The sequence below is a fragment of the Canis lupus genome, chromosome 18, assembly GCF_011100685.1.
Source record: "Canis lupus familiaris isolate Mischka breed German Shepherd chromosome 18, alternate assembly UU_Cfam_GSD_1.0, whole genome shotgun sequence".
NCBI classification, from domain to species: Eukaryota; Metazoa; Chordata; class Mammalia; order Carnivora; family Canidae; genus Canis; species Canis lupus.
The window spans coordinates 46,431,194-46,492,141 of record NC_049239.1 but is presented as its reverse complement, the minus strand read 5'-3'; the positions used below and the strand labels follow the sequence as shown (position 1 = coordinate 46,492,141).

General features: G+C 58.6%; 3 protein-coding genes and 2 long non-coding RNA genes across 5 annotated transcripts; 3 read left to right on the top strand and 2 right to left on the bottom strand.

The window, feature by feature from the left end:
- Positions 1-1,166: 1,166 nt before the first annotated feature.
- LOC106559977 (translation initiation factor IF-2-like) lies at positions 1,167-17,759 on the bottom strand. The gene is made up of 4 exons (XM_038564488.1): positions 17,741-17,759; positions 17,104-17,709; positions 6,843-7,039; positions 1,167-3,014 (listed from the first exon to the last, which is right to left on the bottom strand). The coding sequence occupies exons 1-4, from the start codon at positions 17,757-17,759 to the stop codon at positions 2,856-2,858; spliced, it is 981 nt and encodes a 326-aa protein (XP_038420416.1). The 3' UTR covers positions 1,167-2,855.
- On the top strand, positions 11,268-14,661 carry LOC119864244. Its single transcript, XR_005373523.1, has 2 exons — positions 11,268-13,460; positions 14,035-14,661. It is a non-coding gene; the product is annotated as an uncharacterized LOC119864244 (long non-coding RNA).
- Positions 17,747-26,782, top strand: CTSD (cathepsin D). The gene is given in 10 exon segments (NM_001025621.1): positions 17,747-17,883; positions 19,822-19,981; positions 21,884-22,007; positions 22,419-22,521; positions 22,523-22,538; positions 23,725-23,951; positions 25,452-25,574; positions 25,973-26,117; positions 26,203-26,301; positions 26,393-26,782. Coding segments are annotated over 10 exon segments (1,233 nt in total). The 5' UTR covers positions 17,747-17,815; the 3' UTR covers positions 26,561-26,782.
- Positions 26,783-28,692: 1,910 nt separating this feature from the next.
- IFITM10 (interferon induced transmembrane protein 10) lies at positions 28,693-38,557 on the top strand. The gene is made up of 3 exons (XM_038563559.1): positions 28,693-29,178; positions 31,857-32,309; positions 37,909-38,557. The coding sequence occupies exons 1-3, from the start codon at positions 29,161-29,163 to the stop codon at positions 38,056-38,058; spliced, it is 621 nt and encodes a 206-aa protein (XP_038419487.1). The 5' UTR covers positions 28,693-29,160; the 3' UTR covers positions 38,059-38,557.
- A 13,960-nt stretch (positions 38,558-52,517) lies between these two features.
- On the bottom strand, positions 52,518-55,455 carry LOC111090979. The gene is made up of 3 exons (XR_005373522.1): positions 53,952-55,455; positions 53,702-53,868; positions 52,518-52,999 (listed from the first exon to the last, which is right to left on the bottom strand). It is a non-coding gene; the product is annotated as an uncharacterized LOC111090979 (long non-coding RNA).
- Between the last annotated feature and the right edge of the window lie 5,493 nt (positions 55,456-60,948).

Below are 60,948 nucleotides of genomic sequence, written 5' to 3'. Positions count from 1 at the left end.
CTTTCTCTGTGTCTCTCATGAATAAATAACTAAAATCTTTTAAAAAATTCATTGGCTTTAACATGGATGGACCTAGAAGGTATAGTCCTGAGTGGAATAAGTCAGAAAAGGGGAAATGCCATATGATTTGACTCATATGTAGAATCTAAGAAACAAAACAAATGAGCAAAGAGGCAAGAGATAGGGGAGGGGATGAGGGACAGGGAACAGAAGAGGTGGGGGATGGAGGAGGGAATGAGGGATGGGGAGAGGGAGACGGGGGCGGGGGACGGGACTGGAATGAGGTATGCACTCATCGTGACAAGCACTGAGGAGTGATGCATGAAATCGGTGATTCACTATATTGTGCACCTGAGACTAATAAGCACTGTATGTTAACTATACTGGAATTTTTTAAAAATGAATTAATTTTCAAAAAATTCATTAGTTTTGGCTTAAGTCATATGAGAAAAGATGAGAGTTCCCCCAACTCAATGACCTCAGCCTCCCCTTGAAGAAATCAGAGAAAAAGAAAAATGAAGAAAGGAAGCAACCAATGTGAAAGCAGAAGTCTACGAAACAGGAAACAGAAAATCAGTGAAGCCAAAGCTGTTCTTTTTAGAAGATTAAACAATTTAATCAAACTCATCAGATTGATCCAAAAACAGTGGGAGCAGACAAGACCGTCAGCACCTGGAGAGACACCTTGGCCGGCAGCACAGATGCAGCTAAAAAACACAGAGTAAGGAGAGAGGAGGATGACTGCCTTCCAGCCGTTCCACCTTGGGCAGAGATGAGCAGACCCGCAGTCGGCCCGAGCAGGTGCACAAGCCCGCTCACCTCCAACCGACCTGAGAAATTGAAATCGTAGTTTAAAGCCTTGTGTCGAAGGACGTTCCAGCAACAGACATCTTTGTGGAGGATTGTACTGAACATTTAAGACAAAGTAACATGCATCCCACAGAAACTATTCCAGGAATTTGAAGAGAAGAAAGCTCTGATCCCATCGCCAGGCACAGATGGGCATTATAAGAAAAGAAACGACAGGCCACCAATGGAAATGCACAAATCCTTTTTTTTTTTTAAGAATTTATTTATTCACGAAAGACACACAGAAAGAGGCAGAGCCATAGGCAGAGGGAGAAGCAGGCTCCTCGCAGGAACCCCGATGTGAGACTGATCCTAGGACCCCTGGATCATGACCTGAGCCAAAGGCAGACGCTCCACCATTGAGCCACCCAGGCGTCCCTGAAATGCACAAATTCTTTTTTTTTTTTTTTTGAAATGCACAAATTCTTAACAAACGTTTAGGCAATCAAATCCCAAAATACATAAAACGGGTTATGTGACCAAGTGGGGCTTATGCCAGGCTGTCTTAACATTTGAAAATGAAGGAATTTAGTTCATCATATTAACAAACAGACTAAAAGATGAAAAAGCATATGATCATCTTCAAAAGTGCAGGAAAAGCATTTTGCGAAGCCTGCCCTCCATTCCTGATACAGGTTACCAGAAGACAGGGGCTAAAAGGGGAAGTCCCACCGCCTGATGACAGCATGCATGAAAAACCCAACAGATGACCCTGTGCTGAGTGTGGCAGGACGGAGCGCTCTCTCCAGCGGCCAGGAGACAGGGCGGGTGCCAGCTCTCACCCCTGCCGTCCCACGAGGTCCTCGAGGCTTCCTGGTGTAACCAGGGAAAGGAAGACAGGGCATCCGGGGCAGAGAAGAAAGAAATCGTGTCCTCCTTATCTGAGGAACACATGATCATCTGTGTAGAGACCCTACAAAATGTGTGAGTCACTGGAACCCACCGGTGAGTTCAGTGGGGTTGTAGGTTAGATGGTCAGCACACAAACCTCAGCCGTATTTCTCATACTAGAAATGAACATTTTGAAACCGAGGTTCTCAGATGCCTTTTACAAAAGAATAGGAAGTAGAAAACATTTGTAGGTAAGTTTGACAGAAGTCTGGGACTTGTACTCTGAAAACCGTAAAAGACTATAAGAATGGAGAAGCCCTACCAAACGGGCACAAACAGAGTCCAGGGACAGAAAGGCGCCCCTGGGACCGAGGTGCCAGCTCCTCCCAAACTGAGGTAGAGTTAACACAATCTGAATCAAAACCCCAGCAGAATTTGGGGGGTTTTGTAGAAGGTAACAAGCTGATTCCAGACTTTATATAAAAACGCAAGGATGTAAGGTAGCTAAAATCACTCTGAAGAAGGACACTGGGGACTCAGTGATCTGACTTGGAGCCTTGTAAAAGGCCAGCCCGCGGGGTTCCGGGCAGCATCAGAACTGGACCCACACACGTGAGTCGACTGGTGTTCCTCCAAGTTGCCAAAGCAAACCCCTGGAGAAGGGATCACTTTTTAAACAGAAGGTGTTAGGGGTGCTTGGGTGGCTCGGTGGTTGAGTATCTGCCTTCAGCTCAGGATGTGACTCCGGGGTCCTGGGATCGAGTCCCATTTTGTTTTTTTTGTTTTTTTGTTTTGTTTTGTTTTGTTTTGTTTTTGAAAGCAGATTTGTAAGTGGCCAATGAGCAGCAGAAAAGATGCTGAAATTCACACATCGTTTGGGAAACGCAAAAGAAATCCACAGGCCACGGAACTCCTGTTAGAGCCACTGACTTTGAAACCAGGGCCCCCGCAGGTGCTGGGGTGGGGGTGCGTGGAGCAGCGGAGTACCCCACACACCCCGGTGTGAGTCCAGAGCAGGGCCAGCACTTTGCAGACACCAAGTGGATGTCTTTAAAAATTCCCCACCTCTCCCACACGACCCAGGGGTCCCCGATGTCCGACAGGACAGTCAAAAGCGTGCACCCCCCACCAAGCCTGGCATGTGGCAGGTCATGGTACATGCGTGTTCTGGGATGTTACCCGTCAGTTAAAAGTACTGTGCCAGTGATAGTGGTGGGAGTATCAGCGCCCCAAAGACGTGCATGCCCGAACCCCGGGAATTGCGTCCAGTTTCTCCTACCCGGCAAAGAGGAAGCAAGGTTGCAGATGGAATGACGGTCGCTGGGCAGCTGACCCTGAAACAGGGAGATTACCCCGGATTATCTGGGTGAGCGCCGTAATCACAGGGTGCTTAGGCGGGAGGGATGCCACGGGACCACTGGCCGCCGTTGCTGGCTCCAAGGATGGAAGTGGGCCACGTGCCAAGGAATGTGGGGCCTCAAGTGGCCAGAAGGGACCAGGGGCCAGGGTGTCTTTGGAACCTCCTAGGGGAGCAGGACCCAGTGACACCCGGATTTTGGCCCCTGTGAGACCCAGTCAGGTTTCTGACCCCCAGGTTTGTGAGTAATATGTTGTTCTGAGGCCCTGAGTGTGAGCTCATGTGTCACGGCGGCAATAGTAAGCTGACAGCGATAAGGTCAGGGATATGGACACATCACAGTCGTCATTCTAGGTGCAAGAAGCCTGACAGCAAAGATGGGCTAGTGCTGTCTGATGACACCCACACCAGCCAGGAAGCACCAGACGGTGGGGGAGGGAGGAGGCCAGAGGGAGAGGGTTGATGCGCGGCTCACTGGGGACCAGTGGGGGCCTCAGGGTGCTCACCTCCACCCACCCCGGCCCTGGAGGTGCATCCCTGGGCGCAGCTATGGGTCAACTAACTTGATGAGTGATTAGACTGACTTTAAAGAAGAGGATTACATTCAGGTCAAAGGGGCGTCAAATGCAGTGGTGCAAGAGGTGCAGGTGCCACAAGCCTGGTGTTGGGTGGTTCAAAGGAAATGCGCTGTCGATCTGGGCTGGCCCCCCCATGTCAGGGGCTGGGGGGCTTCTCTGCATAGGGGGGCAGTACCTCAGGACAGGAGATGGCCCCGGGTGGGCGTCCCTCAGGGAAAGGCTGCAGGTGAGGCAGTGGCCAGGCTCAGCAGGGGTGAAGTGCACAGGGGGCAGGGCCCTGGGGGGAGCCACATAGATCTGGGTCCTGCTTCCAGGGGCACCAGGGACCATGGTGAGACCAGAAGCACCGGCCCCAGGAGTGTCGGGGGCTGGGGAGAAACACCCTGCGACGGGCACTGCCTGGAGGGGAGACCGCTCTGTGTGCCCCCTTGGTGGTCGTGGGGCTCAGGCTCAGCAGCCAGGCCCCCAGGCAGCCCTCCTGATTCTGGTATCAGATGGTGGCCATGCCTCGGTCTCCCCACTGTGAAGCGAGCCTCTCACCAAGGAGGGGGGTGCGGAAGCGGTGCTCCGCTCTGGTGAACTCAATATGTGTGCAAAGTGGTCTCCCCGGCAAGTCGGGGACCAGCCTGCGAGAGGGACAAGGAGCCTGACCCCCTTCCCCAGCTGGCCTGGGGACAAGCAGACTTTCACTGTGAAAACGGCGGGGAGGAGCAGGGCCAGGCAGTCGGGACTGTGGGTCACCTCCACAAGGACCATGGCCAACGTCCAGGCTCAAAACAATGCCTGCCACCACCTCACAGTCAGAGCAGGGAGTCCAACGTGGGTGTCACTGGGCTAAAATTGGGGCAGCCCCCCTGGAGGCTCTGGAGCAGGACTGGGGCAGGCCTTGGGCAGCTTCTGGAGGCACTGCCCTGGTGGCATGTGGCCCGTCCCCGACACGGGCAGCAGCCAACTGTCCTCCGACCCTCCCTCTCTCTGGCCCTCCTGCCTCCCTCTCATCAGGACCCTCTGATCATGGTTAGGGGACCCCCCAAACCACCCAGGATGATCCCCTGGCTCATGGTCCCTCACTCAAGTACAGCCGCTAAGTCCTTCCGTCCTATGGAGCCATGTCCTCACGGTTCTGGGGATTAGGGTGTTATGCTAGTCAGGGTTCTCCTATCAGCTGTCTGCCTGTCATTCTGTCTACCTACCATCTGATGAGGAATCGGGTCCCAGGATTATGGAGGCTGGTGCATGCCAAGAGCTCCTGTGGGCAAGCGAGTTCTAGTCCAAAGGTGGGAGGAGTTCCCTCTTCCCCAGGGGAGGCTCAGTCTTTTGCTCTATTCGGACCTTCAACTGAACAGGCCAGGCCCACCCACCCTGTGGGAAACCATGGGCATCACTCGGTCCACCAATTCACGTGTCAAAATCTCATCCAGAAACACCTACATAGACACACCCAGAATCGTGTTTGACCAAATGTCTGGGGTCCCCGTGGCCCAGGCCAGTTGACACATAAAATTGACCCTTACAGACATGGGTATCTCTTGGGGCAGGGGGGAGGTGCACTATTCATCCCAGCACAAGGACAGAGGGACTGGGCGTCAGGAAGGGACAGAGCAGGGCAAGTGGACTGGGGGTCAGGGATAGGGTGAAGCAGTGCTCTTGCTCTGTTCCCCATGGGGCCTGGACCACACTGGCTGCCGGGTAGGTCCTGAGACCTTCCATGGTGTAGGGGGGTGGGGAGGAGGAGGGAGGTCAGAGGTCCCAGCAGGTGGGGGACAGGCAGCAGTGGTCTGCACGGGGAGGGGGGGAGCCTGCAGCGAGGCCCATGGGCTGTGGTCACTTGGAGGGGCTTTCAGGAGCCTCCGTGCAGCAGAAAGGCACAGGCCCGTGGGCAGGGGGCCGGCGTGGCCCAGAGAGGGGCTGCCTCCCCAGGTGGTGCTACAGGGTGAGCATCGGACAGGGCAGGTGGAGCCCAGGGCTGGGGGGAAGACCAGCTCCCCCACTGCACCCCCACCCCCACCCCAGAGAGCAGACGCTGCCCCGCCCGGGAAGGAAGGAAGTTGCTGGCTGAGCCTGCTGACCACGGGAAGGCCTCTCATCACATGCTCCGAGGTCAGCAGGGCCCAGTGGGGCCTTTCCAGCTGCCCCGTGCCAGGCGCCCCAGGACCCCGCAGCCATCGCGGTGACCTGTCTCCTTCTGACTCTGTCTTCCCTTGCTGGGCTCTCCCTGGGGACCCTCCTCCCTGTGTCACCACTACATCCCTGCAGGCTGGTCCTTCCAGAGACGAGCCATTGCCCCCACCCCACCTCCAACTCAGGGTCAGAGGCCTCTGGCCCCCTTCCTGTTGGCTCACCCCCACCTCCTCTGCTCACTTTGGGGCCTTCACACTTGCTGTCCTGTCCCTTGGCTTGGACGCTTGTCCCTAGTGGTCAGGAGGCTCACTTTCTCCCTGGGCCATCACCCTAACCTCCCACCTAAGCTGTGATAGGCCCCCGGCCAGAGCCCTGTGCCCCTCCCTCGATTGTTCCTACACCTGCTGCCCCTCCTGACTTTGTACATCCATCACTCATGCCCACGGCCCCACACCCCCAGGCCATTGACTCCTGGAGGGCAGGGCTTGGGTTAGGCCCCCTCATCGCACACCCCCAGCACCCACATGGTTCCACACAGGTACCTCCCTGGTGGGGCTGCTCCATCCCTGGGCCCCCCTGCAGACACTGTGAAACTCCTGAGGGGAGACCCCACACACAAGCCAGCCTACATAGAGAAGAAGGAGCAGGTACTCCCCAGGGATCCCCCAGAGGCCTCTGCCCAGGGCCTGGGCCTCACCCTGCCCTCCTTTGAGAGCTCTGAGTAGGGACACTGTCCTCGAGGCTCAGATCAGTGAGTGGAGGGCTGAGGCCAAGGGAGGGTCAGCACCCCCACAGGCGTTGCCTATAAACAGACTCAGCCCCTTACTTCAGCACTTGAGGCTTCTCACCACACCCCTTGACCTTCCTGTCTTGCCTCCAAATCTGCAGCCCCCCACCATCCATGCCAAGCCAGGAGGGGCTGCACAGAAGTCACCTGCCCCCTCACTGGGGCCCCACCCAGGTACCCTTCCTCCGGGGTCTCCACTCACCAGCCAAACCCCTTCCACCCTCAGCTGCCCTTCACAACCTCCCTGGCCTCAAGCAGGGTCCCCACACTTCTCCCATGCTCCGTGGCTCCTCCCTTCAGCCGGTGGCCAGACACGCACCTGGGGAGCAGGGGTGCAAGAGTATGTGGCTCCGGGGAGCAGCATGTAGGCTGGTCTGTGCAGGGGGCCGTCAAGGTCCTTCCCTGTCTTGGGGTCGGTCCTGGGGGGTCCCACGGTTGTCCCTGTGCTTAAGGGGCAGCTGTGGCTCCCGGCAGGACATGCTTCCACGGGGGTCTTTGCCTGAGTTAGGAGGTGAGCTGGAAAGAGGAGCATCATCGGTTAGAAAATACAGAGAGAGGTCAGAAGGAGGTGGTCCCCGTCCTCGTTCAGTCGGAGGGGGTGGGCTGTGCCTGGAGCACCGGGCACTGTGCCCCATCCCTACAGGGTACGTCTGTCATGATCCCGTGTTATGGACAGGAGGCCAAGGCCCATCCTCCCTGTCCCTTCGTTCGTGGACTGTCTGAGCCAGCGGCGCCGGAACGTGGCCCCCAGCACCCCGGCTGGGGGTTTACGGAGGAAGAATCAGGGCATTGTTCACAGGACACAGGGGCCACCTGCCCCCGCCCACTCTCCCTGCCCTCTGAGTCACTGCTCCAAAGAGAGGGGGCGTTGCAACCCCAGACCCGTTTGTCTGGCTGCCTGGGAGGGGCTGGGCGCCGCAGGGAAGCTGGCATCCCCCGGAGCAGGCAGGTATTGACCGCCAGCCACCGGCCCGGCCCTGGGAACAAGCCCAGCGGCCCTTCTGGCCGTGGGCAGAGGGTGGAGGGCTGCAGGGCTGATAACGTCTGTTCCGGGCAGGCCGAGGCAGAGCAGGTTTTCCCAGCAGCGGAGGTAAGCTGGGACCTGGCCCCCACCCACCTGCGCACCCACCACTGCCAGGCTGTCCCCTGTGGCACCCCCTGGCCCGATGCTCTGCTGCAAGGACATCTCTGGGTGAACTGAGGCAAGATGGCCTGGCCCCCTTTCCAGGGGAAAAGCCAGGGCCCCCAAGAACAGCTGGCCCAGAGTGACCTCTTCCCAAGAGAGAAGCGAGCTGCGGCCAGCTGCCTGGAACATAGTCACTGGTCACATCTGGGGTGGAGCTGGATGCGGATGTTGGGGCCGTGCCCTCCACAGCATCAGCCTCCAGCTGCCGAGACACAAGTCACACCTTTGTTCCGTGGGACACTCAGAGGCCAAGAGTACTTAGGGGAAGCCACAGGCATTGCCCAGCTCTTCCTGACACTCACAAAGCTGCCACCGACAAACAAGCAACCCGTCCAACCCAGCCCAGTAGACTTGGGGCAGACAGTACATCCGTCATGCCCATCCCAGCTCAACCAGCCTGCTCATGCCACACAACCCAGAACCCCGGCCCCAACTCATCCTGCCCAGGCCCCATGGCTCGATCCCACCCACCCAACCCAGGCCCGAGGCTCCATCCCATCCTGCCCAGGCTCCATGTCTCCATCTCACCCAGCCTGGCCCCCGTCGCCATACCCCATCCCTCCCAGGCCTCATGGTCCCATCCCACCCACCCACCCAGCACCCATGTCTCTATCTCACCCAGCCTGGCACCCATGACCCCATCCCACTCACCTAGCCTGGCCCCCATGGCCATATCCCATCCAGCCCAGGCCCCATGGCTCCATCCCACTCATCCATCCTGTCCCCATCCCACCCACCCAGCCTGGCCCCATGCTCCACCAACCCCACTCAGCCCCCATGGCCCACCTTCTCACAGCCCGGCTCCGTCTCCCCACATCCAGCCACCCCACCTGTCCCATCTCTAGCCCCTCAGCTCAGCCTTCCTCAGGGCATGCTTCCCCTTGCCCCGGGCTCCAACATGGCCACTCAGAGGCACCGGGCTCCAGGGTTCAGGCCTCTGCCCCTCCTCTTACCTGGTCCTTGGCCCTAGCTTTCATACATGTGCCCCTGCCCCCGCTCCCCCGTCCCCCGTCAGCCTACTCCCACGACCATCCCTCCCCAGCCTTGCCCTGACCTTGCCCCTTGTGCCGAAGGACCTCAGGGACGCCTCTACCTGCAGGTCCACCCCGCCAGCAGCATTCACTCTCTGGGCCCCAAATAGAGCGACTTCTTGCTGTGATGTTCCCCATATTGACAAGTGACAACGTGGGGGGTGACAGGACCTCGCAGGGCAAAGGGGCATCCTGGGTTACCTGAGGGGGCCTCGTCCTTACTGGGTGGGGGGATGGGCAGGAGAGTGAGGGCAGAGGGAACAGGCTGGGCTGCGGGCTGTGAGGGCGGAGGAAGAGGCCAAGCCAAGGACTGTGGGTGCCTCCTGGGGACCCTGAGACAGGAACCGGCCCTGCGACACTCCTGCTGGCCCCCAGAGCTGGAAGGGTACACTCGGCCACCTAATTAGTACTCGCTACAGCAGCCACAGGCCACCAACAGGCAGCTCTGTTTCTCCAGTGACTCATGTCACAGCCAAGCTGACATCCTTATTTTCAGGAGAAGCAGATGAGGAAACAACGAACGCCACCCTCATCCTCTTCCTCACCTTCTGCATCCACCCTCCTAGTGTCTGACAGAGGATCCCTGACCCTGGGCCTGGCCAGGCCTGTCTCCCAGTGCCCCTCCCCCTAGAGAGCCCCCCAGCCACTGTCACAGTGCAGGCTGCCCAGGTCCCTCCTTCCCCAACACCCACTGCTCTAACCAGACCCTTGCCCAGAGCCTGCCCAAACCTGCCATCACCTCCACCCCTGCAAGGGGAGGGGGCCTCCTCCCTGCACACCCAGCCCGGTTACCATCATCAGCCTGGCTCACAACCTACCTCAGGTGCACCCTCCCCAAGAAGGCTTGCCTGAACCCAGTTCTCCAGGAGACAAAACCAAGAGAGTGTGGACACACACAGATTTCATTCAAGGAACTGGCTCTCCGTCATGGGGGCCTGCAGGCTGGAGACCAGGGAAGAGCCCCATATTGCTGCTGCAGACAGAAGGCCACCCGTAGGCAGAATGCTGGCCTTCTGGGGGGGCCTTACCCTGTGCATTGAGGGCCTTCAACTGATTGGGTGTGGCCCACCCACATGACATAGGGTGATCTAGTTTCCCAAGTCTCTGATTGGAAATGTGACTCTTCTCCAAAAAATGCCTTCGTGGAAACACATAGGATAATGCGGACTGAGGTGACACCAAGTTACCCCTCACACCATCCCGCCTAAAGCAGGCCTTCCCGGTCTCCTCCTCTGCCAACAGAGGCTCTCCAGGCTGCACTGACCGGCAAGCCCCGTGCAGGACAGAGGACACAGCAGCCCCTGGACGAGCTCTGTGCAGCTCCACCATACTGAACCCCAAACCCACATCCTCACTTGAAAGACTCAGACGGCCCACACCCAGGTCACCACCACAGCCCACCTGTGTCCCTGCGCCCCAGCACCCACCCCCACCCCAGGCCACAAGGCCCGTCCGGGAGCTGGGGTCCCACAGATGGAGTTCAACACATGCAACATCCCATCCTTCCGTGGGGTACCCGGCTTCTCCCCCCCGGAGAATCAGGGCCAGGGCAGCTCTGCCCTCCCGGGACCTGGCCAGAGCACATGGCTGCGTGCACACTGCCCTGTCATCCGCCTGATCCCACCTCACATGTGCTTCCCGCCTCCCCGAGCCACAGGGGCTTCTCTCCGTACCTGGGGCTTGCTGGGCTCAGTTTCATCTTAGGGTCGTGCACCTGCTGTTGTGTTCCCCAGCCCCCAGCCCACCTTTGTTCTGGGGCTGGCCCCTGCTCATCACCCAGCAATTGTCCTAAAGACAACCCCGCCTCACTCTAGAATGGTGGCCCCAGCTGTCACTTGGCCTGTGCCACAGCTTATAACTAGGCCATTTATTGCTGAAGGACTTGGTTCGGGTCTAGTTGCCCCAAGAAGGCAGGTCCACGTCTGTCTTGTTCACTCCCAGTGTGTAGCACAGTGGCTGGCACCCTCCAGGACAGTGGGTTTTGATAGGATAAAGAGCTTGCACCCATTCCAGGCTCAGGGACACTGCAAGCTCTGCATTGGGGCTGCTGAGGGAGGGCCTAGACCCGGGGGCTCCTGGGGGCCCCTAAGGGTCCCACGTGGCTGCCAGCCCCTCAGCCATCTCCCTGGGGCAGCCGTGATAGAGAAAGGCCAGACTCAGGGCTCAACTCTTGGAGCTGGAATGTATAGCCCAGAGGGCCTGTGAGCCACTGGGACCTAACTGTGCCCAGGCACCCCTCCTCCTTCCACCTGTGCCCAGGTACCCCCCTTCCACCTGTACCTGGGCATCCCTACCCACCCTCCTTCCACCTGTGCCAGGGCATCCCCACCCACCCTTCTTCCACCTGTACCTGGGCATCCCTACCCACCCTCCTTCCACCTGTGCCAGGGCATCCCCACCCACCCTTCTTCCACCTGCACCTGGGCATCCCTACCCACCCTCCTTCCACCTGTACCTGGGCATCCCCACCCCCACTCCTTCCACCTGTACCTGGACATCCCCACCCCCACTCCTTCTACCTGTGCCTGGGCACCCTTCCCCTGCCCTAACTGTGCCAGCCACTCCCACCCTCCCCCACCAGCTGTCCAAGGTCAGCTGACAAGAAGTTAATTCCCTCACAAGGCCTCTTGTGCAGCCCTAGCAGAACTAATAGCCTGGGCCTGTGGCTGGGGCCCCAGGGCACTGCACCCTCACCTTCCTTCTAAGGGCCGGAGTGGCCGGCTCTGAGGGCTGAGTGTGGGGTGACTCAGGCCCAGGAGGAGGGTGGGTCAGGACAGTGGGGGTAGGCATGACTCAGCATCTCAGCTGCTCTCTTGCAGCCTCGTGGGAGGACCTGGTGAGAAACCACTTCCTGCCTCATCTTCTCCCTGGGGTTCTGCCCTTTGGCACATCCCCCTCAGCTCTGGGGCTGTGCTCAGGGCCTGCAGACCCCCCTTCTCCCTCTGGGGTACCCAGGAAGCCACAGGTGCAGAGCGCCAGTGAGGAATGACAGGCACTTTGCAGCCTGCTTTGCACTGGGGGCTGTGAGGGTCTCGGAGACTCCCGGGGACACCCAGGCCTGGGGCAGGGGGCCAGGGCAGAGAAGAGCCAGCAGGAGCCCCCGTCTGCCTCCCTCTTGAATGGATGGGTTCGGGGAAAGGGAGAGAAAGGCTTCAGGCGCAGTGCCCAGCAGTGTTTGCGGGGTTCGTGGCAGTGGGTGCGGAGGTAGTTCATTCATTCTCAAGGCTCTGAGCCTCCCCTGCGTGCACCTGCCACTAATCATTCATCCCTTCTATGGTCCTGGGGACAAGCTTCTCCAGGCTCTAGGGAGCTTTCCTGTTGGGGCTTCTGTCAACAGCGCTGCATGTGCATTCTCGTCCCTGCCTCGGTGGCTGGGTGCATTTCAGTTGGGTGTGTGCCTAGAAGAGGTGCCAGTGGCCAAGGACAACCCGGGACCAGCGTTAGTGGACAGGCCACACGGTTTTCCATCCCTCGGACCGGCACGGGCCAACTGCTCTGTGTTCCTGACCACAGCTGGGGTTTTCCAGTGTCTCCACTACAGCCACCCCCACAGGCGTGCGGGGTGCGGACCCGGACTTGAATCTGCACATTGCTGACGGGAGTAGGGACAAGCACTGGTTCGTGGGTTTACTGACAGCCGGGTTTCCTCTGTGTGTGTGCGAAGTGCTGGTCAAGTCCCAGGGATTGTTTCCCTTTCTGTTGGGTTGTCCGCCGTCTTATAGGTTTGTAGTTGCCACATACGTGTAATGAGAATACGTGTGCTCGCTTCGGCAGCACATATGCTAAAAAAAGTAATGAGAATACGTTTTCTCTCACCATGACTTGCCTTTTCACTCTTAATTCAGTATTTTTTGAGGAACAGAAGTTATTCATTTTAATGCGGTCTAATTTATCCTTTTTCCCCTAAGAGAGATTGGTGCTTCTCTCTGTTAACAAACTTTAATTTCTAAAACAGGTTTATATTTACAGAACAATTGGCTGAGGGTAGAGTTCCCGTAAACCCATCCTTCATATGTTCATAATTTCCCCGCAACTAACGTTTCTCGTTGGTGGCTGTCAAAGTTGGCAAGCCAATATTGTTCTATTATTAACCAAAGTCCATCTCTGACATCAGGGTTCACTCCCTGCTCTGAATTTCAGGGGTTTGGACAAGTGTACAAAGTCCTGCATCCACCATGCACGTTCCACACAGTTTCCCTGCCCCGAAAACCTGTGCTTCCTCCTATTCCACTCTCCCCCTTCCCTTCCTGAACCCCTGGCAACCAGGGATCTCGCTACTGTGTCCATAATTTTGCGTTTTCTGGGATGTCACAGAGTTAGAATCACACAGCACGTGGCTTCCTTCGATTAGGGAGATGCACCTAAGATGCCTCCGTGAACCTTCAGGGCTTCATGGCTCACTTCCTTTTTGTGCTGAATGGACCACAGTTCGTCCATCCATCCTGCTGAAGGGCCTCTTGGCTGCTTCCACGTGTGGCGTTTATGATACAGCTTCTACAAGCATCCATGTGCGGGTTTGCGTGTGGACATGAGTCTTTGCCTCCTTCGGGTGAGTACCAAGGAGCGCGATGGCTGGATGGAATGTGTGTGGACGTTCAATACGTGCCCAGAGCAGCTGCACCATCCTGCGTCCCCACCAACAGTGGACATGACGGTCCCCGTTGCTCCACGTCTTCACCAGCAGTTTGGGCTGTCAAGGGCTGGATTCCGGCCCTAGCAGGTGTGTAGTGGGGTCTTGTAGTTTTGATGTGCATTTCCTACGTGGCATGAGCATCTTCTCGTGTGCTTCTTTACCCTCTGCTTGTCTCTGGTGTGGTGCTCGTCCAGGCCATTGGCCCATTTTTTAGTGGACTGTTCATTTTCTTACTGTCTAGTTTTAAGAGATCCTCCAGTATTTTGGAAGTCAGTCCTTTACCAGAGGCGTGCCTTTTAATTTTTTTTTTTTTTTAATTTTTATTTATTTATGATAGTCACAGAGAAAGAAAGAGAGAGAGGCAGAGACATAGGCAGAGGGAGAAGCAGGCTCCATGCACCGGGAGCCTGATGTGGGATTCGATCCCGGGTCTCCAGGATCGCGCCCTGGGCCAAAGGCAGGCGCCAAACCGCTGCGCCACCCAGGGATCCCGAGGCGTGCCTTTTAAAAATGCACTTCCATCTGCAGGTTGTTTTGTTATCTTGACAGTGTCTCTTTCAAGTTTGGCACTTTTTTTGTGTTTTCTCCTTAACAAATACGCATCGGTTAAATTCATGATTCTGAGCTTGTGAAGACATTCCCCTTTGTCTTCTCTCTACAGCAGTTCCCATTGGCGTTCAAGTCTCCGATCCACCTGGAAGGCTGTGTAGGGTGTGAAGGAGGGATCGACATCCTCCCGGCCTCCTGTCTGTTGATGGAGAAGATTGTCCTCCATGTGTGCGACTCCCCTGTTCTGGACGTCTACTTGTGACTGCAATGTCAATGCCACACTGTCTTTGTCATTGGGTCCTTACACCCAGCCTCTCCCTGAAAGTGCTCCCCTCAAGGTCAGATTGCTAAATCCAGTGGTTGGCATGCAGTCTCATCCTCCACCCAGTCCATGCAGAGCCTCCTCGAATTGCTCTTTGCCTGGCTTCCAGGCTCTCCTTTCTTGGTCTCTTCTGTCCGGAGTGGCTCAGGCTCAGTCTCTGTCGCCATTCCCTGTCGATTCCCCCTTCTCAAAGTTGAGAAGCTGCAGGCCCTCCTCATCTCTGTCTACACTCAGCTCTGGTTGCCCCCAACCACAACCCCCAGGTCCCAGAGCTGCTGCCTCTCCACAGTGCCCCTTGCACATCTGACAGGCATGACCTCAACCTGACCCGCCCAAAACTGAGCTCCTGGTCTTCCTCCCAGATCCCCTCCCCCTGCATCACTTCCTGTCTCTGCCAGTAACAGGCCTTCCCTCAGATATTTTGCACAGACCTGAGTCAGTACTGACCCCTCTATCACAGACCACTGTCCAGTCCATCGCAAAATCCTACTGGCCTGGCCTCAGAAATGCAGAATCTGGCGGCTTCTCACCGCCTCCTCAACCACCACCCTGACCCAAACAACATCCGCACTGGCCTAGGCACCTCAGCCTCCTGCTGTCCCCTGGCCACCCCTGCCCCTGCCCCTTCTCAGAACGGTGGTGTGATGCTGGTCCGGGCCCTCCTCTGTATCTGCTCAGGGCCCTGCAGGGTGGCCCCTCTGCCCCCGCCCAGCGTGCTCAGTCTGCCCTTGCCCAGTGAGCTGACCCATCACCTTTCATTGCAACCTGCTCCTCCTGTCCACTGTCTGCCTCTGATCCCCTGGCCTGTCCCCTGCATTTTCTTAGCACCCAGAGCAGTGCCTGGCACATGGCCGGTGTTGGACAGTTGTGTCGGGGAAAGACACAGGGGTACACAGAGTTCCAGGGGGGCTGACCCGCGAGGCGTTGGGAGTGGAAGTGAGAAATGGCTTCTAACCCATTCTCCTTCCCTGACTCACCCATGCCTACCCTACCCATCTGGGCCTTGGTTCTCCCTACTAGAGAGTCAAGGGTTAGGCTGGACATCCTCTGGCGGCCACCACTAGGAGCCAGAGACACCGGGCTCCTCACTAGATCCAGCTTTCTGGGACCCTCACACCTGCTGAACTGACTTAAGGAGCCCTGTTCCCAGCAGGTGTGCCCTGGGGCCCCCGGTCAGTGGGCACTGGCATGCCCATAAGCCCTGTGGTTGTATTCTGGGCCCACTGCCCTTGGTCCAGCAGGGGTGGGTACCTCTTCCTGGCCTTGCACCACATTTGGCAGGGGCAGGGGACAGGGTGCTCTTTGGGATCTCTGCACCTCACTGAGGCTACAGGAATTCAGGGACCACAGGCCCCAGGCCAGAGCAGCTGTGTAATATGGGAACACGGCTTTGTCTGGTGCCAGCCAGTGGAGGCCCAGCACAGCCCACACCCCAGCCTATGCAGTCATGGCCTGTAGCACTGCCCACCGGGGAGGGAGCCCCGGGCTGCCCTTTGGGAGCAGCTGCAGGGCTGGGGGTAGCCTCTCCCACTCCCTTTCCACCCCAAGGCTCTCCTGGGTGTTGAAGAGGTAGGGAATCAGGGCAACCCTGAGAGCCTTGGGGGAAGGAGCACGGAAGCCAGCCAGGGACGCTGAGCACTGCTCGGGGCCAACAGCTTTGGAGGGGGCACAAGCCAGGGTCTAGGGGGCCCATGTGTCTCTCCCACACATCACTGTCCAGCAGCCACTTCATGCCAGGCCCTGCTCTGGGTGCTGGGGGGTCATGGGAACAGCACAGAAACGATGTCCTTGCTCTGCACGGGACGGCTGGACACATGGTCTCTCCAGCCATGTGTCCAGCCATGGCTTTAGGCCATGAGGGGTCCCTTCTCGGCAGCCCCCACTATCTTCGGGGGAAATCCCAGGGTCTCAGCCTCAGTGGCACCTGCCCCAGCCAGATACAGCTGGCTGCCAGATCACCCTGTGACCTCTCTGACACACCCTCCAGCAGCTTTGCTGGCCTTGTAAGGGCTTCTGTGGAAGAAGCAGATGGGCCTCTCTGAAGGTGTACTTTCTCATACATCTGTATCTGAGCATCGCAGGACACGCATGGTCTAGTGGGTGCTGGGGACCCAGGGGGACGCCGGCTGGGACCAGCTTCAAGTGTTTGTGGTATCCAGCCCATCCAGACCCCAAGTGATGCATGTGAGATAGCAACTTGCCAGGAGGGAGGTGATAATGCCCCATGCAGAGCTCCCACTGTGGGGCCTGCCTGGAGCACAGCCAAGGACCTGGGCACCCGGGGTCTGATTCGGAAGGCAGGGAGTTTGTCTGGTTGGTCCTGGCTCTAGCCCTCACACCCAGAACCACACCAGGTGAACCCAGCATACACGGTGGTCACAGAAAAGATGGGAATCCCAGTCTGCCTGTCGTGGGCCACTGAACCGGTTCACCCCGTCCAAGTGAGGTAGCTGCAGCACCACTCAAGAAGTGCCCTTGGTGAGGGTTCTCTAGCGTTCACCTCCTGCTCACATGCCAGCTCCCCAGAGAGGCCTGCTCCCAACCAAGGCCACTTCCTCGCACATTCTCCTGATTAACTTCCTCGCCACATGGACTCTCTGAAATGACCTGCCCAAGCTCCCTTCCTCCTGCATGCCTGCCCCTCCTCTGGCTGGAACTGGGGCTGGACAAGTGGACGGGCCCATCCCTGCGGCAGCAAGCTGGACATCACTAGTGACTAGGGGAGGTGGGGGCCCTGAGGGGGCAGTGGCTCACTGTGGCCTCAGCAGGTCTGGGCACTGGCTCCAGTGAGGGACTCACTCTCTCCCGAGGCCGGTGCAAAGGAGCCCAGACTTGGAGGTGAGAGACCTGGCTCCTTACCTGACCCCGCGGCGCACGCAGCATCCCTCGAACGGGGACCTGGAAGGGGCAGTGGGCCCCCAGGGGCAAGACGACCCAGGGCTGCCCAAGGAGGGTCAGACGGGCGCTGCTCGGGGAGGTGGAAGTGGGGGGGGACGGAGGGTGAAGCCCTGGCGATCCCCAGGATTGAAGGAAGAGTGGGAAGGAAGAGGCTCGGGGGGAATGAGCCAGGGCGGTGCAGCAGGTGCAAGGTGGGGGCGTGGGCAGGCGGTGCAGCAGGTGCGAGGAGCGGCGTGGAGAGGGAGGCCGGGGCCCGGGAAGGACTGCGGGGCCTCACGCGGTGCCCAGCCCGCGGGTGTGGTGCGGGGAGGAGCCCGCGCTCCGGGGCCCCCCGGCTGCCGCCGTCCCGAGTGCCCCGCCGGCTCCCCGCGACCGCAGGCGGCAGCACCGCGCACCCCCGAGGCCGCGCGCGGGCGGGCGGGGCGGGGCGGGGCGGGGCGGGCGGTCCCGGAGCCGGGAAGCCGGCGTGCGCGCCCCCGAGCGCCGTGCGCGGACCCGGCGGGGGCCCGGCCCGGATGGCCCCGCCCCGGCCCCGCCCCGCGCACGCCGGCCGCGGCCCGCGTGACCCTCCCGGTTGCAAACAGTGCGGTCAGCTGACTCGGCAACTGCGCCGTCATCCCGGCTATAAGCGCACGACCTCGCGGCGCTGCGCTCCGACCCGGCCGCCGCCACCATGCAGCCCCCCAGCCTGCTGCTGCTCGTCCTCGGCCTGCTGGCCGCGCCCGCCGCCGCGCTGGTCAGGTGAGGCCCCGCGACCCCCGCGCGCCCCCGGTGCCGCCGTGCGCCTCGCGGGGCCTCGTCCAGGGCTCCCGCCCCCCCGCGGCCCTCTTCTCCCCGCCTTGGAGTCAGCCCCGGGGGGCAGGAGGCTGCAGGAGGGAGGATGCGGGGACCCGGGCTGACCGAGCCCCCAGCACAGGTGGGGTTGCAGTACGCGCCCTCCGCGCCCCGCGGGTGCAAGTCTGGAGACCCGGTGTGCGTCCCACGCCGCCCCCCGCCGCCAGCTGTCAACTGGGCGTGGTCACACTCGGGCGGACCCAGGGGCTCCTAGCGCAGGGCTCGGCCGGACCCCCTCTGACCTTGGGGGCCCCCAAGTGTTTGGGAGACAGAGGGGAGCTACCCGGGGACAGGGCCTGGGGCTGGGTGAGCGCCGGCCGGCACCGGGCTGCACCAGGCGTCCCCGCCGGCACCGCCTGCCCCTGCAGGGACCGCGCCTTCCTGGGCCTGGAGGCCCGTCCCCTGTACGGGGGCCTGCGGGGGGCCTGCATCAGGGCTGCGCCCGGCGCGCCAGCCAGCCTGAGGACTGGCGCCACCCCCCCTCCCACTCGTGCAAGGCAGCCTGCTTTCCCAGGTGGGGGAGGGTGCAGTGGGCCAGCCCCTCCTGCTCCCGCACCCACTCTTGCCCCCCCAGGGGCCTGTGTGCCTGGCCTGGGAAGGCATCCTTCCACCTCTGCTGTGGGCTTTGGCCCGTGCGCAGGTGGGTGAGGCCACAGGGCCGTGAGAGCTGGCTGGGGGCCGAGTGGGACTCAGCCTTGCCAAAGGGCTGTCCTGCGTGGGCTTCACCACGGGCTTGGCTTGGGGGCACGTCGCCCCAAATGGAGTCTTTGTGAGGATCCAGCTGCAGGGCTGAGCCTACCCTGCTGCCACCCACAAGACCCCCACCCCCCACCCCCCAGGGCAGGTGGCTGTGGGGAACCGAGTCTGCCGCCATGTGGGGTAGTCAAAGCAGAGCCCTACACGCCTCTTCCAAGACGTGTGGGACCAGTGGCATCAATGCCTGGGTTATAGGAGGGCGTGTCCCCTTCACCCAGGCAAGAACCTTGGACTCTTCCAGCCTACCAGGTCTTGGGCAAGAGTCCCATCTTCCTGAAGCATGCCCTTGGCTTGCCAGGAAGGGCCAGCTGTGACCTTGAACTCCCAAAACCCCTGGGCTGGGAGGACCTTTCATCCAGCTGTCTGCATGTGCTCTGGGGTGCTTTCCCGACCCGCCTCCTGCACCCGTCGGAGCAGGGGTGCCAGCTGAAACCCGGGAGGAGCCAAGGATGCAGGCCAGGGGAGGCGACCCCGGGCACCTGACCTCAACCCCTGGCTCTTTCTGCCCAGGCTGACCGCCAAGGCTGGGAGGCAGGGGCTCGCAGTGGGGGTGCCATGGAGTGCCTCAGAGGAAGGCAGACCTGAAGGCACAGACCCCCTGCACTCCAGCGCAGTCATTGCCTTCCTGGGGTCTGCACCGTGAGAGGGCAGAGGACACGCCAGCAGGAAATGGATTCACTACTGCATTGGCAAGGGCCCTGGAGGGAGACAGGGTCATGTTGAAGGATGGCCAAGGAGGACTTCTCAGATGTGGTAGCATTGAAGACCTGTCCAATGGCCAGGCGAGAGCCAGCCCGGGAAGGCACACAGGGAAACTGAGGGCATGTCTGCGTGGGGTCTGTGTGGAGAACACCATGATTCCCGAGGGCCGAGTGGATGGGTCACCTCAGAGGGCTTTGGGCAGAGGTGACACTGATGCCCCCAATGGACCCTGCAGGCCGCTGTCCCAGAAGAGACCTGAGCGGGCACAGTGGGGACGAGGGGTGGGGGGTGCTTCTGGAGCTGCCAGTGGCTGAGAGTGGGGGGGGGTACAGAGCAGACCTGAGGAAGCTGGGAGCCCTGATGAACCCTGCCCCCTCTTCTCCACAGAATCCCTCTGCACAAGTTCACCTCTGTCCGCCGGACCATGACAGAGTTGGGGGGCCCCGTGGAGGATCTGATTGCCAAGGGCCCCATTTCAAAGTATGCCCAGGGGGCGCCCGCAGTGACTGGGGGACCCATTCCTGAGATGCTCAGGAACTACATGGACGTGAGTATGGCGGTTGTCCGCTTGGGGTGGGACTGGGCTGGCAGCTAGCAGTGATTCCGGCAGGAGATGGCTTTTAGGGAAAGTTCTGTATGGGCAGCCAAGAAACACTCTTCTCAGCTCCCAGCCACCTGTGGCTCTGCAGGATTCACCTGCTCAGGGAGGGGTGGGGCCTCTGCTTAGCCACGCCCTCTCCTCCTGGCCCTGCCCCCCCTCCCTAGGACTCTCATTTGTGTCCCCCTGCTGGACCTGGTCCTGTGGGGGCTGGCAGGACAGGTGGGGTGTCCGGGGCTCCCCCGCCGTGCTGTGACATCCCCCAGTGCGTATTACTGACCATTAACATCAGGAGTCGTCTCGTTCCTGAGGCCAGCCTGCAGGAGTGGGGGACAGGGTCACTCTCTAAGGATAAGCAAGCTCGGTCCAGGGCCATGAGCTGGGGGTAGAGGAGCCTAAATCAGACCCAGGCCCTCAGAGGCTGCAGGGTCCTTGAGCTCGGGTCACCTGGCCTGCCTGCCCAGGCATAAATAACTGTCTGCTCTGGAGCTTTTTTTGTTTTTGTCTGTCCTGCTGGAAGGCCTGGAGCCACCCATGACCCAGTCATGCCTTCTTTTCTTCCTCTTTGGTCAGTGGCCAGTCCTGATCATGCCCAGTGCTCCTGGAGGGGCAGACAGGCTTGAGGTGGGATATTTTGTAAGCCCCACAGTAAGCTGGGGCTGGGTCAGCCTGGTCCCAACTCTGGGGTCAGGCCCTGGGACCCAGCCTGGCAGCCCTAGAGCTACCCCTGATTGGCAAGGACCTAGCTCTGGTCCACTTGGGTTTGGGACAGGGGGCCGTGCCCTGTGACCTGTCTGGCCAGAGCCCCAACGGTGCTAAGAAGCTATGGCCTCCTACGCATGTGACTTGCCCCGGGGGGCGGAGGGGGGAGGGCGGGGGAGCGCCTGCCTCGAGGCCTGACTGACCAGTTCCTGATCCCCCAGCTCAAGCACATGTGTACATACATAGGCACACACGGAGATTCGCTGAGTCATCCCCCAGCCCCCCCAAATCTGGACACTTTTGCGAGGTCATGAGACAGCAGCTGCTGGCTCTCCCCGGAGCCAAGTGTCAGGAGAGAGATTCTTGGCTGGGATTGGACCCGGAATCCCATGGTGACCTGGGCCCAGGCTCCCTCCCTGGAGAGGGGGTGCCCAGGCAGGCAGTGCTCACATCTCACATCCAAGTGCCTGTGTCCTCTGACCTGCGAGAGCACCTAAAGATGGGGTTTCCCTTTGAGGCTCAGGGGGGCTTGTGCCCCCTTCATGCTCCCCTGAGCCGTGGGTCAGTACCTGGGGCTTCCCCCGGGCTGCCCTCCTCCCCTGTGTGCCAATGGAGAAACTGAGGCCCAGACTAGTGAATGTAGAGTGTAGGTAGTGAGAGATTGAGCCTACACTTCCAGCCTCCAGGATGTACCTCCTCCTCCCTTTGGCCACCAACGCCTCAACCTAGAAGTCCTCCAGGTTTGACCCTATGGGGCAAGGGCAGGGAGAGAATGACGTGGCCCCCGTCGTGAGGAGGAAGTCTTCCCTGCTGGGGCCCCGGGGAGCTGAGACAGAGGGGTCTTCCAAGTCTCAGGGAGGACCAGCTGATGTGACTGCTGCTTTCATCTCTCAAAGGGGTGGTTCTCCGCCACCCTGATGTGGTCAGACAGGAGTGGAGCTGTGCCCAGGGGCCTGGGAATCCCAAGTGCCCAAGGGTATGAGGACCAAGGGCTGGGGAGGGACAGAGGGTGTGGTCAGCAGCAATAGGTCTGGACCTTGGGTGTCCCTTCTCTGTCTTGAGTCTTCCGGAGTCCGGCTCCCTCTTAGGCCCTCTGGGGACATGGGTGCCCTCCCTGCGCAGCCTTAATGGACCCTGCTCCCCTGCCAGGCCCAGTACTACGGCGAGATCGGCATTGGGACACCCCCGCAGTGCTTCACGGTCGTCTTCGACACCGGCTCCTCCAACCTGTGGGTCCCCTCAATCCACTGCAAGCTGCTGGACATCGCCTGCTGTGAGTCAGGGTGCAGCCTTGTGGGGCCGGAGGAGGCAGGCAGACTATGGTACCCGGCCCCCACCTCACACGGGCGTGTGTTCCCCCCAAGGCTCTGGGGCCAGCAGGGCAGGCCTGGGGCTCTCAGTGGCTCTGCCTCAGCCCTTCTTGGACACCATATGACTTCTGCCTCTGAGCCACACCAGCCAGGCCTGGCCCCTCCACCCTGCCGCAGGGCACCCCACTTTCTGGGGACCTGTTTGTGCCAGCCTGCCTCTCTTCCAAGGATGGGGCAGACCGGTGCTGGCTGAGACCAAGGCTGGGGGGTCACGGGTCCCCCCAACACTGGGGGAGTGGCTTGGTGGGGGCCCCATAGCTGGTGGCCAGGGCCTGGCCAGGGTGGCGAGCTAATGGGCTTCTCGGCTGGCACAGGGATCCACCACAAGTACAACAGTGGCAAGTCCAGCACATATGTGAAGAATGGCACGTCCTTCGACATCCACTACGGCTCGGGCAGCCTCTCTGGGTACCTGAGTCCAGGACACCGTGTCGGTGAGTCTGCGGTGAGGCTGCCTCTGGGCCCGGGGATGCTCAGACGGCTTGGCGACCCCGGCCCCAGCCCAAGGTAGGGCAGCTGAGCCAGGATGGCAGAGACAGCTTGAGCGAAGGCTGGAGCTGAAGAGCCTGGTGGGCTGCGCTGGGCAGGCCTCGGGAGCAGAGCTGGCCCCGTGTGTCTCGGAGTGTGGGGACGGCCAGGAGGGCTATAGGGGAGAGTGGGGCCACCAGGATGTGGGCATGAGAGCTGTAGGTGGGAGTCCGGGACCAGGACCTGGGGAGTGGTTAGCAGCCAGCCGCCGGGCAGAGGTGCCAGTCCGAGGGGCCTGGCTTCTGTTATGATGCCTTGGGTTTGAGGTGCCTGCTGGGCCCTGCGGGCTAGGCCTGGAGACACGGACAGGGTCCTGCCACTGCCTGGGGACTTGGGGTCGGGGAGGGCAGAGACATGCTGGGAGCCCTTGTCAAGGACGCTGGAGGGCCTGCTGCGCACCCTGCCTGCAGCAGAGACTGTTTGGGGTGAGGCGGGTGGTGGGCAGGCCCTTAAGGGTTCTGCTTGCACCTCTGTGACCTCTTGGGGTGCCACTTACCTGGAAGGGTCTGGAACAGGGCAGAGCAGAGCCCCCTCCCAGCCCCAGCCAGACCGGAAGGCGGCAGGGCATGGCCAGGGTCCAGCCAGCTGGGTCTGTCCCTTGTGTGGGGGGTGGGCTGGGCCATGGTGGTCGGGGACCTTCCTGCAAGGGCACAGCCCCTATACCCACCTGCCTTATGGAGTCCCCTACTCCTGTCTTTGAGGGCCCAAAACAGGATGTTGCCTAGCATACTCCCTGCTCCCGGTGTCAGGGTGTCAGCCTCAAACAGCCGTTTGTCCCCACATCCTGCCCTGTGTCTTTATCTGGTGGTTGGCTGGTCCCAGGTGGGGGAGGGGTGGCGGGGCCTTGAGTCTGCTGAGCTGGGTCATGGGGTCGGGTCATGGGGTTCCGGCAGCCCGAGGGCCGGGGCAGGCCTGGGTGGGGCCAGAAAATCAGGGCTGAGCATGGAGCCTACCCCTCTGTCCTGACGACCGTGGACACCCACGTCTCTGCCCCCAGCTGTGTCCCACCCGGCGTCACCAGCCCTTCCTTTGGGGTCCTCTGTCTTGAGTCCTGGGTGCGTGGCCCTCTGACCCCCACACCCTGGCCCACAGGTGCCCTGTAAGTCGGCTCTGTCGGGCCTGGCTGGCATCAAGGTGGAGAGGCAGACCTTCGGGGAGGCCACCAAGCAGCCGGGCATCACCTTCATCGCGGCCAAGTTTGACGGCATCCTGGGCATGGCCTACCCCCGCATCTCCGTCAACAACGTGCTGCCTGTCTTCGACAACCTGATGCAGCAAAAGCTGGTGGAGAAGAACATCTTTTCCTTCTACCTGAACAGGTGGGGTGGGAGGGGCCCAGAGCTGTGTGGCTGAGCACAGGGGGCTGGGGCTGTGCCTCCCTGGCCACTCACCAGGCACCAGGCCTCAGGCTGCGGCTCCTGACCTGTGGCTGTGACTGGAGGGGGTTCTGACCACCCCTTGACAGACGAGCGGGCAGGCTTTCTGGACAGGCTCTGGGGAGCTCGAGCTGCAGGCCCAGGCTCCCGCGCAGCGGGCCTCACCGCTGCAGAACCAGACCCTGGTCAGGGGTCGTGGCAGCTTCTCCTGGGTCAGCCCAGCCTTCCCGAGGTCTGATGGTGGGCCGATGTGGCCCCTGGATCACCGACAGCCCGGAGGGGACAAAGCTGTGAGCCCTGGTCTGTGGTAGGACCTCTGGAGGTGAGGGACCTGGGGGCTTTCCAGGGAAAGTGACCGCCACCCCCCTGCAGCTGCACCGAGTGTTCTGGTGGCCCCACACAGAAGGGTGGGTGACCTGTGTGCAGTGTCCTGGAGAAGGAGCTCCTCAGTCCCCCCAGGGCGGTGCCAGAGGTCCCGATGTGGGTGTGCCCAGGGTGGAGGTGTGGGCAGTGTGAGCAGATGGCCCACGCTGCCTGTCACCATGCTGCATGCCCCCTCCTCACCCCACAAGCCACTTGCCCTCAGGGTCCAGCCTCAGGCACTTCCAGCCAAATGCCAGCCCCAAACCCTCCCCTCCTGCCCAGCCCCAGCCCTCGGCAGTGAACACTCCACCGCTGCTTGAGGCAGAGCTATCCTCGGGAGGCTGGATGACCCCACACAGGTGGACCAGGGCGAGGGATTGGCCAGGCTCAGGCGCAGGGCTCCCTGGGTGAGGGGGTGATGGGGCAGGGCTGGTGTGGGGAGCACCCAGGAGGCAGCCGTCTGGTCTCCACACTGATTTTGGAGGCAGGGAGAGAACTGGACATCACAGGTGTAGAGGGAGGATGGGGTTTGGCCTGGTGCTTCTGAGGGGGAGCAGCCAGGAGGAAGGTGGTGTGCTCAGACACGGAGTCTAGAGGGGAGCCAGGAGGCCGGAGCAGTGTGAGCTGAACACGAGAGCTGGGTGAGGGTGAGGACATCCTGGGGAACACCCGGCACAAGGCCCTAGGAAAGGAACGAACTTGCTCAATTCTTGGTGCTATGCAATGCCTCCTCCTGGAAGCCCTCCCGGGTTTTTTTCTCTGACAGATGAGGCCCCCTTCCTTGGCTCTTAGCTTTCACTTCCCCATTTGCCAGCTGGCCTGACCCTGGCCTTCTTCAGCTGGCAGACCAGGAGCCTCTGCGAGCTGAGCAGGAGCGCGGCCTGCAGGCCACACCGGGTGTGGGATTGGAGCCCCACCCATCAGGGAGAGGAGGTCCTCTTCCTTCTTGTGACCCCTCTGGAGCTTCCATCCCTGCAGCCCTACCCACCCCTTCTGACTTGGTCACAGCCTGTGCTTGTCCTGCCCAGCGGTCAGGCTGGACCCACGGCCGGTGGCTGACTCCGCTTTCTCTTCTCCCAGGGACCCCAGTGCGCAGCCTGGGGGTGAGCTGATGCTGGGTGGCACGGACTCCAAGTACTACAAGGGCCCCCTGTCCTACCTCAATGTCACCCGCAAGGCATACTGGCAGGTCCACATGGAGCAGTGAGTGCTGGGAGGGGCCCCACTTGGTTCTGCCGGGAGCGTGCTTTGTGTGGGGGACCCTTGCTGCCCTCCGTCAGCAGGTCTCTAGCTACAGCCCTTGGGAGCAGGGGCTCCAGCGTGGAGACGGAGAGATGGGGCAGGCTGAGCCTGCACCCCACCAACCCTGGATGTCCATTGCTACCTCCTGGCACCCCACTGAGCCCCTGGGCCCTCAGCTCGGGGCCGCCTCCGCTTGTGGCTTCTAGGCTGGCACCTAGAAGGTCACCTGCTCTTGGCCTCTTGAGCTCCAGCAAGGCTGTGGCAGAGGTGGGGGGGGGGGGCCTGAAGGAGGGGACTGCCTGTCAAGGCCCACCCTGAGCCTGAATGCAGGCCGGCATGTTCACACCCCTTCCCCGCAGGGTGGATGTGGGCAGCAGCCTGACGCTGTGCAAGGGAGGCTGTGAGGCCATCGTGGACACAGGCACCTCCCTCATAGTGGGCCCCGTGGACGAGGTGCGTGAGCTGCAGAAGGCCATCGGAGCTGTGCCCTTGATCCAGGGCGAGGTGAGTGGGCCGGGCAGCATGGGCAGGGTGCCTGGGCCACAGCCCCCTACACCACACCTGAGCTGCTCTGTTCTCTCTCCCTCAGTACATGATCCCCTGTGAGAAGGTGTCCACCCTGCCCGATGTCACTCTGAAGCTGGGCGGCAAACTTTACAAGCTGTCCTCAGAGGACTATACACTGAAGGTCAGCACGGGTGGGCTGGGGGCGGGGCAGGGGGCGGGGCAGGGGGCAGGGCTGGCCACGGGCCAGGTGCTTACCACCCTGGCTATCCCAGGTTTCGCAAGGCGGGAAGACCATCTGCTTGAGTGGCTTCATGGGCATGGACATCCCCCCACCTGGCGGGCCTCTCTGGATCCTGGGTGATGTCTTCATCGGCTGCTACTACACCGTGTTCGACCGGGACCAGAACCGGGTGGGCCTGGCCCAGGCCACTAGGCTCTAGCCGCCTGCCCGCTGGAGAGGAAGGAGTCCAGCAGGAGGAGGCCAGCTGCCCCACCCTCCCGGCCGCCCCTGCCACACACACTCACGCTCAAACTCACACTCATAACCCAGCTCTGTAGGCGCCGGCCTGCCGGGCTCGCCGTTCTGTTCTGTGGTTTTCCCCAGCCCTGGTTACAGAAATGCTGCCTGCCCGCCCGCCCGCCCGTCTGTCTGTCTGTGCGATGGGGGGGGGGGGGGGGGGTGTTGTGTGGGCAGCAGCCAGTAGGCTGATCCAGAGCATGGAGCCCCTTCACTAACTTGGAAGCCCCAGCCTGGCTTGGCAGCCGATCAGTTGTGTGTCCCAGGACCCCTCACCCAAGTAGTTCCTCCTCCTGCCCCCCCCCACCCCCTGGTCTGTGCTTCGGGCCCGGCTGCCCAGGCAGGACCTCTGGGCTGAGCCCCCACCCCGGGCCAGGCTGTTTTCTGGGTTCCTGCCCCTGGCCTGGGGTCGGGAGCTGGGTGCTGCTGGCCCCACCTGCCTTCCTGTGTAGGCCCATCGAGGAAGGGGCCGGCCAACGCCTAGGACAAGCAGGAAGGAGCAGAAGCAGGAAGGGTCGGGCCAGGGGACAGAAGCCAGCCTTGTGATGCCGTTGGGGTCATTCTGGAGCTCGACCCCAGCTAGGAGGGCATTGACTGGTCCAGGGTCAGGGAAGGAGGGGAGGGGGTGGTGCCGTCTACTCTGCAGCTCCCCGCTCTTGAGCGGCCCGGAGCCAAAGTTGACTTGAAAATACAGTTGTTTGGGCCTCTTTTTTCTGTGTTGGCGTGTTTTGTGTTTGGTGGGAAGGAGCTGGTGGGGCTGGTGTGAGCTGTTGTTGCAGAGAGCTGACTCACAGCCAGGCGGGGGGAGAACGTTTGGAGGTGCCCTGGCTCCCAGACCCCAGCCCCCCTGCCCTGCACAAGGGACCTCACGTGGAGGGCTGGCTGGTCCTGAGGCCTGGGGCAGTGACCAGCAGGATGTGGCCTTGGCAAGAGGCTGCAGGGCAGGACTAGGCAAGGTTGCCAGAGCCTGCAGTGGGCACAGTGTTCAGGGCATGGCCCAGGTGAGTGCCTGCCATGCATCCCTGGGGAGTGTCCCACCAGTGGGGCCCTGGCCTTCCCCGGTCCCCCCAACCCCCCATTAGAGCCTAGGACAGGAGCCTCCAGGGTGCTGATTGCAAGTGGGCAACCTGCCTCCCTCTGGGCCTCCTGGCCGGCACCTGCATGCCGTCTCTGCAAAGCAAGCCGATGTTGGACAGGCCAACCTGGGGGCCTGAAGTCTCAGGGTTCAGGGATCCCAGTTCGGGATTCCTGGGCTGCAGCGACCTCCCTGGTGATCTGGCCTCTTGGGAGTTTGCTGAGGCATACTTGGAAGCATCTGCCAGGAGGATTGAAAGGATAAATAGGAGTTTGTGAGCCCTTGGGATAGAATTCTCTCTGGGATCAGCAGCTCTAGACTCTTGTCTAGAGCCCACTCCCTGCGGGTGTAAAGGCAGGGAAATGGCAGCTATGACAGACGTCGCCGTCCTGGTGCCTTCTCAGCCTTCAGGGCTGTGGCTGTCCTTGGCCCGGCCCTAGGGGTCAGGGAACTGCACCCCAGCACTGAACCCCAGCTGGCACCTTTAGCAAACACTCAAGCAGAATTGCAAGGAGGCTCATAAACATGTGCCCTGTGTTCTCTGCACTTGAAATACGAGCAGGGAGCAGAGCTGCAGGACCTGGCAAGGCTGCTGGGGAGACAGTGTCACCCAAGCCTTTGTGCGCGCGGACGCCTGGAGTCAGAGCCGGCCAGGAAGAAGGCAGCCCCTCCCCAACACCCCTGTGCCTCCTCCCAGCCTGGCCTCACAGGGCTACCTCCACCCTGCACACCCTGTCCCCTCTGGTCTGGGACACAGGGACAAGCACAGCTGGAGGCCCCTGCCCGTACTGAGATGCTGTGTAGATGAGCATAGGCTGAAGCCTCCAGACCCCCAGCCAGCAGGGCCCAGGACCAGTATGACTGCCCTGGGCTGCTGGCTGGGAGCCTCTGGACCCTAGACTCTGACTCCGGGCTCAGATCCAGCCCCTCTGACCCAGCCCTAAGCCTCCAGTCTGTCTTTAGAAGGTGGGTAATAACAGGGCACTCCTCGCCAGGGCTTTAGCAGATCCCCGCGGGGAGCCCAGCTCAGCGCCTGGCACTGGTCCTGGCTGGCCTGCCATGCTCTGCACCAGCCCAGCGGGCCCCGGTGGGCATTTCCTGCCTCTTGCCCTTGTCTGGAGGACACCCGACCTGAGTCAAGTGCCTTCCCTCACCTACTGGGTGGAGGCCAGCAGGGGCTAAAGTACCCTCCCCACTGCTGCTCTGGGCTCTGGGGCCCTCAGAGAGGCAGCCTCAAGACCGCCTGGAGCAGAGGGCCCTGACTCCACCCTGGGACCTGAAGCAGGCTCCGGTGGGCCGGGCGCCCCTTTCCTGCTGCCTAAGGACAAGCCGGACTCTTGTTCCGACCAGCCCCATTGGCCACTGCCTGCAGCCTACCTGCCTGGAGTGGCCCCAGGACAGAGCCTGGGGCAGGTGGGGCAGTGCCCGGCCCCGGGAGACCTGGTGGCATGGCGTCCAGACCGCAGGTAGGCTCCGTCTTAGGTCAGGCTCATCCAGAGGCCTGGGGGTCCAGGTGCCTGTTACTGTGGCCCTTGGGAAGGGGCCAGCGAGGGAGAACTGACTCCTGGTACCCCCATAGTCCCTATCCTCCCTCAAGCCTGTGGGCTCTTGGACTGGGCCTGGCTCCACTGAGAGTGTGGCCAGGATGGGGTGGTGGCCCCAGTGCTTGGTGCTGGGGAGCCCTCCCACTCACGGAGGGTTTTATCAACCTCCTGGAGGTTCCTGGGGTTCTTAACAGCCACCAATGAGGCCTGGCAGGGTGGCCGGGGGCAGGGCTAGAAGGGGAGGGTTCGGGGAGGGGCTGGGGCCTATCCAGAGAGGTGGGTTCCCAGAACCTCAGACGCATGCAGAGGTAGAGAGAGCAGGGAGGCAGAGGATTGCAGGACAGCAGCGGCCCCGAGAAGACCCAGGCTCGGAGGAGAGGCTCGGGGAGCCAGGGGAGGCTGGTTGAGCTGGTCAGGGGGAGCTGGGGAGGCAATCTAGGACCACCGCACATAGGTGCAGCTCCCAGGGAGCTTTGGAGGGCCTGGGGTCTGTGGAGGCTGGTGGGCTGGTGAAGAGGACCCAGCTCAAAGGGCACCGGCATGGCAAGGTGGGTCTCCAGGAGACACAGAGAGGGCCAGGGCTTCTTTCTCCCTTGTACACGGGACTCACTGGGACTTGTGCAGGAAGGAAAGGTTATATGGGGACAAGTATGAGAGAGAGAGGGCCTAGAGGGAGGGCAGGTCCCCGGAGCAGGCTGGGGCTGGGCCAGTAGGCGTGGGTCAGAGGAAGGGACATCTGCAGGGAACACAGCCCAGGTGGGACAGGCAGGCTGGCAGAGCAACATGGGCAGGTGAGTGGACTTGTCTCCAAGGAGACAAGTGTCATTGGGGGGCTTGGAGGAGAATATCTGGCCCCATGCTTAGAGGGGACCAACCAGTGAGAGATCATGGCCTTTGAGGCCAGACTCAGTGAGGGATGCAACCTCAGGGGTAGGGCCTGGGGCTCTGGGCTGGGGTGCACGAAGTCAGATCTGGGGAGAGGGGGTCAGGAGCTTCCACGGGGGTGGGGTCAGAAAGGACAGGGCCATGCGAGGGCCACCAAGGCTCAGGGAAGGCCTAGACTCCGTGGACCCACAGCTGGGGCCACAGGGAAGGGCAGGACTGTACAGAGGTGCTACAGTTGGGGAGCTGGAAGGGGCTTGGTTGGGGATAGGGGTATGCGCGAAGGGGAGCAGGTGGGGTCGGGATAGCTGTGGGGATGTGCTGGGAGGGGCACCGGCTGGGGTACCCGGGCTCTGGGGAGGGTGGGGGCTCCGCCAAGGCAGGACTGAGATGTGAGGAGGGGAGGCCAGCAGGAGGATGGAGATGCCCCCTCCTGGAGAGGCAGAGGCCACAGGGGCTGGGGGCTCAGCAAGAGGGAGGCCCAGGGAGGCGGGCGGCTCCGCCGGGCGACTGGGGGTGGCAGTGGGGGAGGCCCCAGCCCCGCGCGGCCCCGCCGGCCCTGCAGCCCCCGGGTCGGGCTTCCGGCCGGCGCCCGGGCCCCCACCCTGCGGGCGGAGGAGGCGGGGAGGTGGCTGCGCCCGCCGGCGCCCGTGAGTCAGGCTCAGGCTGCAGCCGCGCGGCCGGCCTGGCGCTGCGGAGGGAGCGCAGGAGCGGGGACAGAGCGCCGCCAGCCCCGCGCTCCCCCCGCCGAGGCTGGGCCGCGGGGACACGGAGCGGCCGGGCACACAGGGGCCGCGGGCCGGCGGAAGGACGCGCGGACGGCGGCGCAGGGGTCGGGCCGCCCGCCGAGGAGCCACCAGCAGGTGAGGGCGCGCCGTCCGTGCGGCTGCGGCAGACCCCGGCGGGGACCCCCGGGGGTGCAGGGCGCCGCCGCCCGGGTCCCCGGCTGAAGAAGTGCGCGATCCGCAGAGTGTCCTTGCGCGTCTGGGTGGCACCGGCTGGGTGGCTCCCTGCGAGCGGGCAGCGCTCGGGGTCCTGGCCGCCCGCTCTGGGCCGGGGTGGGGGGCGGGGACGACGCGCAGGAGTTTGGGGCGCCCGCAGCGGCCGTTTCCATACCCCGGCGATCCATTGCATCCGAGCCCGCGTCGGCTGTGTGTGTGCACGCTGCGTGTCACAGTGCGGAGCTGTTTACCTGGAAGCATCTCAGCGCACGGGTGTGCCCCGGGTCTGGAGAGCCGTTAGTGCCCAATGTGTCAGCGGGTGTCAGCCTGCAGGTGCTCCAGAGAGCTCTGCTCGGTGGCCAGACAGTGGCTGAGACGCTGTCATTGTGGGTTTGCGTGCCCTGTGTGTGCCAGGGTGTTTGGGATGGATGCTGGCGTGCTCTGTTTATTGCAACAGCCTGTCGGTCGGGGCATTGTTGGGTATGGGGGGGGGGGTGTTGCTGCTGTGTGTCAGTGGGTGAATGTTTGTGCGCAGATGGCAAAGTGATGAAAAGCCCCCGATGCTTCTGCCAAGGCTGCTGTGAAGGGCTTTGGCATCAGGGTGGCTGGGGCGGGTGGGGGAGGTGAGTGGCAGCCTGGCAGCTGGCTGCCTCGGTGGGGATTTCCATCTCCTTTGGGGCTGCTCGTGAGTCCGCAGGGGAGATGCTGCAGGACGACAGGGCAAGCCCTGCAGGGCGGGCAGGACCTGGCTCATTCTTCCTCTCCTCCTCCCTCCAGGCCCAGGGCCCCGGCCAGTGCCCAGCCCCGCTGGGAGCCCCGGCCAGCACCACGGACGGCGCCCAGGAAGCCCGAGTCCCCCTGGACGGGGCCTTCTGGATTCCGAGGCCCCCAGCAGGCTCACCCAAGGGTTGCTTTGCCTGCGTGTCCAAGCCCCCGGCCCTGCAGGCTCCAGCGGCCCCGGCCCCTGAGCCCTCAGCATCGCCCCCCATGGCGCCCACCCTGTTCCCCATGGAGTCCAAGAGCAGCAAGACAGACAGCGTGCGGGCCTCTGGAGCCCCCCAGGCCTGCAAGCACCTCGCTGAAAAGAAGACCATGACGAACCCCACGACAGTCATCGAGGTCTACCCAGACACCACCGAGGTCAACGATTACTATCTGTGGTCCATCTTCAACTTTGTCTACCTCAACTTCTGCTGCCTGGGCTTCATCGCACTGGCCTACTCCCTCAAAGTGAGCTGGGCGGGGGCGGGGGGCAGGAGGAGTGGGTGCTGGCAGGTGGGGGCCGCCTCATGGGATCCAGAGCCACATGGGCACTGGCTAGCTCTAAGCCAGCAGGGAGGGGCTGCCCGTCCCCATGCTGAGCTGAGGAAGCTGCCAGGGTGTCTTGACAGGGCTGAGGGGCCACAGGACTGCATTCTCTACACAGCCCGCTTAGTCGTTGTGGAGCAGTCCCAGGGCCCGACATCCTGTCCTCTGGGCGGGGGTCATGGAGCTGCCCCTGGGCAGGTGGGGACGGAGCCAGCACATTGGTGAAGACCCTTGGAGCCCTTGCCCTGCTGACAGGAGGACGGTGCAGAAGACCTCCTCCAAGCCCTCAGAGGGAACCTGAAACCAGGCAGGCATTCGGGAGGCCACGATAGACGGGGTCTCTGATCAAGTCCCTGCTTTCTGTCTTCCCACTCTTATGGTTTCTAGACTGTCCTGGTGGCCAGGGTGCCTGGGGAAAAGAGACACAAATATGTCCCATGCACCCCTGACCCCACACCCTGAGTGGGCACAACTTCCAGAAGCCCCTCATTGTTGTGAGAGGAGCTGGCTGGGAGCAGAGCTGGGTGCCAGGCAGACAGGACCACATGTCCCCGGGACAGAGCGGGAAGGAATGGACCGAGCTTGCAGGAAAGAGGCTGTGACCCACTCACATTTGAGGTGGAGAGCTCTGTGCAAGTGTGTCAGGACTGAAGAGCTCTGGGCTATCAGAGCCCAACCAGCAGGACCCATCTCCCTGTCACTCCGGAAGGGCTGGGCTCGCGTCTAGCCAGATCATCACTATCCATGGATTTGTGTGTCCAAGACCAGGTGCACTTTGCTGATTGCAGGGGCCCAGTGACTTGGGGGCAGTAGGGTGGGGCTGCAATGGAACATGGGGGCTGGAGGGACAGGAGGGTCTAGGCCAGGGAGGCTGGCCCGGGAGGAAGGATGGAAGCTGGACAGCTCTGCCTCTGTGCATCTTTCAGCCCCACCCCTGCCCCAGGCATCACACTCCCTGGCCACCTGGCTTTCTCCACCTCCTGACTCATCATCAGCATCACCCACCACCAGACGCACCTTCGCCTCCAGGCCTGTGTACTGAGCTCAGGGCTCCACCATGTGTGAGTGAGTGAGTGTGTGTGTGTGTGTGAGTGCATGTATGCATGAGTGTGTGTGCCCAGGAAGGTGCGAGTGTGCATGTGTATGAGTGTGTGTCGGTATGGATGTATAAGTATAATTCCACATGTGAACGTGTGTGCATGAGTATGTGGCTGTAAGTACACGAATGTGTGTATTTGTGCATGTAAGTGTATCAGATGTGGGCTTGAGTGTGTGTGTGTGTGTGTGTATAGGTGCAACTGTGCTTGTGTATGAGTGTGTGCATGAATATAAGTGAGTGTGCCTGTAATTAAATGCATCATGTGAGTGTGCATGTGGGTGCATGAGTGTGTGTGCATGTGTGTGCTGTGAGGGCAGCAAAGGGAAGGGGTCCCTAGAAATTAGGGGATGGAGGTCCTGGGCCAACCTCAGCTCTGGCTCTACTGGAACAGTGCCAAGCAAAGGGAACAGTTGTGGGGAGGCTGGTAGGCAGCTGGTGTGTGGCTCTGCCTCCCCTGGTGCCCTCTTGCCACACCTTGATGATGGCCTGTGGACATGGGCTCCTGTCCGGAAGCTGTCCCCTCCTCCCCTTGGCTCGGCTATGGGCACCGGTTGGCACAAGGCAGGTCCATCTGGTGCAGGTTGTAGGTAGGTCACAGATTTCTGAATGGTGCAGGATCTGCACTGGGGTGGGGGTAGGTGGGTAGAAATCAGTGCTTCTGGGGGGGGCAGAAGGGAGCTATGACGCCACCCTGGAGCTGTTCCCCCATGTCCTTCCTGGGGGACAGCCAGGGCAGCAAAGTTCAAGGCTTACCAGGAAAGGAGGTGCAAGGTGAGTCATCTCTGGCCGGGGCAGGGGGTGGTCAGAACTGGCTGGCTCGGGTTCCTGCAGCTGGGAATTTGTCCATCTGTCCATCCACTGCATGTCTCCTGGCCCGCTGCACCCTACACCATTTGTGGCTGGTCATGGGCACTTCCAAGGGCGCCTGACAGACTTGGGGTCAAAAGGCCTTGGCCAAATTCCCAGCCTGGTCCTTAAGAGCAGTGAGCTCTTAACAAGCCACCTTCAGCTCAGCTCATTCCTTCATCTGGTCACAAAACAAACTGAAATGAAGCAACTTTTTTTTTTTTTTAACTTACTTATGATAGTCACAGAGAGAGAGAGAGAGGCAGAGACATAGGCAGAGGGAGAAGCAGGCTCCATGCACCAGGAGCCTGATGTGGGATTCAATCCCGGGTCTCCAGGATCTCGCCCTGGGCCAAAGGCAGGCGCCAAACCGCTGCGCCACCCAGGGATCCCTGAAGCGACATTTAAGCAAGCACTCACGAGCAGGGCAGAGGCTGGCGTTCGGGGTTGGGGGTGGTGGTGGTGTGAAACAACATTGTGTCCCTGTCTGCCTTCACCTGTCCGTCCACCCATCAAACCATCCGCCCACCGTCCCCGCCCACGTGGGCCAGTTCAGGCCAGCGCAGGCTGGGTCAGCCACACACAGATTGCAGCCTTATATGGCTCAGCCTAGTGTCCGGGGGAAAAGAGACACAGAACGCCAATTCTCCACACTCGCGGTAGGCATGAGCTGCTCCTAATGACCAGCTGGCTCCCCCTTGTCAGCCAAGTGAGAGCCAGGATCTTCATCTCGGCATTCAAGGCTTTTTAAGATCCTTTCTCAGCCATTTCCTAGCCCGACTAGAGGCACCCTGCCCCAGCCCTTCCGTGAGCTCACCTCGGTTTGCAACATGCTGCTCCCACAGCCTGAGGGGCTGTTACGAAATCTAGGTCTTCCATCCACAAAGACTCCACTGACTCACTCTGGCTGAGCCCTCACGTCCCATCAGAGACTCTGTGACCCCGTCATGGCTGCCCATCCCCACCAGACCCACCCTTTCATCTTGCTGTCACTGGTGCCAAGGCAGGGCTGACCATCAGAGTGGTCAAAGGATGTTGTACGAATAGGTGGTTGGACAGAGGACACCTTTGTGGACGAAGTGTCCCAGTGCTTCAAAAGAATACTTCATTCCTGATTTGGGACAAGTTTGGAGTCGGGTGTGGGAGACTTATGGGAGGAGGCACCATTTTCGCTGGGCGAGGGTGGTTAAGGGGACAGGTGCTCTAGATGGAAAAAACGTAAACCAGGACATGAGGGTGGGGTGATCTGGGAGGATTGCAGGGCCACCATCTTCTGTGGAGGACGAGAAGATAGTCCTGGAAAGCCAGCCATGGCCATGCAGGTGAGGATTTGGAAAACTACATGAGTTGTTTGGATTTCATTGTGTGGAAGACACAGAAGGGAAAGATGGTCAGAGCTGCAAAATCTGCAACCAGTGTGGAGGAAGGGGACAAGAGAAGCCCAGAGGCAGAGAAAAGTTAGGGTCTCAGTGTGATGGCCAGAAAAGGGAGCCCATGGCTTGAATTAGGGCTGGGAAGGCAGGCAAGGAGGGGAGGAGCACATATAATGACATGGTGGCTGCTCAACCCTGGCTCAGAAGATTGTGGACTTCCCAGTAATGAAAGTGAGAAAGATTGATTAAGATGGGGGAGACTGTGCCAGTTTTTGTGTATACATATCTGCCCACTACCTGCTTCCTGAATATCAATATCATCCACCCACCCATCCAACCATCCATGCATCCCCCCATCCACCCACCCACCCATCTATCCATTCACCCAATTCACCCACCAACCCAACATTCACCCATTCATCCACCAACCTACCTGCCCATCCATCCACCCATCCACTCACCCACCCATCCATCCACCCAGCCATCCATCCAACCATCCACCCACCCACTCAGTCACCCACCCATCCACCCACCTACCTGCCCATCCATCCAATCATTCATCCATCCACCCACCATCCTTCATACACCAATCCATCTTCTTTTATTCCCTTCAACTCATCCAAATAGTCACCCAACCCTCCATTCATCTGTGTTTATACATGTTCATCATGCTTCCTCCTCCCTTCCCTGTCTTCCCATCCCACCCCACCTATTTTATACATCAGGGCACTTAACTATTCATCTAACATCAATTTCTCAGTAACTTTCTCCATCTTACTTACCAATTCTACCTATCAGCCATCCATCCATTCTCTGACCCAATACATCAATACATCAATACATCCACTCATCCTTCAAGCCATCTACCATCCCTTCTCTCCTCTAGCTGAGCCATGTGCATCCATTCATCATGTACCTGTCTTCACACTCATCCTTGCTCACCCCCACTCTATTACTCCTTAAGTCATCTCATCCATCCATGCAATCGTTGCACTATCTTTTTTGTCTATTTTCCCTCCCTTCTCATCCATCCACATATCCAACTACACTTCTTGAACTTTGTGGAAGAAGAAAGTATTGAAGAGAGGGAAATCCTAAGATTTATCCCGGGTGATGGTGACCTCCTCCTGAAGAACATCTCTTCACAACCAGAGAATCTTGGAAATGGATGCAGCTCTCCCCACTGTCTTTCCAAGACTTCCTGGGCTCCAACCCACTCCCTGCATCTTAACATCCCTTCCCAGAGACCACGGGGACTGCCACCGCTTCTGTTTATGCAAAGCACCTATTCTCAGATAATCCCTGTTAATTTTAGATCAGAGAGACCGATCAGAGTAGAGCACACTTAAATCCTCCATTGATCATACAACTCTCTGAGACCAACTTCCTCCTTTATCTTATATATCCATTTATTGATTCCAGCTTTATGAGATACAATTGACATGCAACATTGTATAAGTCCAAAGGATACATTGATTTGTGCATTTGCATACATTAATACACGATTTGATACACGTACCTGCAGCAGGATGATTGCAATAAGGGGGTCTGTTAGCACGTCCATCATCTCACATAATTTTTTATAATAAATTTATTTTTTATTGGTGTTCAATTTGCCAACATACAGAATAACACCCAGTGCTCATCCCCTCAAGTGCCCCCCTCAGTGCCCATCACCCATTCACCCCCACCCCCCGCCCTCCTCCCCTTCCACCACCCCTAGTTCGTTTCCCAGAGTTAGGACTCTCTATGTTCTGTCTCCCTTTCTGATATTTCCCACACGTTTATTCTCCCTTCCCTTATATTCCCTTTCCCTATTATTTATATTCCCCAAATGAATGAGAACATATAATGTTTGTCCTTCTCCGACTGACTTACTTCACTCAGCATAATACCCTCCAGTTCCATCCACGTTGAAGCAAATGGTGGGTATTTGTCGTTTCTAATGGCTGCATCTCACATAATTATCATTTTTGAGGTTTATAGTTTTTTGGTTGTAGGAACACTTAAGATGTGCTGTTAGCGACTTTCAATCAAATAATATTTTTTCCGATCCTGTTTTGTTTTAAATAATTTCAGACTTACAGAATAATTGCAAAAAGAAACACAAAAGAATTCCTGTATGCCCTTTGCATAGATGTTCCCAGTCCTAGGCATTTCCTTCTCTCTGGCCGCTGGCCTCACCTCCTCCCTCTGGCTGCAGGTTCGGGACAAGAAGCTTCTCAACGACCTGAATGGAGCGGTGGAAGATGCCAAGACAGCCCGGCTGTTCAACATCACCAGCTCTGCCCTGGCAGCGTCCTGCATCATCCTTGTCCTCATCTTCCTGCGGTACCCACTCACCGACTACTAAGACCCCACCGGGCACCGCCGGCCGTGGAGACAAAGCACTGAGACATGTTCATTTTCACGACTGATGTGATACGGGATGCCGTGTGGGGCAGAGCAGGGCATGTGCCCTGGAGTCCCCCCTGAAGCTGTGAACCGGGCAGCGAGGCCGTCAGAAGCTCCGTATAGTACAGGGGCAGCGAGCTTCGGGCCGGCGCACCCTCTCTGCCTCCTGACCCTCTGCCTCTGCCTGTTTCTGGGGTCTGTGGGTGTCTCCCTGCGCTGCTGCACCCTGGCTTCCACTGGCTGCCCTCCCTGACCTCCTGTGCTCCCCTCCCAGGCTCCTGGGGCCCCTCTGACCTGACACCCAGCAAGAAGGGCTTCTGTGGGAGCTTCCCGGTTTGGGGGGGCTGCCAGCATCTGGGGACTCACTCTATCTTCCCTGACCCCATCTCCTCCAAGCTGTGACCCTGCTCAGAGCTCTTGTATCTGTGAACTTTCAATAAAATACCTGTCTGGCTCCAGCCCAGCCTCTGTCCCACAGCCGGGCAGGGTATGGGGGGAATTTGGTGGCTTTGGCAACCCCACTGTGTTGCTGCCTGGTGGTCCAGGCCCCCAGTGCTGACTGCCGGGGAAGGTTTGCTCTGTGACCTGGCAGCCTTCTGCCCACCATGCAAGGGGGACTGAGGGGAGCTTTGGCAGAGAGAGCCCCAAACACCAGCCCCCTGAGATGAGGCAACACAAATATAGCTGGCCACCTGGCTGTTAGAGCAAAGAACACCAGCGCATCCCCCAGGAGGGGACCGAGCCCTTGTGGCACAGGGTCATGGCTGGTCTGGGAGACCAGAGGAAGTTCCAGGCAGCTCAGGTGTAGAGGGGGAAGGAGGAAGGCCTGCAAACTTTACCCCCAGGCCCAGGGGCGGGCTTAGTATTGGAGGGACCAGGAGAGATTTGTGGGCTTTGAGGATGGTGCTGTTTGGAGCATCAGGACCCCTTGGAGAGGCCAAGGCGGGGCATGGGCTGCACAGAGGTGGGAACCATGGCGTGTGGGCTGGGGCAGCTACAGAGGGGGTCATCGTGTCTCAGGGGAGAGGCTGATAGGATTTGGTGATGGTCTGGATGTACAGGTGAAGTGGGCAGGGAGGAGCCAGAGGGGAATCCCTGCATGTCCGACTTGGCCAGGGCTGTGCGCTAATATGGGGACATCAGGAGGCACCCTGTGGGAGCAGGAGAGCCATCTGGGCTGAAGCTGTGGTTTGGAGGCTCTGCGGGGAGCCTGGGCTGCCTGAGCAGTGACAGCCGGCACAGGGCCTGAGGAGCACCACCCGAGGAGCATCACCCCTGTTTGGAGGGCTGACAGGAAGAAGGGGCATCCCCGTAGGAAAGCTGGGAGTGTGGGGGGCCATGGAGGGAGAGGCCAGGGGTGCCCATTGAAGTTAGGGGCCTGAAGTGAAGGAAGGAAGCAAGGCAAGGGGCAAAAAGCTCTGCTTGGAGGGATGGGGACATGGCAACAAGTGGCCATGAAGGGAGAAGAGAGGTGGGGATGCCATCAGAGCAAGAAGCCATGCCCAGGGCTCAGGGTCAGTGGTGATGGAGAGTCAGCAGGAGAAGGCGAGGTGACCAGGGCAGGTCAGGGGGGCGTGGGTGCAGAGAAGGTGCAGATGGAGCCCGGTCGAGGCAGCATCCAGGCAGCAGGAGACAGACTTCTCCTTCACCCGGGACCGAGGCAGAGTCGCTGGGGGATGCGGTAGGTGTGTGGACCTGGGGCCAGGCATTGGGGTTCCCCTCTGGCCTCCCTGGGAAAGGGGGGCAAGCCAGGAGCAGGGCAGGGCCTAATGGGGTGTGAGGTGCTTGGAGTCTTTCCTGGGCAAGAGACCCAGGGCAGGGGGGCCATGCCCTCAGTCTCCAGGGCGGCAACAGGGTCAGCTGAAGGTGCGCGTCCAGGAGCTCCATGGTTTTCTACCCGAGGTGCCCACTGGGGAAGATCCACCAGAAGGAAGGTGTCTGGGGGGCTAAAGAGCGGGACACCGGGCTGGGCATCTGGTGAGGACAAGAGGGCATTGGGCAATCATGAAATGGCCAGGCTGCTGGGACCTGAATCCTGGTGGGTCCACAGGTCTGCGTGCTGAGGCACGTAGAGCAGGGAGGCAGGGGTGTCTGTGAGAGGGCCAGTTGAGGCAGGGCTCCTAGAAAAAGCAGATCTGATCTGCGGAAGCATTTCCCAGGTAAGAGTGTGAAGAGGCTGGGCATGGGGACTTCAAGCAAACAGGGCCTGGGTGGTTGGGAGGTGCGTGGGTGAGTGAGCAGGACCCCAGCCTCCGGCCAGACCCAGAAGCCCAGGAGAGGTAGTAAGCAGGCATGGGATGCCATGCCATGACCCCTGACCCCAGACAGTGGCAAGATGTGGGTGGGGGGAGCTGGGGCCCTACAAGGTTGCACGGAGTTAAATTGTGGCCACCCCATACAGGGGAGCAGGGAGCCCTCCAGGTGGCCCCCAGGAGGAGCATCTGGACATCTGCCCGGCCTGGCGTCAGCTCCGACCTGGATGCCCCCAAAGCTTCCAAGGGCACAGCCAGTGGGTTCCCACCAGAGCCCAGCAGCTTCCTGGAGGAGTGAGGGTCAGAGCATCATGGGGAGGGCGTCTGGGGAGCTGGGGAGTGCGGGTGAGCTGAGGCCCTCCCCCGGTGTCCAGCTGGCTTTACTCTGCTCAGGTGGAGCCAGGTAAGTAAGGGCGAAATGTCTTTGCTCTTGTTCCTGAAGCTTTTGCTACCAGCATCTGGCTGACCCCCGGGACAGGTACCCGGAGGAAATGCATCCCCACCACAGGGGCCGCAGCCCGGCTCTTCCGTGGAACATGCCCTGCCCAGTTGGGCTCATATAGCTGCAATGATACAGTGGCCTTGCAACCAGCAAAGGCACCCTTAGCAGGGGTCTGCATCCTTCCTGGGCAGCATGCTGCCATGCCTTAGGGGCACTGTCTTCCCCACCCTTGGGCTCAGGAGAGGGGCTGGCACGCGCTGGGCGGGCCGCCTGAGGCACTGTCACCCCAGCATGCGGGTGGGTGGTGGGTCCAGCCTCCCATTCTGTGTCTTTGCCCCTCCAGCCCTCCCTGGCCTCCTCAGCCCCCATCCCCCAGCTCCCCCTCCCTCTGTTTTTTTTGGTTTTGCACAGCGTCTGGCAGGCAATTGCCGCTCAATAAATACTTAACGAATGAGCCCGTCACCTAGGCTTGCTGTCTTCCTGTCCTCCATCTGCATCTCCGGTGAGGGACTTTCCCTGCCCTCCCCTCCCCCATGCCACCTGCTGGGCCCCACACTGCCCTCCTGACATCTAGCCCACGCAGTCCAGTTTCAAAGGATCCAGACCAAGTGGCTGAATGACAAGTGGGTCTAAAGGCCGAGACTGACCATGTGCATGTGTGTACTTGTGTGCATAGTACGTGCACGGTGTGAGGAGGGGTGCTGTGCAGGTGGCCCCCAGCCTCTCTCACCTTGGCCACAGGGGCCACATTCTCCAGCCCGACCTTCTTCTCCAGACACTGGAAACACAGAATGTTCTTTCTTCATCACGGGTTCTCAGGTCCCCTCATGCTCCCACTGAATAGAGATTCTGGGTCGGGGGGGGGGGGGGGGGCACAGGGGTCGGCAAGTCTCTGACCCTGACAAGCTGCAGGGCCCACCTGCAGATGAAGATGTCCTCAATCGATTTCCCCAGGGGCAGGTCCAGGGGAGGCTATTCTGAAGCAGAAGAGACACCGCCAAAAAAAAAAAAAAGAGAGAGAGACACCGCCCTGCCCTGGAGGCACCTGCTGGGCTACGGACAGAGAGGGAGCAGCCCCGGGGTGGTTTGAGGGGCAGACGAGGTGCGCCCCTAGAGCCCAGCCCAAGGCCCAAAGAGCAGCGGAGCAGGGCAGCAGGGCAGGAATGTCAGCTCCCATGCACCTTGTCTCCTTCCCCTTAAGCCATCCTGAGGGAGGCAGGGTGGGGTCTCCTCCTGGCTCCAGCCTGTGCTCCCTGACACTCATGACACGAGCATCTTTGTCATATGCTTGCTGCCACTTGCATGTCCTCTGGCTAAATGCCTGTTTTATTAGCTTAAGCATGTCCTTCCTCCCAGGCCATGGGTTTCTTCTTGGTACCCTGGTGGCTCCGTCTACGTCTTATTTCCGTCCCTCGACGGCCCAGCCCTGTCCTGCTCGGAGGCTCTCAGAGCGCTCTTCCCTGGCATCTTCTAATAAACAGAACATCCAGTTTCAATACGGTCCCAATTACCAACATTTTCCACTGGGTTAGGACCTTACTCCTGGGACACAAAAAGAAGGGAATGTAAAGGAAAACACACCAGTCCATTTGCTGAATCAGGGGTGACATCAGGGTGCTGATGAACTTCTACTTCTTGACACCGGTGGTGGTTATGTGAGTTTTTGTTTTATAAAAGTCGTTAAGCTGTGTGGACACGCCTTGTGTTCCCCGCATGACCCGCAGGCATTTATACAAATATATTCATGAATGCCATCAACTCAGGCACGTATTAACATACATTTTCATATATGTATAGAAACAAATCGGTACATGTGCCCAGCCTTGTTTGGACCCAAGTGATTTCCCTGGGGAAGTTACTCTTATATTTATTCATAAGTAAGTACAATGCATGGAAGAGGCTGTCTCTGGAAGAAACCGCTCAGACAAGACTGAGATGTGCACCTGCATGTGGGTCACTGCACCCAAGAGAGAGGGAGCCACTGGAGGATGGAGCCAAGAAGGTTTGTGGGGAGAAGGAGGTACCTGGGGCAGGGGCTGTGAAGATGACGGGAGGCTAGACACAGGAAGGGGGTTTGGTCCAGTACGTACATACGGTAAGATGGATGGGAGTTGGTGAGAAGTGTCGAGGGACAAAGGGAAGAGCCACAGTGCTGAGTGGGACTGGGGAACTGAGACACCCACAGCTGTTCCCACAGGGAGGGTCGGCCAGCCATAATACCCCAAAAACAGCAAGCTAGCCAATGCCCCGATCCTGGCTCTTAAGGTCGCTGAACCCCTGCAGGGACTGGGCTCCCTGGGGAGCAGCCAGCAGCAGGTGGCACCCGGGCTGGGACCATGCCCCGCAAGATGACCTGGAAGCAAAGATCTAAGGAGGCGTGACCCCCACTCCCACCCAATCAGGCCCGGCTGAGCTTCAGAGTATGTCCTGTCAGTAAAGGTTAAATCCATCGACTACGACAGGAAATCATGAGTCCACCTGCAGATGAGTAAGCTGGAGGCGCAGTGAGCACGGGGGTTGGTAGGGAACCCGGGGGACCAATCATAATCACAGGGAGAATGAGACCCAGCAGGCCGTGCATCGGGGCACCCACCACCCCTCCTAGGCTCTGCCGCTTTCCTAGCGCGGTTCCCAGGACTGGGGAAGCCATGCCCTTACCATTTACCAGTTCCCGTGATGAAAGGACATGGCAGGGGACACGGGCAAGCATCCAGAGGACATGTGCAAGACCAAGTGTGTGGGAAGGGCGTGGAGCTCCCACAGCCTCTTGGGGTGCATCCGTCCCCCCAAACCTACACATGGTCCCCGGCCTGGAAGCTCATCAGACCCCATGCTCTGGATGTTTCAGAGGCTCCTCTGGAAAGGGGGGGTGGGTGGAGAGCAGTAAGCTTCTAATCAGGTCTGGTCTTTCTGGTGACCGTCCCCCCAGGAACCCCCACCTTGAGTCACCTCCGTAGAACAAAAGATGCTCCTGTCACCCAGGAGTTTCCAAGCGATTCAGGAACTCAGCGTCAGGACCCGGAGTCAAGGACCAAATACCAGAACAAAAGATGCCGCTGGGGCTCTCCTCGCTGGAGGCCACGGGGACCCAGGGCCGAGGGCCGACAGAGATGGTGGCGGGCATCACACGCTGCCCGGAACCCTTACACCAGTGCCACACAAGCCCACACCGAGGGACGATCAAAACAGAATCATCCTGCCGCCTGCTGAAGCCTTGGGGCCACAGGAGTCCGGGGAAGACGGGGGCCACTCCCCACCACAGCACACGGGTCACTACATACAGTGTCGCACCCCACTCCGCGGTCTGCTTTCCATGCGCCTGCGCTGTCTTTACACAAACCCACGTGATTTATGTCCCATCATGTCTTATTCGTGTTTTTTCTGCCAGAATTAATGCTTTTGCTAATAGGATTCATGAGCTCCTGCCGCTTCTCGCCCTGTTCACTGCTCCCTCCAAGGTTTGGAGTGCTGTCCTTGGTGATTGCTTCATGGGCAGTCCCGGCCACCTAGCAGGTGTCCTCTCCTGCAGGGGACCATCTCCAGGGTGCACCTGTCGGTCCTTGAACCCCGGAATCTGAATTACCATAGCTTAATAGTTGAGTCCAAACACCTACTTGACCTCCCACAGGGGTCTTCTCCCTAATTTATTCACTTTTCTACTTTTGATATTCATTTAATTGTAGAATCAACTTTTTTTTTTTTTTAATTGTAGAATCAACTTATCCAGCAGGGGGGAAAAAAAACCCCACTGGGATTCTGATGAAATCTATAGATACATCTGGGAGGAATTTCCATTTTTCTAAGATTAGATTTTTCAAATCAGTAAGTGTGCCGTAAAGTTTCATTTATTTAAGCCCTTTTAAAAAATGGTTGATTTATTTATTTAGGGAGAAGAGGAGAGAGGCAGAGAGAGAGAGAGAGAGAGAGAGAGTCTCAAGCAGACTCCCCGCTGAGTGAGTTGGGAGGGGTGGAGGCTGGATCCCATGACCCTGAGACCAGGACCCCAGCCGAAACCCAGAGTCGGACACTAACCTGACTGAGACACCCAGGCGGCCCCACTTAAGCCCTTTTAAAGTGTTTTGGGGAGAACCAAAACACTCTGCAGTTTTCTGCATCGAGGTCTTACAGTGCTTGTAAGATTTATTTCAGATACTTGATTTTTATGCTATTGTAAATGTTACGGCGTGAAATACTCTCTTTCCCAAGGGTCTGCTGCTGATGTAAAGAAATGCATCTGACTTCTAAGGAGCCATCCTGTATTCGGCATCCTTACAAAGGGGATTTTTATTTTCACGATATTCTTTGTAACTCCTGGATTTCCCACATATCCAACGACCACAGCGTCTGTTTGCCTGCAAACTTCCAGGCCCCGCTCTTCCTTCCTAATCCACAGACGCCGCCGTGTTTGTTTTCCGTTGATGCACCGACTTCAGTTGCGCTGTGAAATAGAGGTCACCCTCTCCCCGCAGATACGTCTTTCCAGGCCGCACGCTTTGGGATGACATTTGCTCTGGGTGTTTGTAGATCTCCGTTACCAGCTTAAGGAACTGCCCTGGTATTCTCAATATGCTAATATTGACATTTTTGCTATAATGCCACAGACAGGAGAAACTTTGCAAATCTGCAAAAGCACGGACTGCACATTAGAGAGCTGATGGGAACGCAGATGTGGGGGCAGACGGCGAGCCAACAGTGAGCACCAGGTCCCCATGGTCCCCTCAGGACGGGCAGCCAGCGCCCCAGGCAGTGCCCCTCCATGCACCCGCCGGGCTTATTTCTACGGTATCCTTAAGGGCGTTCACTCCAGATTCCACCCAATTTAATCATCCAACCCAGAGGGTAGACATTTCCAGACTGAGGAGCACAAAGGGAATGGTTTCCCTGTTTCCCGATTCACGTTTCGGGCTCCCCAGGTCCGCTACCTGTGGCTGTTGTGCCTCCTGGGAGAGCAGCTGCCCATCCCTCCAGCAGCTCCCACACAGGACTCCCCGCGCCCCCTCACTGTCTTCAGGGCTTCCAACACTTCCCCTTTTGTTGTGAAAATGCAAATTTCAATCATTTAAAATCATTAAGATGTTGGGGGTGGGGTGGAAGCATTTGCGATGGCTCTTCACTTACTCATCGCTTTGGGGCTATTTCTCACTTTATGAACATGCATCGTAACAGAAACGGCTCAGTTTTATTTATTTTGTATTTTAATTTTTTGAAAAGGTTTTATTTATTTATTCATGAGAGACACAGAGAGAGAGGCAGAGGGAGAAGCAGGCTCCCTGCAGGGAACCCCATGTGGGACTCATCCCAGGACTCCTCCGGGATCACGACCTGAGCCAAAGGCAGATGCTCAACCACTGAGCCACCCAGGTGTCCCAGAAATGGCTCAGTTTTATTAAACTGATATAGAATATGATTGAATGGTTTTCTGCACCTTTTGATTTGATTATGTGATTTTTCTCTTTTAATAAGTTCATTTGCAAATCACAGTATTTGATTCCCCCTGGTATTCGAACAACCTTGCACGCCCCAAATAATTCTAAAATGTTCATTTTGCTTTATTATCTTAAAACGCTGCTATGTTTGTTGTGATTTCTCTTTCTTGCATCTGCTCTCAGGAGGGTGACAGACTTACCACTTTCCTTCCTCGCACCGTCCTTGGGTGTCAAGGTAATGCACATCTCGAGTTATCTCAAGGGTTTTTATTTGCATTTTATATTTGCTGCCTTGCTTATGTTTGCTGCAGAAGCCATGGGACCTAGGTTTTCTTTATATGGAGGTTTTGATTTCAATTTCTTTTTCTTTAACACAGAGTGTTTTTTTTGTTCAGTGTCCCATTTACTTGTTCCCATCTCTGATCTCCCACGGTAAACACCTAACTCATTCATTTTTGAATAGACACCAACTGCTTTCCAGTCTGGGACTCTTCCCCATAAAGGCTCCTGACCACCCGTGCTGCCTTCAGGACAGCCATTTCTGTTTTATTCTGTGCAGTGACTTCTTCACTCTTTGGGACATTGAATAAATAAATATAAGAAATGATAGTTCCTTATTGCGGTTTCAGGCCTAGGTGTGTTCCTAGCATGACTGTATGCGGTAGATGGCGTGATGTCATACACGGTGAGCTGTGTGCCACATCGAGACACCACACCGCAGAGTGGACAGGCTACGTGTCCCACCTCTGTCCCACCTGCTGCTGTGTGTGGAACTGCCCTGCACTCCACGTCCATCCTGCCGTCCAGCCTTGTCCATCCTGCCATCCAGCCTCAGGTCCTCTGCATGTGTGTGGACGGCCATGCTCTCCCTGGGTCCTCATAAGGTCATCCCTCTTCTTACCAGGACCCCAGTCACCCTGGATCAGGGCCACCCCAGTGACCTCATTTTAACCTAATTACTTCTCTTAAAGACCCTCTCTTGGGGCACCTGGGTGGCTTAGTGGTTGAGTGTCTGCCTTCGGCTGAGGTTGTAATCCCAGGGTCCTGGGATCGAGTCCCCATGGGGAGCCTGCTTCTCCCTTTGCCTGTGTCTCTCATGAGTAAATAAAGAAAAATCTTTAAAAAAAAAAAAAGATGCTTTCAACTGAGATCACATTCTGAGGTCATGAGGGTCAGAGCTTCACATATGAATCTGGGGGGGACACAGCTCAGCCCACAACAGTTGCCTCTGAGTGACTTTCTAAGAGTCGCCAGCGTCACAGAGGGAGGGGACACTTCCCTCGCTCACCCACGACCCTCCCCTTGGGATGAGAGGATTGAGTGGGGGACAGAACCAGCCTCTCAATGGGCTGCTCCAGGTCTGACCCTCAGAAGCCCAGGGCTGGCAAGCACTCATGGTTTCTTCACCAGGAGAATTTTATCATGTTTCTGAATCCTAGTGTAAACAATGGACTTTTGGTGATAATGACATGTCCATGTAGGCTCATGGAACATAACAAATGCACCACCTGGGGAGATGTCGAAAGTGGGGACCATGTGTGGAAGCAGGTGGACACGGCAACTGGTACACTTTCCACCCAGTTTTGCTGAGCACCTAAAAGTACTCTAAAAAATAAAGGCTATTTTAAAATAAATAACAACTATTTTTTAAAAACTAGATCCAAAAATGAAATATTTAGAGGCATCTGGCTTGCTCAATCTTTGAGGGTCTGTCTGCCTTTGGCTGAGGGCATGATCCTGGAGACCGGGGATCGAGTCCCACATCGGGCTCCCTGCATGGAGCCTGCCTCTCCCTCTGCCTGTGTCTCTGCCTCTCTCTCTGTGTCTCTCATGAATAAATGAATAAAATATTTTTTAAAAGGGACAAAATGAAATGTATGGTGGAAAGCAAAACAATTTAAAAAGCCGAAACAGTTTTGAAAATGGAAATACAGCGAGAGCAGTGGTATTCACTGCCTATAGCCACATTTGCGTTGGGACCCACGACGTCGCTTGAGGACCACAACCCCCCCCAGCTCTGACAGAGACACAAAGGCAGCCGAGTGGGGGAGGGACAGCCTTTCTCAACAAATGGAGGTGGAAAGCTCAATAGCCATATGACAAAGTCCGAAACCCCACGGTTGTACGAAATCAACTCTCCGCCAACCATAGGTTCAAACCCAAGCTGCATGACTGTAGTGTATTTTTTTAAAGATTTATTTATTTATTTATTCATGATAGACAGAGAGAGAGAGAGAGAGAGAGAGAGAGAGAGGCAGAGACACAGGAGGAGGGAGAAGCAGGCTCCATGCCGGGAGCCTGACAAGGGACCCAATCCCGGGACTCCAGGATCCCACCCTGGGCCAAAGGCAGGCGCCAAACTGCTGAGCCACCCAGGGATCCCAACTGTAGTGTATTTAAAAGGACATGTGGGTGACCGTCTTGCGACCTGAGTCATAAACACAAATGTGTGTAAAAAACAAAAGTAACCCGTGGAACTCCCTGCATCGTGGGCATAACAGGTGGTCGTGAAATCTTACGGCTCTTGCCCAAAGCAGGAAGGAAAGCTGACGTCGGGGACATTTGTCTTCTTCAACTTCTTCACCAAGAGTTTAACCATTGGAGGAGCTCATGGTTATCATCACTTCCCCTAGTAATAAAGTGACAGGGGCTCTACCCTCAGCAGAACATCAAGGGGAGCTCCACAGATCACCCCCAAGGGAAATAGAGATGTGTCTAAAAAAACACCAATGGCCACGTAGTCTCCGGCAATGGCCCAATGGTCATTTCAAACAAAGCGATGTTTGTTCAATAAAATCTACTAAAAGCTGGTACAAACTGAGAGTCTGTAGTATTTGAGCTAAGAAGCTAAGACGTATGCCCTCCTCCCGACCCAGCTCCGCTCAGCTCGAGACCCCGCTCAGCTGCGACCATGAACATGGGCCGCCTTCCCCACTTTCCCAGGTGGCCACCCTCGTGGGGGCAGGCTGTCCCCACCCTTCATCCTGCCCCAGCCACCTGTGTGTGAGGCTGCCTTCTGGGTGAGTGTGTCTGAGAGGTGTGGGCACCCCTTTCCGCTCAGACCCCCACCTGTGGGACCTGAAGATGTCCCTTCTGCAGGGGGAGGCTGGGGGATGCACTCTGACACCCCCTGGACCTCAGACTCAGAGCAGAGAGATATCCTGCTCTCTCCTTTGGACGGCAGGTGGGGTCCTAGGCCACCTGCCCCTGGGTGTGGGGTGAGGGCTTCAGGAGTGTTAGCCCTGTGCAGGAGCCCTCAGCACCCACTGCCCACTGGACGGCCAGGCCCCTGCCTCCTGCCCTCCGTCTGAAGTCTGGGAGGAGCGGGAGTGCGTGGGTGCCACCACGGGAGAGTGCCTGCATCCACCTGCTGCTGCACCTGCGTCAGAAGGAGACACGTGACCTTCAGCATCGTGTTCACTCAGCAAAGTCGGGGGGTGGGCATCGGGGGCTGAGGGCAGTGACCCCTGCATGCCAGAGTTTTCTTGATCAGAGAGCGGCTGTAAGAGGGCTTCTGAAACCCCAGCGAGATCTATTGCATGATACGTCCCCTTTCTGTGACTTCACCTCCGCACGGTGTAGCAGCAGTAGAAGCCAACATGTTTGGGGTCTGGGCCCCTCCCTTTGTTCCACGCTGACCGCCCCTACTTTTACAAGCTCAGCTAAGGATTTTAAAGCATTCTGTTTACTGCACCCCACAATTACATTCTTTTAAGAAAAGATTTTAAGGATCCAGGATTTTCCAGGTCATGTGCCTTCTGGTGGTTCTAGAACCAAAGACATCCGAGGGCGGGTGCAGCCCTGGAAGTCCTGCCCCCCACCTCCACCCCCACCCCCACCCTGGGACTTCACAGAAAAGAGCCCTCCCGCCCTGGGGCAGGGCAAGGAAGACAGGGACTGGGAGGCAGCAGACCTGCCCTGTCCCACGCCCCCGCCGCAGCTTTGATGTTGAGGCTGATGCCTCTAGCGCAGGCTCTCTGCAGTTCCCGGGCATCTTCCCGGGGCAGGCCCAGCGGCTGGGTGTCCCAGGAAGCCACATGGCCCCAAAACATGTGTGCACCTGCCAAAGGGAAGTGCCGGAGTCTTCCCGTGGGACAGGCATCTTTCCTGGCACTGGCTAGTTGAGCTGTGGCCTCTCTTGTCCTAGATGACACTGAAGAGGCCCAGGACAGCCAGATGGGTCTGTGGGCAGCGTCCCTGCAGCCAGCGGGCCGTGTGTTGGGCCACGTTCTCCAGAGCAACGGAATCAACAGGATGTGTGGGTAGAGAAAGACACTTATTTTAAGGAATTGGCTCGTGACATTGTGGAGGCTCTGTGAGCCCAAAGTCAGAGCCGGGAGACCAGCCTCACAGACTCTGGTAAGAGTCACATGTTGAGTGCAAAGGCGTCCTGCTGGCAAACCAGTAGGAGCCAATATCGCTGGTGGAGCCCACAGGCTGTCCACTGGCAAAATTCCCTCTTGCTTGGGGAAGTCAGTCTTTTGTTCTACTCAGGCCTTCAACTGATTGGATGAGGCCCACCCACACTGTGGACCTTCATCTGCTTTTACTCAAAGTCCACAGATTTAAATATCAATCTCATCCAAAAAATAGATGCATCCAGAATAACGTTTGACTGAATATCTGGGCACTGCGGCCCAGCCAAGCTGACACATAAAATTAAGCATCTCACTCGGGAATGGGTACATCACATCTTTGCTCTGTGCCAGACCAGTGATCCTCCCCCTGGATGTGAACTTCAAACCCATTGTCCCCTGCGTGAGTTCATCAAGCCGTAGACTTGCAAAAATTCTTCTCTTCCAAATCAGGCCTGTGAATTGGTCCCTTAAATCTTACTGAAGTGGCCCTGGACAGTCTCTGCCCTGGAGGGCACCCTCTATTCTGGGGCCCATCACCCCACATGATCTTCACTCCAGCACAACATGAAGGTCATACTCTGTAAACCTCTCTGCTCGCTCTCCTAAGGGATAAGGCCTATGTGGCTTCTCTTCCCCCTTTTAGTCCTGGCTGCCAGGGAGCTCACAGCAAAAACTGGGCTCTTTGGTGGTCATGTCCCTGGACCTGGGGCCATGATGTCATGGAGCCCTCCAGTCTTTCTTTCCTTTGGGGGTGGGGGGGGCATATTCTTGCAGAACTGGTGCTCTGAGATCATCTACACCCTCTGGGTGTGTCAGCTGGCTTCCGAGCAAGGCTGGGCGGCATCAGACCGGGGACAAAGTGACATTGCTTTAGATGCCAGCTGCGACTTACTGGCTCTGTGGCTTAAGGGAACTTCCCTAATCACCAGGTTGCCTGTGGTTTTAAAGATACATTTAGGACAAAGTGTGTAAACATCTCCCTATGGCCGGTTGGTCATAGTTCTCAGGTGAAGGGAGATGCTAAGTTAGGTCCAAGTAGAATGGGCACCGCTGGTCGGGAACAGCCGGACAGAAAGAGGCAGCCTTTCTGATGCCCAAAGCTGGTCCCCAAGACATGAGGAAACTGGCAGTCTGGGGGTCAGGGGCTGAGGGCTGAGCCTGCCGGAGAACAGCTGGGAGGAGTCACCCCTGGCCAGCCCAGGTCCTCTCCAGGGCTCAGGGAGGTGCTGCCCCAGCCCTGCCAGTCCAGGCCTAGATCCAACAGTGGCCAGGAATCTGACCTTCCCCAAACCCAACAGGGCTTGGGGGCCCAGGAAGGAAGCTGACACACACCCCAATTCTTGCCTCCTGGCTGAGCAGGTGCCCGCTCCTGTGCGTGAACCAGCAACCTGACCTGTGCACCCCAAAGGCCTGGGACAGACACGAGCCCCAGGCAGGCACCCCATGCAGCCTTGTAGCCACCTCCCCAGCCGTGCACTCCCAGCGTGTGTGTACATGTGCATCTGTTGCCTCCTAGGACAGAGGGCGTGCCCTCTCCCTGGCGCCTCTGCCCTCCCACGATCTTTAATAAATTGAAGCCCCTGGCACTGGCTCAACCTTCCATCCTGGCTTCAAGCAGGACAAGCAGTCAGATGGAGGGGTTCGGATTGCACCCATGTCACCTGTGCCCTGGGACCTTGCCCAGATGTGTGCCCACTCCACGTCTGGTGCTCCACCCTCAGCCCCTGGGATATGCAGAAACAGCAGGACCAACCTTATTGGAGAACTGGGTCAGCCAGGCCCTCCCGGAGCAGGAACCTGGGACAAGGGTCTGCTGGGTCTCCAGGGCAGAGTGGAGAGCCTGGGACATAGCAGGTGCTCCATAAACACGAAGGAAGAAAATGGACAAGTGGAATACAATGACAAAGATGTGAGGAAGAGAACCACAATGAGAGCAAGGCTTCTGGGTGCAGAACATTTTATTTAAACGGATTGAAGGCCCAGCTGGACCTTAAGAACCTCAGATATAGTTTGTGCCCCTACTTCTGATCTTGGCTGCCCAGCTGGCTCGGGAGAAGCATGAGGGAAAGGGCAAAGAGTGAGAGTCAGTAGGAGCCCGCGGGCACGGAGGGTCACCTCCTGGGCTGGACCTGGAGAGTGTTCGTGGAGGAAATTTCAGGCTGTAGGTGTTGGAGACCAGGAGGGATGGAGTGAGGAAGAGGAGGCTCTTTCTGGTAAGTAACAGGAAGGGGAGTCACAGGACAAGCAAAGGACCATGGCAGGGTCATTCTCTTCCTCAGGATTCAGAAAACTCTTCCTGGGTCCGGAAAGTACCCAGAACTGATGAAGATCTGCTCACTTCCTGGGAGATTGAACTTACTTGAGGCCTCTGGTCACCATCTCAGACTTTGCACTGGCAGCAAACAGGGACACAGCAGCTGGACTGGGAACAGCAGGGTTTGCAGCAGCAGGACTGGGAGCAGCAAGGTTTGCAGCAGCAGGACTGGGAGCAGCAGGGTTTGCAGCAGCAGGACTCACAGCAGCAGGGTTTGCAGCAGCAGGACTGGGAACAGCAGGGTTTGCAGCAGCAGGACTCACAGCAGCAGGGTTTGCAGCAGCAAGACTGGGAACAGCAGGGTTTGCAGCAGCAGGACTGGGAGCAGCAGGGTTTGCAGCAGCAGGACTGGGAGCAGGATGACCCACAGCCCCCCTTGGAGCCCCCACAGGACCCACAGCCCCCCTTGGAGCCCCCGCAGGGGCCACAGCCCCCCTTGGAGCTCCCACAGGAGCCACAGCCCCCCTTGGAGCCCCCGCAGGAGCCACAGCCCCCCTTGGAGCCCCCGCAGGACCCACAGCCTCCCTTAGAGCCCCCACAAGATCCACAGCCTCCCTTGGAGCCCCCACAGGACCCACAGCCCCCCTTGGAGCCCCCGCAGGACCCACAGCTAGAGCAGGGACAGGCCGGCACACAGCAGCACACGGGCTTGCAGCAGCAGACAGGCACACAGCAGCTGGAGCCACAGCCCCCAGAGCAGCCACAGCAGGTCATGGTTCTGGTAGGTGGAAGGTAGAGCAGGTCAGAGGAGCAGGTGCAGAGGGGAGGGGTTCAGGTGTGGAGCCTCCTGGGCCGGGGGCCCTTATATACCTGCCCGGGGTCAGGTGAGATGCTGGGCGCACGGTCATTTCCTGGTTCCTGTTTGTGCCACTTCCCCAGGGAAATCACATCCGCTTGTTTGTCTTCAATCTTACAATAACCTCAGTGCTCTCACAGTTCTGCGCTTCTATAGCCCATGATTTCCTCTCACGTGTTCCCTGAAAAACAAGAAAGCTTCTGTGTCCGTTGAAGGCGATGGGAGCAGGGTCCTTGGCTTTGAGGCCGTGTTCATCTTTGCTACCTGTGTTACTTTTCTGTGGCTCCCAGAACAGATGACCACAAAGGCAGTAGACGTTGATTGTCCCCCCGTTCTGCTGGAAGTCCACGGTGGAGTCAGCAGGGCCGTGCCCTCCCTGACAGCTCTGGGGGAGGATCCCTCTTGCCTCCTCCAGCTCCTGGGACCGCCAGCATTCTTGATGCTCCTGGCCTCCAGCTGGTGCCTAACTCTGACTTCATGTGGCCTTTCTCCCTGTGTGTCTGCACCTCACCTCTCCTCCTCTTTTCTCTTACAAGGACACCAGCCATTGAATTGGGGCCTCACCTCAACTTGACTCCACCTGCAAAGACCTGATTTCCAAATAAGGTCGTATTCTGCAGTTCCAGGAAGACACTGTTCAACCCACTGCACTGCCTCATCACGTTCCTGATGTGATTCCTGATGCTGCCCTGGCTGTGAAAGCCCAGGAAGTGTCCTAGAAGGCAAGGGGGGATGGAGTCCAGGGAAATACTCTGGACCAGTCAGTCCCATCGTGCCTGTCACCTCTGGGAAGAACAGGACTGAAGGTCAGGACAGGACTCAGGATCAGGATGGGACTCAGAATCAGGACACGACTCAGGTTCAGAATAGGACTCAGTATCAGGACAAGACTCAGGAACAAAACAGGACACAGGACTAGAAAAGGACTGAGGATGAGGACAGGACTCAGGACAAGGATAGGATAAAACACAGTCTCAGGACAGAATCCAGGATTGGGACAGGACTCAGGATTGGGACAGGACTCAAGATTAAAATAAGATCCAGGATCAGGACAGGATTCAAGATTAAAATAAGATCCAGGATCAAAACAGTTCTCAGGATTAAAATAAGACCCAGGATCAAAATAAGAACTCAGGATCAAGATAGGATTCAGGATCAGGACAGGATCCAAGATAAGACCAAGACTCAGGATTAAAATAAGACCCAGCATCAGAACAGAACCCAGCATCAGGATAGAACTTGTTATCAGAATAGGATTCAGGATCAAAATAGGACTCAGGATCGGAATAGGACTCAGGATCAGGATAAGGATTGGGATAGGATTCAAGATCAGAATAGGACTCAGGATTAGAATAAGACCCAGGATTAGAATAGGACTCAGAATCAGGATAGAACTCAGGATCAGGATAGGATTCAGGATCAGGATAGAATTCAGGATCAGGATAGGACCGAGGATCAGGACAGGACTCAGGACAAGGATAGGACTCAGGATTGGGATAAAACAGTCTCAGGACAGAATTCAGTGTCAGGACAGGGCCCAGGGTCACATAGGACTGGCTGACTCAGGGATTGTTTATTCAGGGCGTAGAGGTGGTATATTGATTCACCCCTTGATACAGACCCCACTCTCCAACTGGGCCAGCAGAGCTGGAGAAACAATGGAAACGAGCCACAGCTCAAAACAGCGAGAGTGGCCATGGCTACTGTCATGCTGGATTGGAAGGGGGGCCCTGTGACTGAGACCCTGAGAACCAGGCTGTGGGGGCAGCCCTGCCTCCACCCCAGGTGCAGGACTATAGCCATCAGCACAGGGACACCACCATGGCCAGCTCTAGGGGAATGTCTGGAGAGATGGGAAGGACATGCTCTCGCTGATGGCATCCTTCAGAAGCTGAGGGGCAGGGGTGCCCACATGATGTGTCCTCGAGGGTCAGCCACAGGGAAGAAGGACAGAGGGAGGACCTGGAGCACCACACACACCCCTAGCACTATTGGTGGCACAGACTCAGGACCAACTCCAAAATCTGCACAGCCTCTGCAAAATGGAAGTGTAGAGCCCCTCGTCCAAAAACAGTTAAGAAATTCAAGAGGAGATATCACCTCACACCTGTTAGGACAGTTGCCATCCAAAGGCCAAGAGATGACAAGCGCCGGCAAGGATGTGGAGAAAAGGGAGCCCATGTGCACTGCCGGTGGGGATGCAAACCGGGGCAGCCACCCCGGGAAACAGTGGGGCTACCGTGTGACCCAGCGATCCACTCCTGAGTGCGCACCTGCAGGGAATGAAACCACTATCTATCTCAAAGAGAGATCTACACCCCACATCACTGCAGCATTATCCGCAGTAGCCAAGACGTGAAACAGCCCAAGTGTCCCTCGATGGACAAACAAATACAGAAAATGTGATATAGACACAGAGGAATATTATTCACCCTTAAAAAAGAAAGGCAATCTGGCACATATTCTAACAGATAAACCAGGAGGACATTGTGCTAAGTGAGATAAGTCAGAGAAGGACAAATACCTCATGGTATCCCTTATATGTGGAATCTAAAAATTAAAAAAGACGAACTCATAGAAACACAGAGAGTAGAAAATGGATTGCCAGAAGGATGAGGGTGGGGGGAGAGGCTAGTGAGAGAGAGAAATAAAGAATTCAAGGTGGGGGCAACAGAGCAAGCTGAAACCAAGCACTCCTCCACTCCTCACCTATGCGTCCACCCATACAGCTACCCACCCCCCACCCTTCGACTCACCCATCCATCCATCCAGTCATCCACCCACCACTCATCCATTATCCATCCAGCCACCCACTACTCATCCATCCATCCACCCATCCATCCAGTCATTCATCCACCAAACATCCATCCATCCACCCACCCACTACTCATCCATCTATTCACCCACCCACCATTCATCCAACCATCCACCCACTATTCCTCCATCCATCCATCCACTCACCCACTACTCATCCATCCACCCACCCACCACCTACACATCTATCCACCCACATCATCCATCCACCCACTATTCATCTATCCATCCATCCACCCATCTACCCTTCCACTCACCCACCAACCATCCACCCACCATCCATCCATCCATCCATCCACTCACTCACTCACGCTCATATTCACCCACCCACAGTAAAGGCTGCCTGCAAGCCCCGCCCCTATGCCCTATTCCCGTCCACAGCCTCTCAGGATGGACTGGGAGCTGCAGGATGCCCTGGGGGGGGCGGGCTGGGCCTCATGGGGGAGGGTTCCTTGTAGACCCCCACAGGCAGAGGGCCACCCCACCTTCCCTCCCTCCAGTCATGTGTCCCTAGGCTATCCTGCAAACTCTCTGGCCCTCAGTTTCTTTGTCTACAAGACGAGGTTCAGTAATGGAAGGGCTGCTTGCAGGGTGCGAGTGAATGAAAATGAAAATAAAGCTGCTGGCCCCCAGGCTCCCAGTGGGAGCACAGGTGTCAGCTTACTCTCGCTTTCCCTGGACTCTGGGTCACTGTTCCGGCACAGCCCCACCCCCAGAGAACAGCTGGGCCACCCTGCCGCCCCCCAGAGCACTGCTGCATCCCCAGGCCCCACCCCCCCAGCACAGCCGCCCCCATGCCGCCCCCTCCCCATCCATGGGGGCCTGAGGGTTGAGGGCAGGATGCTTGGAGCAGGGCAGGGGGCGGAACAAGTGGTGCGAGCACAGAGCGCCTGAGGCCCGTGCTCGCCCCCTGGCGCCCATGAGGCCCGGCCTGCAGACACTCGGGGACGGGGAGCTGGCCTGCCCGGGGCTCGGAGGCGCAAACCGGCCTCTGCTCCCACAGGAGAGGGCCCGGGCATGGCCCCGCTTGGTGGCCTTTCCTGCAGGGAGCAGAGCTGGGTATTGAAGCCCCGAGCTCATGGAGCTTCCGCGGGGCTGACCTCACCCCCCTGGCAGGGACCCGGCAGGGCAGTGTGACGAGGGCAAGGTGCCCACCGCAGGTCAGGCAGCCAGGTCCTCCTGCAGGTGCCCAGTGCGGTTCCGGCGGTCAGCCGCCCTCTGGGTCGCCGCCACGCCTCGCCGTCCCTCGGGGGCTCAGGCCGGGCTCTGTGGGCGCTGGCCAGCAGGCCTTCACCGGCCTCTGGGCGCCCTCCCCGCTGGCCTGCCCCCTTGTTCAGCCAAGTGCCCGCTCCCATGCCCCCATCCCCATCGCTCAGGGGCTGTGTCCTGGGTAGACTCTGGTCCCCACCGTGACTGTCGCCAAGTTACTCATGCTTCCTGCTCCTCCTATTCTTCACTCTAAAGTCTCTGTAGTCATCGCCGCCCCCCCCCCTCCCCCCAACACACACACAGGAGCACATTCCCTGGCAGGTGCAGGCCGGTCTCTCCAGGTACAGCAGGGTCTGCGCGCTCCAGAGGGCGCCACCTGGCGGCAGCATCTGCACACGGCGGGCGGGGCGCCGGCGGTGGAAGGGCCGCTCCTCCCCGACTGAGGCTCCTCTGCGGGGGGAGACTGACCCCCGGGGCCCAGGGTCTGCAGGAGTGCGGCCGGACTCCCAAGGGGCCATGTCCCCAGCTGGCCAGGCGGGACAACTGACATCCCTGGAGGCTCCGAAGCGACTCTGACTTTCCTCTCCTGACCCATCAGGGTAAGACCATGGGGAGCCAAACCCGGAGGATGTATCCTGGGAAGTCAGTTTCTTCCCTATCACCATGGTTTTGATGCTTCTTAAAAAAATAAAATCACACATCCCTAAATTGTGGTTTCTGTGGGCTCCCCTTCCTGGGGCCACGAGCCGAGCCAGAGGTCTGGTGGAGGTCAGCAAGGATTTCTTCAGAAAAGTTCGGGCAGTGCCCGCCCACAGGGAACATGTGTGGGGAAGGCTGAGTAGCCTCCAGCCGCCAGGGGAACCCAGGCCGCTGCTGCTTCCCCCAGAAGAACTTTGCTCCAGCCAGGCCTCCAGCCTCTCCCAGGTCAGACAAGGACTCCCTGCTGCACAGCCAGCAGCACACGCATCAGCACACTGGCATCCTGTTCCTTGTCCCTGGGTGCCCAGCAGGGATGGGGACACAGTAATGGGTCCAGATGACGTGGGCACAGCCAGCGGTACAGAGGCAAGTAGCAAACACTGTAGCAACCAGCACACCTTGTACCATGGGTCTAAGGGGGCAGCAAGGTGGGCAGTGGGCAGTGACCCTGCAGTGAGCACAGGTGGGCAGTGACCTACAGTGGGCAGTGAGGTGTGCAGTGGGCAGTGACCCAACAGGAGGTAGTCAAGTGTACAGTGGGCAGTGGCCCTGCGTGAGCAACAAGGTGTACAGTGAGGAGTGACCCTGCAGTGGGCAGTGACCCTGCGTGGGCATCCAGGTATGCAGTGGGCAGTGACTCTGCATGGGCAACAGCTGTGGAGTGGGCAGTGACCTGCAGTGGGCAGTCAGGTGGGCAGTGGGCAGTGACCTTACATGAGCAACAAGTATGCAGGGGGCAGTGACCATGCATGGGCAGCAGGCCATGAAGCCAGCAGCAAGCAAGCTCGCCCCCCGCCTCCCCGTGGAGGCAGGCAGCTGCAGGTAGTCACACTGGGGTCACTTCCACCACATGGTCACCCGTGTGACCTGCTATAGAAGCACCCAGCAGCAGGGATGGTCGGGCTTGCTGTCTGGGGCACAGAGCAAGGGGAGCATAGATGCTCAGGGCCGTGCTGATCACCCCCACCTCCCCAGGACCACAACATAAGATCGTGTCATCAGCATCCTGGTGTTGGGTGCTCCCTGAACGCCGAAGCTGTGTGAGGACACCACCACTCTCGTGTGCAGGTGTGGGAGCAGAGCTGGGCACCAGGGCTCCCCTGCTCAGGTGCCTGGCAGGGCGGGGGCCACAGGAGAGAGGGACACACGGGCTTCCAGCCGGGCCCACAGCATCGGCCCTACACACCCAGGACCACAGGGTCCCGCTGGCCTGAGGATGGGTGTCCCTCTAGAACCTTCACCAGGGATACAGCCACTGGTTCCTGCACGAGAGCCTTCGTGAGCGCCACGGCCCTGACAGCGCACGGCTGCTGGTTCCAGCACAGGCTCCGTGCATCAGTGGGGACGGAGGCGGCAGGACGCATGTGCCTGGGGAATGGTGACCGTGACAGGCGGGGAAGGGGCGAGGACAGAACTCAGCCACTGAAAAAATAAAAAAAATTTAAAAAATTAAAAAAGAGCTCAGCCACCGCACGACCATGCGAACCGTGTCTCTGGTCGGCGCCAATGGCTCGTGCGGGTTCATCGTCCCGCCGCCGTCCACGCTGCAGGTGAGGAGCGACATGGAATTCCACTGGCCACCTGAGAGCTCGAAGCATCTGTCCCCCGAGCACATGAGGCTTTATCCTTAAGGAAAACAAATACACGCGTCTAAAAATCATCCAAACCCGGTTCAAGCCCCACAGGTTCCAAGTGTGCTAAAACCGCGTGAGCGCAATGTCAGCAGCGTGTGGCCATTCCAGCCCGAGAACTTCAGAATTAGGACACCAAAGCCACCCCAAGGGTCAAAATAAGCGCTGCCCACGTGTGAGAGACGTGGCACCGTTTCATCGGCGAGAGAGCAGCCGCGGGAGAGAAGGCACGAGAGACGGGCGACACCGAGGCCCCGGGGCGAGGCTGCACCCCGGGCACACAGGCAGAGGCCCGACCACCGGCCCCCGACGGCGCGGGGGCTGCGCCAGGCCGCCTGTCCTCTGCCAGGGCCTGCCCCACACCTGCACCGCCAGCCCGCGCTCCGGCTGACCACCCGCGTGGCCGGGCCACGGGCTGCTGCGTCCCCCAGATGGGGCCGTGCGGACATGGCGAGCCTCGCGTGATGGCGCAGACCGTCCCGGGGGACCCGAGAGACCTGCGCAACGTTAGCACAAATGAAAGGGAAGGAGAGGGAGACACAGACGCGGTGTCCTGTAAACAGTCTGATTTCTCGATGTAAACCAGATTCTGGCCCGGGACGTCAGGTAAACATCTGTGCCAGAGCCCGGGCCCCCCACCTCCGGGGAGGCCCCGCGGTCTGCATCGCCTACTCTGGGACACGTCAGAGTGACCGCCGAGACATTTCGTAATTAGGCAAAATTGGTCTTGCATTCCTTCCCTAAATCCCCAAGATCTCTGCAATTTCAGGTCTTCTCAAAAATGAAAACATTTGGTAATTCAATGACACAAGTGAAAAAAGCATAGGATGTTCTGTCAACTGGAAAATACCAATTAGGGCAGCAATCCTGATTTTCCACCCACCTCGGGCTGAGCCGGGAGCTTATCT

Bases quoted from the DNA above. Each gene is read 5' to 3' on its own strand.
- LOC106559977 (XM_038564488.1), bottom strand. The intron at 7,040-17,103 runs GTAAGGAGCCAG...TCCTCTTTCCAG, and splicing joins TGCGTGCGCCGCGGGGTCAG to CTCACCTCCTAACTCAGGCA. The intron at 3,015-6,842 runs GTGCGTGTCTGG...TCCCTGTTTCAG, and splicing joins CTTGCACCCCTGCTCCCCAG to GGTCAGCTGCCCAGCGACCG.
- IFITM10 (XM_038563559.1), top strand. The intron at 32,310-37,908 runs GTGAGCTGGGCG...CTCTGGCTGCAG, and splicing joins CACTGGCCTACTCCCTCAAA to GTTCGGGACAAGAAGCTTCT.